Source organism: Zea mays, chromosome 1 (assembly GCF_902167145.1).
Source record: "Zea mays cultivar B73 chromosome 1, Zm-B73-REFERENCE-NAM-5.0, whole genome shotgun sequence".
NCBI classification, from domain to species: Eukaryota; Viridiplantae; Streptophyta; class Magnoliopsida; order Poales; family Poaceae; genus Zea; species Zea mays.
This window is the reverse complement of record NC_050096.1, coordinates 145,096,199-145,168,287: the sequence shown is the minus strand read 5'-3', so window position 1 is coordinate 145,168,287 and position 72,089 is coordinate 145,096,199.

Sequence of the window (72,089 nt, the reverse complement as noted above, 5' to 3'; positions counted from 1 at the left end):
GTCGCTCGCGGATTGCTCGACCGACCATTGCTCTGGCGGCCGTTGGCTCACCGGACAGTCCGGTGTGCCACCGGACAGTCCGATGTGCCACCGGACAGTCCGATGAATTATAGACGTACGCCGCCAAAAACTCTCGAGAGCGGCCAGTTTGCCAGAAGCCAGCCTGGCGCACCGGACACTGTCCGGTGCACCACCGGACAGTCCGGTGTGCCAGACTGTGCTGAGTCTTGGCTGCTCACAGGCACTCTCTTCCAATCTTTTTCCTTTCCTGTTTCTAGCACTTAGGTAACTTCATTAGTACCCAAAACCAATGTACTAAGTCTAGAAATATACCTTCTTGTTGATTTGCACTTCATTCATCATTTGGCATATAATAACCCACTTAATATGTGTTGGACACTTAATCACCAAAATATACTAGAAATGGCCCAAGGGCACATTTCCCTTTCAATCTCCCCCTTTTTGGTGATTTATGCCAACACATCAAAAAGCAACAAATAGAAGTGCAACATCAATGCAATTGAGAACAAAAATAGTCTTTGACAAGATTTGACATATTTGGATCATTCTTTGCCACCACTTGGTTTGTTTTTGCAAATCAACTTCATTTTCCTATCTCTTAGTCAAACACACTTGTTTGGGCACAAAAAAAGATAATCCAAGAGTAAAAATGATTAAGAGCCAAAAACTCCCCCTTTTTCCCATAATCAAACATTCTCCCCACAAGAGACCAAATTTTGACAGTAAGAGTATTTTGACAAATCAAAAGTTCTACTCTAATCTTTTTAAAATTTCACAAGTGGTAGCTGATCCATTTGCTTTGGCCTTATTTTCTCCCCCTTTGGCATTAAGCACCAAAATGGGATCAGTATTGGCCCTTTAACCCTATTGCCTCACCAAAAATGTCAATTAAGAGCAAAAAGGCAATAAGAGTATAAGAATGAACTTGGAGGTGAGTACACTAAAATCGGAGTGCAGTGGAAGTCTTTGCATGGTCCAAGTTCACCTTTCCCTTTCAATCCACCTTTGAGACTACATCAAGTAAACTCAAGAACAAACGTTAGTCTCAAAGGGTCAAGTTGTAGCACTTCTCCCCCTAGATATGTGCATCATTCACACATGGACTTGTGAGGTCCGGGGATCCCTTGCACAACTTGAGCACCATACATAAACAACAAATCTCATAAATGCATAAACTAACTTGATCAAAGGCATAGAACACATGTATGTTATAAATCAATCCAAGTTACGCGAATCTAAGACATTTAGCTCACTACGCAGCCTGCAAAAGGTTTTCTCATCTAAAGGCTTGGTAAAGATATCGGCTAGCTGGTTCTTGGTGCTAATATAGAACACTTCGATATCTCCCTTTTGCTGGTGGTCTCTCAAAAAGTGATGTCGGATGTCTATGTGCTTAGTGTGGCTGTGTTCAACAGTATTATCCGCCATGCGGATTGCACTCTCATTGTCACATAGGAGTGGGACTTTGCTCAGATTGTAGCCAAAGTCCCGAAGGGTTTGCCTCATCCAAAGTAGTTGCGCGCAACACTGTCTTGCGACAATGTACTCGGCTTCAGCGTTGGATAGAGCAATAGAGGTTTGTTTCTTAGAACTCCAAGACACAAGGGACCTTCCTAGGAATTGGCACGTCCCTGATGTACTCTTCCTATCAACCTTGCATCCAGCATAATCGGAGTCTGAATATCCAATCAAGTCAAAAGTAGACCCCTTTGGATACCAGATCCCGAAGCAAGGCGTAGCAACTAAATATGTAATAATTCGTTTAACGGCCACAAGGTGACACTCCCTTGGATCGGATTGAAATCTAGCACACATGCATACGCTAAGCATAATATCTGGTCTACTAGCACATAAATAAAGCAAGGATCCTATCATAGACCGGTATGCCTTTTGATCAACGGACTTACCTCCTTTGTTGAGGTCTCCCATCGGTGTCTTTGCGGGCTTGGCATCCTTCATCCCAAACCACTTGAGAAGATCTTGAGTGTACTTTGTTTGGGATATGAAGGTGCCGTCCTTGAGTTGCTTCACTTGGAACCCAAGGAAGTAGTTCAACTCGCCCATCATTGACATCTCAAATTTCTGTGTCATCACCCTGCTAAACTCCTCACAAGACTTTTGATTAGTAGAACCAAATATTATGTCATCGACATAAATTTGGCACACAAAAAGGTCACCGTCACAAGTCTTAGTGAAAAGAGTGGGATCGGCTTTCCCATCCTTGAAAGCATTAGCAATTAAAAAATCTCTAAGGCATTCATACCATGCTCTTGGGGCTTGCTTAAGTCCATAGAGCGCCTTAGAGAGCTTAAAAACGTGGTCGGGATACCTGTCATCCTCAAAGCCAGGGGGTTGTTCCATGTACACCTCCTCCTTTATTGGCCCGTTGAGGAAAGCACTCTTCACATCCATTTGAAACAACCTGAAAGAGTGGTGAGCGGCATAGGCTAACAAAATGCGAATAGATTCTAGCCTAGCCACAGGAGCAAAAGTCTCCTCAAAATCCAAACCTACGACTTGGGCATAACCTTTTGCCACAAGTCGAGCATTGTTTCTTGTCACCACCCCGTGCTCGTCTTGCTTGTTGCAGAACACCCACTTGGTTCCCACAACGTTTTGCTTTGGACGTGGCACCAGGATCCAAACTTCATTTCGCTTGAAGTTGTTGAGCTCTTCCTGCATGGCCAACACCCAGTCCGGATCTTGCAAGGCCTCTTCTACCCTGAAAGGCTCAATATAAGAGACAAACGAGTAATGCTCACAAAAATTAGATAATCGTGAGCGAGTAGTTACTCCCTTGCTTATGTCACCCAGAATCTGATCGACGGGGTGATTCCTTTGAATTGTCGCCCGGACTTGAGTTTGGAGGGGCTGGTGGTGCTTCTTCCTCCATAACTTGTTCTTCTTGTGCTCCCCCTTGATCACACGCCTCTTGTTGATGAACCTGTTCATCATCTTGAGTTGGGGGGTGCACCATTGTTGAGGAAGAAGGTTGATCTTGTTCTTGTTGTTCCTGTGGTCGCACATCTCCAATCGCCATGGTGCGTATTGCGGCCGTCGGAACATCATCTTCATCTATATCATCAAGATCAACTTTCTCTCTTGGAGAGCCATTAGTTTCATCAAATACAACGTCACTAGAAACTTCAACCAAACCCGATGATTTGTTGAAGACTCTATACGCCTTTGTATTTGAGTCATAACCTAGTAAAAACCCTTCTACAACTTTGGGAGCAAATTTAGAATTCCTACCTTTCTTCACTAGAATGTAACATTTGCTCCCAAATAAATGAAAGTATGATACGTTGGGTTTGTTACCGGTAAGAAGTTCATACGAGGTCTTCTTGAGGAGGCGATGAAGGTAGAGCCGGTTTATGACGTGGCAAGCTATGTTCACAGCTTCCGACCAAAACCGCTCAGGCGTCTTGAACTCTCCAAGCATTGTCCTCGCCATGCCAATAAGCGTCCTGTTCTTCCTCTCTACCACACCATTTTGCTGTGGTGTGTAGGGAGCGGAGAACTCGTGCTTGATGCCTTCCTCCTCAAGGAACTCTTCCACTTGCAGATTCTTGAACTCGGACCTGTTGTCGCTTCTTATCTTTTCTTTCACCTTGAGCTCAAATTCATTTTGAGCCCGCCTTAGGAAGCGCTTAAGGGTCCCTTGGGTTTCTGTTTTATCCTGCAAAAAGAATACCCAAGTGAAGCGGGAAAAATCATCAACAATTACTAAACCATACTTACTTCCCCCGATGATGAGGTAGGCGACGGGTCCGAAGAGGTCCATATGAAGTAGCTCCAGAGGCCTTGATGTGGTCATCACATTCTTGCTGTGATGAGTGCTTCCCACCTATTTACCTGCTTGACAAGCTGCATAAGGTCTATCTTTTTCGAAACATACATTGGTTAGACCTAACACATGTTCTCCCTTTAGAAGTTTATGAAGGTTCTTCATCCCAACATGTGCTAGACGGTGATGCCACAGCCAGCCCATGCTAGTCTTAGCAATTAAGCATGCATCTAGATCAGACTCCTCTTTCGAAAAATCAACTAAATAGAGTTTGCCGTCTAGTACACCCTTAAAAGCTAATGAACCATCAATCCTTCTAAAGACAGACACATCTACATTGGTAAATAGACAATTATATCCCATATTACATAGTTGACTGACAGATAATAAATTGTACCCGAGAGATTCAACTAAAAACACATTTGATATGGAATGCTCGGATGAAATGGCTATCTTTCCTAGTCCTTTAACCTTGCCTTGATTCCCATCTCCAAAGATGATCGAACCTTGGGAATCTTTGTTCTTGACGTAGGAAGTTAACATCTTCTTCTCCCCCATCATGTGGTTTGTGCATCCGTTGTCGATAATCCAGCTTGAGCCCCCGGATGCATAAACCTGCAAGGCAAATTAGGCTTGGGTTTTAGGTACCCAACTCTTGTTGGGTCCTACAAGGTTAGTTACAATAGTCTTTGGGATCCAAATGCAAGTCTTGTCTCCTTTGCATTTGGACCCCATCTTTCTAGCAACCACTTTTTCATTTTTACATGAAAGTACATACGTAGTGTTGCAAGCATGAAAGATAGAGGTAGGTTTATTACACGTTTTCCTAGGAGCATGAGACACAAAATTTCTCCTAGGCCTACCATTAAAATTGGAACTTGAAGCAATCATAGCATGTGAATCAAAAGCATTATAACTCTTATTATAATGAGAACTTCTAGAAAATTTTCTATCATTATACATGAAAGCATGATTCTTTTGATTACTACTAGCCATAGGGGCCTTCCCTTTCTCCTTATTGGGAATGGGAGCCCTTTGGCTTATTAAGTTCTTGGCTTCCTTTCGAAAGCCAAGTCCATCCTTAATTAAGGGATGTTTACCGACGGTGTAGGCATCCCTAGCAAATTTTAACTTATCAAAGTCATTTTTGCAAGTCTTAAGTTGGGCATTAAGACTTGCCATTTCACCATTTAATTTTGTAATAGAAGTAAGGTGCTCAACACATGCATCAACATCAAAATCCTTACACCTATTACAAATGACAACATGTTCTACACAAGAACTAGATTCATTAACTACTTCTAGCTTAGCATTTAAATCATCATTAATACTCTTTAAGCAAGACACAGTTTCATGACAAGCAGATAATTCCGAAGAAAGCATTTCATTCCTTTTAACCTCTAAAGCAAGAGACTTTTGCACACTTACAAACTTATCATGCTCTTCATATAAAATATCCTCTTGCTTTTCTAAAAGTCTATTCTTTTCATTTAAAGCATCAATCAATTCATTGATTTTGTCTACTTTAGTTCTATCTAAACCTTTGAATAGGCTTGTGTAATCTACTTCATCATCACTAGAGTCATCATCACTTGAAGTAGTATACTTAGGGGTATCTCGAGCGCTTACCTTTTTCTCCTTTGCCATGAGGCAAGTATGACGCTCGTTGGGGAAGAGGGATGACTTGTTGAAGGCCGAGGCGGCGAGTCCTTCGTCGTTGGAGTCGGAAGAAGAGCAATCCGAATCCCATTCTTCGCCAAGATGCGCCTCGCCTTTCGCCTTCTTATAGGCCTTCGTCTTCTCCCTCTTCCCGCTCTTTTCTTGTTCCTGGTCATTAGCATTATCGGGACAATTTGCTATAAAATGACCAGTCTTACCACATTTAAAACAGGAGCGCTTTCCTTTTGCTTTGCTCTTGTTGGGATGCTCCTTGCGTCCTTTTAGTGCCGTCTTGAAGCGCTTGATGATGAGGGCCATCTCATCTTCGTTTAGCCCCGCAGCCTCAACTTGTGCCACCTTGCTAGGTAGTGCCTCCCTGCTGCTGCTTGTTGCTTTGAGTGCAACGGGCTGGGCTCATAGATGGGCATTGGGCCATTCAATGCATCATCAATGTATCTTGTTTCCTTGACCATCATACGCCCGCTCACAAACTTTCTGAGTATCTCCTCGGGCGTCATCTTTGTGTACCTAGGATTTTCACGGATGAGGTTCACAAGATGAGGGTCAATAACAGTGAAAGACCTGAGCATAAGTCGGACGACGTCGTGGTCCGTCCATCTCGTGCTTCCATAGCTCCTGATCTTGTTGACCAGGGTCTTGAGCATGTTGTACGTTTGTGTCGGCTCCTCTCCCCTGATCAAGGCAAACCTTCCTAGCTCGCCTTCCACCAACTCCATTTTGGTGATCATGGTGGCGTCGTTCCCCTCATGCGATATCTTGAGGGTGTCCCATATTTGCTTGGCGTTGTCCAAGCCGCTCACCTTGTTGTATTCATCCCTGCACAACGATGCTAACAAAACAGTGGTAGCTTGTGCATTCTTATGAATTTGTTTGTTGATAAACACAGGGTTATCGGTACTATCAAATTGCATTCCATTCTCAACTATCTCCCAAATACTAGGATGGAGAGAGAAAATGTGACTACACATTTTGTGACTCCAAAAAGCGTAGTCCTCTCCATCAAAGTGTGGAGGTTTACCAAGAGGAATAGAAAGCAAATGGGCATTGGAATTATAAGGAATACGAGAATAATCAAATGAAAAATTTGAGTGAACCGGTTTCTTTTTCTCGTTGTAGTCGTCGTCTCTTGGGGAAGAAGAAGACTCGTCGCTGTTGTAGTAGACGATCTTCTTGATGCGCCTCTTCTTCTTCCCGTCCTTCTTCTTATGACTCGAGCCAGAGTCAGTGGGCTTGTCGTCCCTCGGCTCATTGAGGAAGGACTCCTTCTCCTTATCGTTGACCACCATCCCCTTTCCCTTAGGATCCATCTCTTCGGGCGATTAGTCCCTTTCGTGAAGAGAACGACTCCGATACCAATTGAGAGCACCTAGAGGGGGGTGAATAGGTGATCCTATAAAATTCAACAACTAATAGCCACAAAACTTGGTTAAGTGTTAGTATGGCTAAGTAGCGAGCTCTTGCGAACACAAGTATCACAGAAAAACAATCACAAAGGACACGCGAGTTTATCCCGTGGTTCGACAAGTATAACACTTGTCTACCTCCACGTTGTGGCATCCCAATGGACGAGGGTTGCACTCAACCTCTTTCAAGTGATCAAATGATCAACTTGAATACCACGGCTTTTCTTTGCTTATATCTTTTTCCCATTTGCGAGGAATCTCCACAATTTGGAGCCTTTCGCCCTTACAAAAAAGATCACAATGAAAACACAAGAGTAAGGTTGGGAGCAACACACACAAATCCGCAGCACAACGCACGCACACAAGCCAAGACTTGAGCTCAAATGAAGCGCAGAGAGTTCACAGCTAGAACAGAGCTCAAATCACTAACACGATCAATCAAATGCGTGGAGACAGAGTGTGGAGACTTAGAATTGCTTAGTGAATGCTTGCGTCACTCCTCCATGCGCCTAGGGGTCCCTTTTATAGCCCCAAGGCAGCTAGAAGCCGTTGGAAGCCAACAAGGAAGGCAATTCTTGCCTTCTGTCGGGTGGCGCACCGGACAGTCCGGTGTGCCACCGGAAAGCCACTGTTCATGTCCGGTGCGCGATTTCCTTCCATTCCTGGCGCAGCCGACCATTGCAACTTCGGGCTGGTTGGCGCACTGGACAGTCCGGTGCCCCCAGCCGACCGTTGGCTTGGGCTACGCGTCACCCGCGGATTGCGTAGCCGACCGTTGCTCTGGCGGCCGTTGGCTCACCGGATAGTCCGGTGTGCCACCGGACAGTCCGGTGAATTATAGCCGTACGCCGCCAAAAACTCCCGAGAGCGGCCAGTTCGCCGGAAGCCAGCCTAGCGCACCGGACAGTCCGGTGTGCCAGACTGTGCTGAGTCTTGGCTGCACACAGGCACTCTCTTCCAATCTTTTTCCTTTCCTGTTTCTAGCACTTAGGTAACTTCATTAGTACCTAAAACCAATGTACTAAGTCTAGAAACATACCTTCTTTTTGATTTGCACTTCATTCATCATTTGGCATATAATAACCCACTTAATATGTGTTGGACACTTAATCACCAAAATATACTAGAAATGGCACAATGGCACATTTCCCTTTCATTTATGCCATATAAATTTTGATTTCATGACACGCTTAGCCGATATAAATTTAATCCTAAAATCTGATTTTTGGTCAAAGTTATAAGTGTCATATATGTGTGCAATCAATGAAACCTTGCAAGCCTCACAAGTCCGCAGTGGCGAGGAATTTGACACCATTAGAACTAATATATTATGATTTATGTAAAATGAATGGTGAGTTGACTAAAGGTAGCAAAAGGTAGTTCATGATGTTCATAGACCATTGCACTAGATTTTTCTAAGTATTTTTTTAAAATTAAAAGATGAAGCATTAGATTGTTTTAAGATCTATAATGATAAGATATAAAATCAACTTGAGAAGAAGATTAAATGGTTAAGTTAATCATGGGGGAGAATATTTCTTAAATGAATTTTTTAAGTTCTGTGCAGAGCATGGTATTATTCATAAGAAGACATTATCATACTCACCACAATCCAATGGGTTTGCCGAAAGAAAGAATTGCACTCTAACTGAGTTGGTTAATACCATGATAGAGAGAACAAGACTATCTAAGTAATGGTGGAACGAGACAATAATAATAGCATGTTGTATCCTAAATAAAGTGCCAACAAAGAATAAAGAAGTTACACCATTCGAGGAATGGGGGAATAGGAGATTAACAATTGATCATGCCTTTCTTGGGTATGCTTTTTATGGTTATAGATTTTTAATAATAAATTTTGGAATACCAAATATGAAAGTTGGTACCATTATGGAGTCTAGAGATGCTATATTTTTTTTATCGAATTTCCTATAAAAATACACGTAGCACTTCTAGTCATAAATGTTTTATACCTGATATGCATGAACTGTGGCGGAACTGCCCGAATTATTCCAACTTAAGTGCCTAAGTCCCGCCTTAGAGGCTAAACCACACTTAAATGGGAATAACCCGTCAATCCCTCGGATCTAGTCCGACGAGGCCACTGACAGGATCAAGTACCACGTACTCACTCGATGGTGAGGCACAGAGCAAATAAAATAAAGCATAAAACCATACATTAAGGAGTATTAAACTTATTACATCATCATCAGAGTTTTAGCAAAAGTAGTCATCATTGTTTGAAATGCAGCAGAATAAAACTAACGATAAATAAACAGAGAGATGGGGAAGCCTGTCCCATCACTCCTCATGCTCCTCCTCAGCCGAGGTTGGGTCCCACTCGACTGTCCACCCCGGTGGCAAGATGGACGGCCAAGTCACTCCAGCAACCATGTCCTCCAGAGAACCTGTAAAATTATGCCACAAGCAAGGCTGAGTATACTAATACTCAGCTAGACTTACCCGGTGTGAGGAGTCTACTCCTCTACCTCTAGACATGCAGCTGTTTGGCTGAGGGGTTTGGTTGCCAAAAGCACTAGCTGAATCTATCAATCAAGTTTTAGCTTTGTCAAGTTTTAGTGTGACTCTCTTAAGACTAAATGTATACCTATCTAATCATACATGGTATCAAACATTTAGCAATCAACAACTTTTGCTAAGTCATCACATCTCCACTTGTTACTCAATGTAGCAGCATGGATCAAGCAGTCTCATTAGCTGCGACAGGCAGACGATTCAAATCGAGTTTTTATCCTTGCAAGGTAAACCTAAACACACGACATGGTGATGCACTCCGTCCCCACACACATCAACCGTCCCCATCGATTCCCCGTCAGCAGATCAGGGCTCACTGCCTTGGCGTACAATGCCTCACTGACCCCGACTGCCGTCGTGCAGTGACCGCATTTGTACCCACCATAACCGGAATGGGAGACCACGTCTCAGGTCGCGTGAGGGGATATGTCCACTGCCAGGTTCACTCAGGTACTAGGCTTACCGATTTACCATATTTCTCGGCATGTGCTTAGTACATTCAAACGCTTGACACACGGTACCACACCTTAATCCTTATTCCAATTCCCATCTCGTAGACAACGCATCCCCATGGACCGTTGTCCACAGACTACCATCATTACGATATCAAAATGGATACAACCAATTCCTGACCTCGCGCGAGTGCTAGAAAAATCACTCGACTTGTACCGAGATCCCTAATTAATAAAGCAGCTACTCGACCTAGCATACTAGTATCCATCACAAAAGGATTCCTAAGATCATGCAACTAGGGTTTCAAACAACTCCTACACTTAAGTGCACATTCAATCCTACAATCATTAAGTGTAGTAAAATAGAATAATAAATAGGTTATGCATAAAACCGGGGCTTGCCTTCCAAAGTTGAGGCAGGCAGATCCTCTGGGGCAGGCTCTGGTACTGGATCCGGGGCTACCTCCTGAGCAACTCCTTGCTCCGACACGAGGACGTATTCTCCGTCAGCTAGGTTGCAATCTATCGAATGCAATGAGTAAGAAACATGTATTCTATGATTATGCAGAATTTAGAAATCATCATGTTAAGTGAAGAAAACTAAGTTAGTGAATAACTTAGGGTTTCTTGGTTATAAGAGGCTCTTAGTGGTTTATGCTTACCAATTTAGGTTTGAGATTTTGCCTAAGCATAATGGATTAAGACTTGGATTGCCTCTTAAATGCTTTAGTAGGCACTCAAGGGGTTTTGCTGGTTTGGTTAGGGTAACATTAGTATCCACTATTCATCCCCCTTTTCATTTTTTTATTTATGAATTTTAGTGTGGGTTTGAACTACAACATTTATTTAACTTTTTCCAAAAATTCTGTAAAAATTACAGTGGGTTACTATTTGTCACTGTAGTCTGTCCTATAAATTTGAGGTCTAGAATAATTAGAAGATGCCCTGGACAAAAATAACAAAAGATGGGGCAAAGGGGTCACTTTGCACTACAACTCTTAACTAGGCGTGGGTTCTGTACTAAGAGTCATTTTTGCTGGCATCTATAGGTAATAACATGCTTCTGTGCCAAAAATCACAGAAGGTTACTTAGTGGCTATTTAGTTATGATTTTCTAAAGTTTAATGCTAAAAAGATACTTATAACTAACTTGTTATTTGAAAAATGTCAAACAACAAAACTCATATATTTTCTAGGTTTATAAATACAAAGCATTTGTTATCCCAAGGTTTGGGGTATTTTCTCCTCAGGGTTATTTTTCTAGGGTTTTTCTAAGTTTTCCTTGTTTTCCTAAAATAAAAGGTATCTCATTTCTTTTGTACCAAACAAGGGTATAATAAAATTTTCTAGTGAACTATACCGAATAAGAAAGCTAACAAAAATGTGGGTGCTCCCTGGTTCTTTATTTAAACCACCTTTTGTATTTTTTTCAACTTTAAGCAAAAAGTGATTTAAATGGCAAACTCTACCTTAATGGGGTGTACAGAGAGGTTTATTATTTTTAAACAGATTACGAAGTTATTAAGTACTTCTCTAAATTTTCTTAACCCTAGTCTTATAGTGTAGCTATTTTTCCTTATTTCTTTTAGCTTTTGACCAGTTAATCATTTAAATCGAAACTTTAAAGTTTTCTGTAACACTTAGGGGTTTTATATTTTTCCTAAGTAGTTTACATCATTTAGGATCTGGCAAAATTGGTTTGACTTGATTTGGGTAAACTAAACTGAAGTTATGAATTTTTCAAGTTCTGTTTGGATTTAAATCAGAATATTTAAAAAGGTTTCATGGAAAACCCATTTGCACCGAAGACCCTGAGTTCTTCCTAAACTAATCCTTTCAGTTATACCCTGCGCTACTATTCCCCTGAGTCGCTGACAGCACACAAAACCCCCTGGCCTTTTCTTCTTCTCCCCCAAGGTCCCTCCCCTTATGTAAACAGTAACCGCGGAAAGGAAAAGGGTGGCGCGGCTTACCGGCGGCGAGAGAGGTCCGGCGAGGGGCGGGGTTGGCTTCGGGAGGTCCTGGCGGTCACAGCGAGGTACGGCTTGACGACGGGGGTGGCCGGAATCGACCGGTCCTCGTGCGCAGATAGGTGAACTCGTCGACGGCGAGTGCTCCGGCCTAACCACGGTGACATAGGTCAATCCAAGGGCACGGGGAGCATCACGAGGTGTTGATGAGTCGACTCGTGCAAGGAATTGAAGAACAACTCACCGTGGAGCTCGGTCTACGTTGACCGGCGGTCGGGTGAAGTCCGGCGACCGTGGACTGGCTTCTCCGGCGAGGCAAAGTTCGATTCCTTGCTCCGGGAGCTTCACCGAGGCAGGCACAGTCTATTCCGAGGGTCGGACGCGGCTAGGAGAGGCTCTGCTGGCCGGTCTACGGTGGCGGGGGATCGGGTGGCCGCGGGCACGCTGTGCGCAGGGCAAACGCCGGTGATCTCTGGCTCGTGTGAGGTCGAGAGCACGCGGGGGAGTACGGTTGAAGCTTCGGTGGGCTTTATAGGTGCGGGCACGAGCAGGAGACACGGGCACGGCTTGGCGCGGCGCGGGGTGCGCGGGGTCGGGCGCTGGGCGTGCTCTGGCACGCTCAGAGCACGTCGAACACGTGGAAGTGTTCTTCTGCCCTTATTGGGGACTTGTTCTCAAATGCTATGAATTAAGAACAAGGCAACATAAAATGTTAAATATTAATGCCCTTCGTCCGCGGAAGCATTATCTCCCCAAGGATTTTGTTGGGGACTTGTTCTCAAGTGCTATGAATTAAGAACAAGGCAACATAAAATGTTAAATGTTAACGTCCTTCGTCCATGAAGCATTATTCCCTTGAGGATAATGGGCCTTGGACGAAGGTTGATGAGAGTAAAATTACGAAGCTTAAGTCTTCGTAATTAAATTTCAATATATATTGTGAGATAACATAAAATAAAAGGTATAAAGAAGGTAAATAAAGCATAGACGAGTTATGTGATATTTACTTAATATATTGAATCATTGAACACAATAATACCTCTGCCTTGGCAAAGGTTGGATTCCGAAAGATGCGATTGCAATTACCAGAATCCGTGAACAGTAAAGGAATACTGTTCACTATTTATAGACACAGGGCGCAGCCTGTGGGGAATTACAAGTATGCCCCTTATAAAAGTTTACAACATTGACTCAGACCTTTATGGACTAAAAGGTCATTCTATCTTTAAGTCGGTTTGTAATACCGAAGCTTCATGAAGAGGAACCTTCGGCCATCTTACACAAACAGCTTCAGCCGAAAGCCGCTTCTTTCTAGAAGACCTTCGGCGACGAAGCATAGGCCCAACAGATTTAATGAGCTTCGGACGAAGGCCATAAACAAAATATCACGAAGGTCATACCTTCGTGATCAGACTTGAAAAACAATATGAAGCAAAATGTAAAATATAAGGCATTATAGAAAAACATGCCGAAAATGAATAACAATATTGACATATATTTTATTATGTGAACCTAAAATATTGAAACACAATATTTAGGTATATTTATACCTTCGTTTTAGCAGAAAGCAATAATTCCAGCGTAATGTGCCAGTGATTACAAGATTGCGTGAACAGTACAGAGGTACTGTTCACCTATTTATAGGCATAGAGCGTAGCCTGTGAGGAATTACAATTATGCCCCTCATAAGGGATTACAACGGTGACTCAAACATTTATGGACTAAAAGGTCATTCTACTTTTATGTCGGTTTGTAAATTCCGAAGCTTCATGAAGAGGAACCTTCGGTCATCTCACACGAACAGCTTCAGCCGGAAACTGCTTCTTCCTACAAAACCTTCGGCGACGAAGCATAGTCCCAACAGTAGCCCCTTTCGCGGCGCTAGATCGTTTTTCGTAACGAGCTTGATTCGTGAAAAAAGTCTTCTAAGCTTCAGGAAGCCGAAGGTCCAAAAAACACCTTCCCTGAGCTCGTTGTCGAGAAACGATTCAGTTTCCCAGCGCATAGCGGTCCCACCTTGCAGAGTTACTGTTTGGTCTCTGCGGTCCACCGCGCAGCGAGTGCAAGCGGCTGTCCGCCTGGTGTAAAAATCCTGGCGCTTCGCCTTCTTACCTGCAGTACTATATAAACAGACGAGTAGGTGTGAAGTTACCACAGCATTCATTGCTATTTGCACTGTTTTGCTGCCAAAATTTTTAACCATAGCCGAAGCTTGACTCTCGGAATCGAACGAAGCTCCAGCTTGAAGCCTGCTTCGTCAGAAGAAAAAACTTCGGAAGAAAAGATATTTAATTCCCACAAATTCAGAATTAAATGGCCAAAGTGCATTCTACCGCAAGGGTTGAGCGTGAGGGAGGCGAAGCTGAAGATTCGGAGACTATTCCCATCTCCGAAGCGATGCAACGATCCGGGCTGGTAACTTCGGAAAAAAATCCCCAGTGCTGATGCAGAACAAGCAGAACAAACAACTGCCGAAGCAGAAGAAGAAAACATTGAGGAAACTGATCCCGAAGATGATTATCGTATTGCCATGCCAAGTAAACCCAGCCACTTGGACTTCGGAAAGTCTACTATTTCAAAGGCTGATCTCTCCAAGATGGTAAAGTCGGGTTATTTCAGTGAAAGTCAGAAGAAGCTACTACGCTTCGGGGGGGGGGGGGGGGGAAGAAACTACCCCAAAGCCGGAGAAGGATGAAATAGTCATTTTCAAGAGCTTTCTAAAGGCTGGATTAAGATTCCCCCTACATGGGATTATTGCAGAGGTACTGAAGAGGTTTGGTATCTACTTTCATCAGTTGACTCCTAACGCTATCGTTAGGCTTAGTGTTTATATCTGGGCCCTCCGAAGCCAAGCGGTGGAGCCGTTTGCGGACAACTTTTGTCGAGTCCACGAGCTGCACTATCAGACGAAGGCTAGAAAAGATGGATTGCATGACAATTTTGGTTGCTATAATTTTGCTTATCGGAAAACCACAAAGTTTTCTGTAATCAGCTACCGAAGCAAATGGGCAGCAGGCTGGAAGTCGGAGTGGTTCTATGTCAAGGTTGATGACGACAAGGAGAAGCTTGTGCAAAGTCCACTTGAACTAATCTTCGGAGAAACCCGACCTCGTTGCAACATGACACCAGAAGGTCCAACCCAACAAGCGTTGGATGAATTCAGAATTATTGCAGAACATATCAGTAAAGAGACCTGGTTCAAGAGTTTTTGGCTTTCAGAGTTTTTCCTAGTTTAAAAGAATGGGAAATGCCGAAGCTAGAGGGGGAGAAGAAAGAAGGAGAACTTGTGCGGTTACCTTACTATTACAAGTTTAAAAAATACTTCAAAACACCTTGCCAAGAGTGGTTGGAAACAATTGAAATAATGTGCAATGAAATACTTGGCAATTACTCCAAAAAAGAAGATCAGTTGATGACTGCGACCTTCGGCACCCGTCCGAAGCGAAGACTGAATCGAGTGCTGGACGCCTTGGGTTTTGAATACCCTGACTACGAAAATCTGAATAAAGGTGTCGGAGGCCGGAAAAGGAAAAGGATAACCGAAGCCTTAAATGAAGATGAGAAAGAACCATCAAAGAAGAAAATTCCGAAGAAGAGGAAAGTGTCTTCTCCGAAGCAAAAAGTATCCGACGAAGAAGAAACTCCCGCATCACACTCTGCCACTGACGTGGAGGAAATTTTGAAGGTAATGACTGAATCACTGCCTGCGAAGCTAAGTCCATTGGGGTCTCAACTGACAAAGTTTTTTCAGAAGGAAAAGGAGCCCGAAAAAACGAAGAAAACGACTAAAGCAAAGAGACAAAGAATCATCGCAGTGACAGAGGTCATTGACAAGACACCACCGAGAGCTTCAGCTCAGAAGATACCAGCGACTGAGGAAATGACAAATATTGAAATCACACCTTCGGAGGTCGCGGCTGCCGAAGCAACCTCAATTGAAGATTTGAACTTGGAAAGCACAATCGAACACATCGACAAAATGTTGCTAGATATGGCCACAGAAGAAGCTACTACTGCCGCTGAAGAGGCCATGGCCGCAGTGTCGGGGAAAGAAGAGGAAATTGCTGACGAAGCTTCAGAGGACGAGGCCTTCATGTTTCAAAATTTAGTTGGAGAAAAATTGTCAAAAACCGAAATAGAAGAGCTTAAAGAGTATGCCAAATCTTGCGGATATAAACCAGGAGCACTCCTCTTCGGAGGTATAGATGATGAAAAATTAGACTGTATCCGGGATCAGACTGGAGCTAAGGTTATCGGTACTCTGTCAAAGAGTATCGGTTTTCCGAAGCTAGAAACGGACATTAGCCGCTACCGACGACAACATATCGTTGGTAGTTTATTTTATTCCAATTTCAAGGTGAACTACTTTTCCCTTGACTTTTATTGTTTTTAATAATGAAGACCTGTCTAACAAAGGTTGTTTTCGTGCAGAGTATGCTGTTGAGCAAAGCTTTGAAGATGCAGCAAGATCTGGAAGACAAGAAACACGAGGTTATAATTGAAAATTTAGAAGGCAAAATAAAAGAGCAATCAGCTACTATTGAAAAGAAGAACTTCGAGCTTCAAGCAACTGAAGGCTTATTGGCGGAAGCCGAAGCTAAAATAACAGAACTGAACACGAAGCTTCTCTGCCAATCTGAACAGTTTGAACAAGAAAAGCAAGAACTTATCGCAAAACTTGAAGCCGAAGTCGAACAAAATTCAGATTTGAAAAAACTATTGGCGGGCCTTCAAGACAAATGTTTGGAATTTAGCAACAAATGTATTCAACGACTGAGAAAAATTTTCCACTCAGTTGGAGCTAGCAGTGAGAAATTCACCCCGTCAGCTGAAGATTTACCAAAGACCTTCGAACATATTGAGGGTGAAATTGATGAGCTTTACGAAGTTATAGCCGGGCATGGTGACTTCTGCGCCTGGGTAGCTTCTCGGGGCACTGCTGCAGTTTTCCTAAAAGCTGGCTGCGATCATGGAAAAATTGTCAATAGGCCCAATTTCACTTTATCACCATCAATTCTAGATGACATTCCTGATCTCGCCCGAAGCATTTCTAATAGATTTGTAAAGATGATATGGACAAAAGGCGGGCGAGAAAAGGCTGGAGACGAAGCTCGGAGTCATCTTGAACCAGTAAGAAATCATACCTTGTGCTTACCTCTTCCTTCAAGCTCGATTTTGACTTACAACAACTTAATTCATGTAGGATGACGAAGCCGAGGCCGATGGTTAAAGAGAATGACGCCGAAGCTGAGGTCCCTTGAAGATTTAAATAGGAGTAGACTGTAGACAGACTCAAGAAACTTTTGAGATAACTTTTGTAAATGTGACTAAACTTGTCTTTAATGAATTCTGTTCATACCTTGTAATATGCTCTTACCCTTCCATTAATGTATGAGAGGTGCTTTGATGTGGACGAAATTATCTTTTTGAGCCGAAAGCGAAAAAACACCTTCCCTTCTTTTCGTACATATCGAAGCATAAAAAACAACATTTCCCTTTCTTCCGAAGCTCTTCTTTTCGTACACGAAGAAGTACGAAAGACAGTTTTTTCTTTTTGCTGAAGCAACCACTTATGCTATGATGATGGTTATCCTACATATGCCTGTATGAATGTTTATGAATGCAAATGCTATGATGTAATGTGATGTGCAAATGAATGTCCAAACACATATCCGAAGCCATAATCACAGCCGTTATTTCCTTAAAAACAATCACATATCAGCGCTGACTTTTCGCTGTAAGCTCTGCATTCCCTTAGGAACGACTTTGGAGCTTCTTCGCCTTTTACTTTCGGCGGAATCAGCATTGACTTTTCGCTGTAAGCTCTGCATTCCCTTAGGAATGACTTTGGAGCTTCTTCGCCTTTTACTTTCGGTGGAATCAGCGTTAACTTTTCGCTATAAGCTCTGCATTCCCTTAGGAACGACTTTGGAGCTTCTTCGCCTTTTACTTTTCGGCACTCGATGGTGCGTTCTCAGCTTTTACATTTACATCCTTGGGGGATTTTGCTCTTATAGAACTAAAAAAGGAAATTACATATGATGGCCCCATTAAAAACCTTTCTCCCCCTTCAGAAAGGAAAAGGGTGCCATGAAATAAAAAATATAAAAAATTACATCAAGTTACACATAATATCGCCGAAGCTCATCCGCATTCCAAGATCTAGGAATGTCGTTGTCGTCCATATCCTTCAATCTGTATGAACCGGGTCTTGACGAAGATACTACCAAAAAAGGTCCTTCCCATTTCAACTGCAACTTGCCCACTGTATCTGGGTTAGCCACTCTCCAAAGCACCAAATGCCCTGGCTCAATATTCTTTAGCCGAACCTTTCTATCACGCCATTTGATTGTTTCGGCTTGATATTTATTGATGTTCTCCACAGCTTGAAGCCTGATCCCTTCTAAAGCATCTTTTTCCACAGAATAAGCAGCTTCAGAATCTGACTCTGCCGAAGCTACTACTCTTATTGATCCAGTTTTAGCTTCCTCCGGAGTTATTGCTTCGTCACCGAACAATAATTTGAATGGAGTAAAACCTGTTGACCTTGATGTTGTTGTGTTGTGGCTCCACACCACTTTGATTAATTGATCTGGCCACTTTCCTCTGGGTTGATTGAAGATTAACTTCATTATTCCTGTCATTATAATGCCATTAGCTCTTTCAACGAGTCCGTTTGACTCCGGATGCCTGACTGATGCAAAATGAATCTTCGTACCAATTTGATCGCAGAATTCTCTGAAGGCTTCGGAGTCGAACTGTGTTCCATTATCTACAGTGATGGCCTTTGGTACCCCAAAACGACAAATAATATTCTGCCAGAAAAACTTTTGAATGGTGGCCGAAGTTATTGTGGCTAAAGGCTTTGCCTCAATCCATTTAGAAAAATATTCCACAACCACTACAACATATCTTAAGTTCCCTTGGGCCGGTGGTAACGGACCTAACAAGTCAAGGCCCCACCTTTGCAATGGCCAGATGGGTTGTATGAGCTGAGTTAAGGACGAAGGTTGTTTTTGACCTCTTGCACATTTCTGACAACCTTCGCACTTTTGAACTAATTCCGCTGCATTCGATGCCGCCTTCGGCCAATAAAACCCTTGACGGAAAACCTTTCCAAGTAACGACCTAGATCCAATGTGAGATCCACACAGACCTTCATGTATTTCTTTCATCAATTATATGCCTTCGGCTCTAGATAAACACTTGAGTAATGGAGCACAAACTCCACGCTTGTACAACTCCCCTTCTATCATGACATATGGACGAGCTCTTGCTTCTATCCTCGTGTTATAAGTTTCGTCATCTGAAAGGAATTTACCCTGAAGATAAGAAATGATCTCAGTTCTCCAGTCTTCACTATAAACAGGAGATATATTGAGGACCGCTCTTTCAAAAAGTTCCACTGAAGGTGCTTTTATTGTTTCGAAGAACACATCCGAAGGTAAGGGCAGCCCCTGTGCTGCTGACTTAGCTAGCAAATCAGCATGCTCATTTTGTCCTCGAGGGATATTTCTGACAGAAAATCCTTCGAAGGAAGCTTCGACTCTTCGGACCGTGTCTAGATATTTTTCAAGCTTCGGATCTTTAGCCTTGCAACTCTTGTCGATATGACCCGAAACAATCTGGGAATCAGTTTTAAGAATGGCCCTTCTGACTCCCATTGCTTTTAACTTCTGAAGGCCCAAAAGTAGGGCTTCGTACTCAGTAATATTGTTTGTACAACTAAAATCGAGTCTTGCCGCATAACAAGTTTTAACTTTAGATGGTGAGATCAACACAGCGGCTGCTCCTGCTCCGAAGGTTCCCCAAGACCCATTGCAAAACACCGTCCATACTTCGGCATCTTTATTTGTTTCTTCATCCTGAGCCCCTGGCGTCCAATCGGCGATGAAATCTGCCAACGCTTGAGACTGGATCGAAGATCTATGCACATAATCAATGCAAAATTCATTGAGCTCTGCAGCCCATTTTCCAATCCGCCCAGTAGCTTCTCTATTTCTCATAATATCCTTCAACGGCTGCGAAGAAGGAACAACAATATTGTATGCTTGAAAGTAATGCCGAAGCTTCCTGGATGCCATCAAAACAGCATATAACACCTTCTCCAATTCTGTATAGTTTTTCTTTGATACACTAAGAACTTCAGATACAAAATATACTGGGACCTGCTTCTTGACTTGGCCATCAAGCTTCTCCTGGACAAGTGCTGCACTTACCGCTGAGTGCGAAGCTGGCACATATAATAACAAAGGAGCCCCTGGCGTTGGTGGAGTTAATGTTGTTAAATCTATCAAATATTGCTTCAGTTCCTCGAAGGCTTTTTGTTGGCTTGGTCCCCATTGAAAGACTTCGGCTGATTTCAGCACTTCGAAGAATGGTAAATTTCTTTCTGTTGATCTGGATATGAATCTATTGAGAGATGCCAGCCTCCCTGTCAATCTTTGGGCCCCCTTTTTCGTAGTTGGTGGCTCCATTCGAAGTATAGCTTCAATTTTACTTGGATTAGCTTCAATTCCCTTTGTTGAAACCAAGCATCCAAGAAATTTCCCCTTCTTTACTCCGAGGACACATTTTTCTGGATTCAACTTTAGACCAGCTTGTCTAAAACTGGCGAAGGTCTCCTGCAAATCAGCAATGTGATTTTCCTGTTTCGTGCTTTTTACAATGATATCATCAACATAAGTTAGCACATTTCTGCCTATCTGAGACTGGAGAACCTTCGCAGTCATTCTGCTGAAACTTCCTCCAGCGTTCTTGAGCCCCTCAGGCATCCGAAGGTAACAATATGTTCCACTAGGAGTTATGAAACTGGTCTTTGGCTCATCCTCCTTCTTCATCCAAATTTGATGATAGCCTGAATAACAATCGAGAAGACTCATAAGTTCTGACGAAGCTGCTGCATCAACTAAGGAGTCTATCCTTGGCAATGGGAATTCGTCCTTCGGACAGGCCTTGTTGAGATCTGTAAAATCGATACACATTCGCCATTTGCCATTGGCCTTTTTTACCATAACAGTGTTAGCTAGCCATTCTGGGTACTTTACTTCTCTGATAACTCCTGCACTGAGGAGTCTTTTGACTTCATTACGAGCACCTTCGGTCTTGTCATCAGACATTTTCCGAAGCCTCTGCTTTCTGGGTCTGAAAGATGGGTCAACATTGAGCGAGTGTTCAATAACATCCCTGTTAACTCCGCAAAGATCATTGGCTGACCATGCAAAAACATCTTTGTTGTTGAACAAAAACCTTATCAAGGTTTTCTCCTGTTCTTCGGATAATTGAGAGCCCAACAGTACCTTCTGCTCTGCTATGTCCTCACATAAGAGCATGGGCTTTGGCTGATCTGCTGAAGCTGCTTTCTCCCTTCTGAATTTGTACTGTTCACAAGCTTCAGCTCCATCTATGTTATGGATTGCTTTTGAGTCAGTCCAGTTTCCCTCGGCCCTTCTGGCAGCTTCCTGACTTCCATGAATAGCAATGGGTCCTTGATCCGAAGGTATCTTCATGCAAAGGTAAGCAGGATGAAGAATTGCTTCGAAAGCATTGAGGGTGCCACGACCAATAATTGCATTGTAAGGGTATTCCATGTCAACAATGTCAAACACAACTTGCTCAGTTCTGGTGTTGTTGATGAATCCGAAGGTCACTGGCATGGTGATCTTGCCCAGTGCTATAATCTGTCTTCCTCCGAAGCCACAGAGAGGGTGTGTAGCATCATGAATCTTATCTTCTGGCTCTTGCATTTGTCTGAAGGCCTTAGCAAATATGATATCAGCTGCACTGCCTGTGTCAACCAAGACATTGTGGACCAGAAACCCTTTGATAACGCAAGAAATAACCATAGCATCGTTATGAGGAAAATCCTTGAGCTGAAGGTCCTCCTGGGAGAAGGTGATTGGAATGTGGGACCACCTTGACTTGATAAAGGGTCCCTGCACTCCAACATGTTGTACCCTTCTCTGCGCCTCTTTCTTCTGCTTTTTGTTGGCTGGCTCTGAGCACGAACCACCTGTTATCGGGAACACCAGCTTCGGGGCCGAAGCAGCTCCAGCTTGATCGTTGAACGAAGCCATCAGCTCAAAAAAGTGGAAGTGAGTTCACCGGAGGTGGGCGCCAATGTTGGGGACTTGTTCTCAAATGCTATGAATTAAGAACAAGGCAACATAAAATGTTAAATATTAATGCCCTTCGTCCGCGGAAGCATTATCTCCCCAAGGATTTAATGAGCTTCGGACGAAGGCCATAAACAAAATATCACGAAGGTCATACCTTCGTGATCAGACTTGAAAAACAATATGAAGCAAAATGTAAAATATAAGGCATTATAGAAAAACATGCCGAAAATGAATAACAATATTGACATATATTTTATTATGTGAACCTAAAATATTGAAACACAATATTTAGGTATATTTATACCTTCGTTTTAGCAGAAAGCAATAATTCCAGCGTAATGTGCCAGTGATTACAAGATTGCGTGAACAGTACAGAGGTACTGTTCACCTATTCATAGGCACAGAGCGTAGCCTGTGAGGAATTACAATTATGCCCCTCATAAGGGATTACAACGGTGACTCAAACATTTATGGACTAAAAGGTCATTCTACTTTTATGTCAGTTTGTAAATTCCGAAGCTTCATGAAGAGGAACCTTCGGTCATCTCACACGAACAGCTTCAGCCGGAAACTGCTTCTTCCTACAAAACCTTCGGCGACGAAGCATAGTCCCAACAGCCCTTGTTCGACAGCTCGCCGAGATCGCAAGCGTGCGAATCTTGGCAAAAATCCAGCGCAGGCCTTCTCCTAGCACCTAGGGCTATCTCTTGTATGTGAGTTCCCATGGCAGATATGCCCTAGGTAGGGAGATTTGCGGACTCCAAATCTGGCTTGTCCCTCTGTCCACCCCGCGATAAAAACCATGCCAAATCTTGTCAAACTTCTTGGGCTCGGTTTCAAACTTTTCCAGTGGGTGCCTTAGGTGGCATGACACCTTTTTGGTACACAACCCAACTAGTTTTGGTGCCATTTACTAGGTGAACACGGTGGATCTTTAGATTAGGTTCAAAATTTAACTTAGAAAGAATTAGAGAGCTCTAGTGCTCTCTCTCCTTAAGGGGGTGAAATTTGGGGTCTTCAAGGGGTCTTTTTGCAATGTTCCCTCCCTGCATTTGTTAGGTTACAAAGCAACTAAAACTTGTTTAAGAACTAAGATCATGCTTTGGCAATTTGATTGACTTATCCACTGATTCCTTGCTTGGAAGTCAAGTGCTCTTAGGTGCCCTTTTAGGGTTTAATCATCTTGGCTCCACATGACCATTGTTCCAATTGTGTGGTTGAAACCCTTGCCATTCCCTTCTCTTAGTTAACCCATGTTTCCAAGGTTTTATGCTATTCTTCTCTTCCACATGTGATCACAGTCATTAGTGCATAAATGTACCATGGTCATGGTAACACCTGGGGTGTTACAGCCCTCCCCCCTTTAGGGGTAGCAAGGAGGTGTGCTGGTGTTTTGCTCCTTCCTTTATCCAAGTTTCTCTAGTTAACTGCTCTTCGAATGTCATTTTCTTTGCGACTTCAGAAGGAAGTCCTTTTGGAGTCATTTTCAAAGCTTACGATACCTTTAACATCTAAGTTTTTCTTATATTTAGATTCAAAGGGCAGGTGGGGGTGGGGTTTTGGATTACGTACCGACTCCTTTGGGCAGAAAGTTGGGGAAGCGAGAGCGTAGAAAATCCTCAGTCTCCCATGTAGCTTCTTCTACTGAATGGTGACTCCACTGAACCTTATACATTCTGATCGACCTTGCCCGCGTTGATCTCTCTTTTTGATCCAATACCTTGACGGGGTGCTCTTGATAAGACAAGTCTGGTTCTATCTCAATTTCTGGTTCAGGTAGTACTTCAGTGGGTAAGCGGACACATTTCCGTAGCTGAGATACATGGAACACATCATGAACAGCTGACATGTGGGGTGGCAACTTCAATTGATATGCTATAGGTCCACAAGTTTCCTTGATCTCATAGGGTCCAATGTAGCGAGGAGCTAACTTGCCCTTGATTCCAAATCTCTGGACACCTTTGGTGGGTGACACCTTAAGATAAACATGATCTCCCACTCCAAACTGTAGAGGCTTCCTTCTCTTGTCATGATAGCTCTTTTGCCTGGCCTGGGCAGCTTCTAGGTTATTCTTAATAACTCTGACCTTTTCCTCTGCTTCAAGTACCAAGTCTGGTCCAAATATTTCCCTCTCTCCTGCTTGAGACCAATTCAGCGGGGTCCTACACCTTCTCCCATACAAGGCTTCAAAAGGTGCCATCTTCAAACTGGACTGGTAGCTGTTATTATAAGAGAACTGTGCCAATGAAAGACACTTGTCCCAATCCTTTCCATAGTGTAGCACACAAGCCCTCAACATGTCTTCCAAAATCTGATTTACCCTTTCTGTCTGACCATCTGTTTGAGGATGGTATGCTGAGCTTCTTATCACATGGGTCCCAAGTGACTCCTGCAATTGCTCTCAAAATCGTGCCACGAACGGTGCTCCTCTGTCAGATACTATAGTCCTTGGTATTCCATGCAAGCGAATTATCTGGTCAACGTAAATTTCAGCATACTTTTCCGTCATGTGGGTGGTGTGTATCGGCAAGAAATGAGCTGTCTTAGTCAATCTGTCCATAATGACCCAAATGGAATCATGGTGCCGGGAGGTATTGGGCAATCCCACGATAAAATCCATGCAAATATCCTCCCATTTCCAAGATGGTATGGGAAGGGGTTGCAAAGTGCCTACTACCTTCAAATGACTGGCCTTGACTCTCTGGCAGGTGTCACATTTGGATATATACTTGGCAATTTCCCTCTTCATTCTGGTCCACCAGTATAAGGATCTGAGATCATGATACATATTGTTACTACCAGGGTGCATGGAGAATTTTGAAAGGTGAGCTTCATGCAATATCTTCCTTCTGAGCTCAGGATTCTTGGGAACAACCAATCGGTCTCCAAACCATAGGATTCCTTTGCTGTCCTGATGGAAGCATTTGTATTTGTCCACCTTTTGTTTGATCATTTCCTTAATGACTTGAACACCCTTGTCACCAATTTGTGCCATGACTATTTGCTCATGTAAGGTGGGCTCCACTGAAATATAACTTAAAGCACCAGAGGAAACGACTTCTATTTTCAACTTGCACAACTCATCACATAAGGTGGTGACTCTTGCATCCATATTCATACAATTGCACTGGGCTTTCCTACTTAAAGCATCTGCCACAACATTGGCCTTGCTAGGATGGTAATGCACCTCCAAATCATAGTCCTTGATTAGCTCTAACCATCTTCTCTGCCTCATATTAAGATCAGCCTGGGTGAAGATATATTTGAGACTCTTATGATCAGTGTAAATGTTACAGTGAGCTCCCATCAAGTAATGTCTCCATATCTTGAGAGCATGAACCACAGCTGCTAACTCTAGATCATGTGTGGGGTAGTTCTGCTCATGGGGTCTGAGTGCTCGTGAGGCATAAGAAATGACTCTGTTGTCTTGCATCAAGACACATCCCAATCCAGTACCGGAAGCATCGCAATAAACCTCAAAGGGCTTGGTGTTGTCAGGCTGAGCTAGCACTGGTGCTGTTGTCAAATGTTGTCTTAGTCATTGGCATCCTCACACTTCTGGCTCCAATCATACTTGACTCCCTTCTTCAACAATTCAGTCATTGGCTTGGCAATTCTGGAGAAATCCGGAATGAATCGTCGATAATACCCTGCCAATCCCAGAAAACTCCGAATCTGCCGCACTATGGTAGGAGGTTTCCAATCCATTACTTCTTGTACCTTCTCAGGATCAACTGATATCCCATCCTGAGAAATTGTGTGACCCAAAAATTTAATTTCCCTCAGCCAGAATTCACATTTAGACAACTTAGCATATAAACGATGATCGCGCAGTCGCTGAAGCACGATGTGTAGATGCTCAGTATGCTCGTCTTCATTCTTGGAATAGACCAGAATATCATCAATGAAAACCACCACAAATTTGTCTAGCTCTGGCATGAATAATGAGTTCATTAGATACATGAAATAAGCCGGGGCATTGGTCAGCCCAAAAGACATCACCAAAAACTCATAAAGCCCATATCTGGTAGAGAAAGCCGTCTTGGGAATATCGCTGGCACGGATCTTGATCTGATGGTAGCCCGAGCGAAGGTCTATCTTGGAGAACACTTTGGCTCCCACCAACTGATCAAACAAAACATCAATGCGGGGCAGTGGGTATTTGTTCTTGATGGTCACCGCATTGAGAGGGCGGTAATCGACACACATTCTCAAACTCTCATCCTTTTTCTTCACAAATAAGGCCGGACATCCCCAAGATGAAGTACTTGGGCGAATGAACCCCTTGTCCAACAACTCTTGTAGTTGCTTTTTCAATTCCGCCAATTCCGCGGGAGGCATCCTATAGGGTCTCTTGGATATAGGAGCAGTCCCAGGCTGCAATTCAATCGCGAACTCTATGTCTCTGTCGGGTGGAATTCCCGGCAATTCGTCAGGAAAGACATCTGGGTAGTCACAGACCATAGGGATTCTCTCAACCGGGGACTCTATCATGGTGAATGCACAAGAGCGGGTACAACCCTGCTCAGGCAAATATAAAGTAGTCTCGCCACAAGAAGGGGAGTGAATCTCAATGGCCCTTGCTGCAATATCAAGTACTGCCAGATGCTTGGTTAACCAATCAGTTCCCAATATGATATCCACACTATCCAAACCCAAAATGAGGAGGTTGGTTTTGATTATCAAACTACCAAACTTTATAGGCACATTCTTGTTGATTTGATAGGTGGCAACCCTGCCTCCTGGCGTTGAAATTGTAATACCCCCATTGGTGTGGTGAAAAGGTAATTGACACTTGGCACTAAATTTTGCACTGATAAAACTATGTGATGCACCAGAATCAAAAAGAATAATAGCAGGATAATTCAAAACTGAAAAGATACCAGTCATGACGGGTGCTCCCTCTGGAATGTCAGTCATGGTGGTGAAGTTCAGTCTGCCTTGCCTCACTTGCACCTTCTGCCTCTTGCCTTGGTTCTGGTTGGCATTCTGTCCCTGCCTCTGCTGGTTTCTGGGGCAATTCTTAGCATAATGTCCGGTGTTACCACAAGTGAAACACTTGTTGTCATTGGCCTGACGGTACTGCTGCTGATGTGGCTGATTGTTCCTCTGAACTGGAAACTGGGTGCGGCTGGGTGCCTGCTGCTGCTGCTGTGGTCGGATCACCCAACGTCCTTGCTGCTGCTAGGGTCCCCTATTTTGAGTGTCAGACACGATCCTGAAGCACTGTGACTGAGCTGAAGGTCCTGCCACAGGGGTCTTCCTCTTCTTCTCTGCCTGACGGGCTATGATACAGTCCTCCTGAGAAATGGCCATGTTGACTAACTCATTATAGCTGTTGGCCCTGACTGTATTGAGACGGTCGCGGAGCTTAGTGCTGAGCCCCCTCCTGAACCTGTCCCTCTTCTTCTCGTTAGTGTCTGCATGATATCCGGCGTACTGGCACAGGTCATTGAAGGCCTGAGCATACTGTAACACTGTCCGGTTTCCCTGAGTGAGTGCCAGAAACTCATTGATCTTGCGGTCCATAATGCCTGCTGGTATATGGTGCCCCCTGAAAGCTGCCTTGAACTCTCTCCATTCCACCTCATGGTCAGCTGGCTGCATAGCTAGATAGTGGTCCCACCATGTCCGCGCGGGTCTGCGAAGCTGCTGGGTGGCAAACCTGACCTTAGTCACCTCTAAACAAACTCCATGGAGTAGCGGGAATTTGGATTCCACTACTCTCATCCATACATCAGCATCAAGTGGGTCCTCTACCCTGGTGAACAACGGTGGCTGGGTACTGAGGCACTCCTGATAAGTGGCTGCTGTGGGGTGACGCTGATGATCACCAACACCATAATGCTGAGGTGGCGGCTGACGCTGTGCCAACTGTCGCGGAATCTCGTTCTTCTGAGCCATCAACTCTTGCAGAGTAGGAGGCGGTGGCGGTGGTGGAGGAACGCGCTCATTCTGACCACGACGCGCTCTTCCTGCCATCTGAAAAATCATGTATATTCTCAATATCACATTTCTGAGGTTCAAGTTTCAATCGTGGTGAAAGAGTCAAAAGGGTAAAACCAATATATTCTTGCATAATTATAAAAGATTCCACATGGCATAAACTTTTCTTATTAAATTAAAACTGGCATCATTCATCATCCATGCTTCCAAAAGAGTTTTTCATGATTACATCAGTAACTCAAAAGACTCAACTCTATCTAGCCTAGTACCCCAAGGGTGCAAAAGCTAAGCTAGCTTCGAGGAGTTCTACCGCCACACACTTCTAAATCTATCTCGACGACCTAGTGAGCAAACGAGGCAACGCTCGACTCGGGGGAAGGTGGTCTCCCTGAGCCAGCAGTGTCCAAGCTGGAGGTAGGTTCCTCTCCTCCCTCGATGTCGACATCCTTGTTGGCCTCCATGTCCTGGATCTCCTGGTGGTGCATATCCAGATGCTGGTTAGCCTCCGCGAGTTGCTGCTGAGTGTTGATAAGCTGATCCCCGAGAACCTCAATGGTGTTCTCCCTCGTTCCCACTAGCTCCTCAAGCTCTTGGATCTCATTTGACAATTGTTCCACTTGTAGGTCTTTTTCCACCATCTCAGTGGACAAGTCAACCATAAGTTCCTCTCTGTTATCCAAAGTGATCTTGGTCGCCTCCAACAATGACATCAGATGGGACATTGCCTCTCCACGCATCACTTGCAGACGATACAGGGCATTCATGTACTGCACCGTCAAGTGAGCAGTCTGACCTGGGTAGATAGCCTAGATATCCTTGGCATGCTCCACTCGGTCCTTCCACATTGGGTTGTCCTCCTTCTCTGTGGGGAACAAACCAATGGGGTGAGTGGACAGCTCCAAGGGGTGGAATCCGCAGAAGGTGGTCAGTCCGTGAAGAGCAATTGCCTCCATAGTATCCTCAGCCCTGTATCCAAAAGACTCAGAGTCCAGCGAACGCCAGCCTGGCTGCAGGGGATGAGGCTCTAGGGTCATCCTCACCCTACAGCGGGGCACTCGGTGCTTCTCGAACAGCTGCACCACGTACTGGGGAGGCGTCGTGTAACCAGCTCCTTGAAGGACCTCCCACAAGATACGGGGGAAACCCTCTCGTGCAAGCCCGTCAGTGTGGGACTGTGCATTCCCTTCATCCGAGGATCCGTGAGAAGTCATCTGTGTACGGTTAAGCGTAAGTAAAAGAAAAAGAATTATAAAATGAAAAGGGATCACAACTCAGCCTCTCTATAACTACGACAATGGTACTGGGGTACTTAATTTGTCATCATTGTGTATTAAAGTTCTTACCCAATTATTAAATAGTTTAATTAAGAATGCATGCACGCTCGTCCTAAATGACCTCACATCAACTTAGAGGGAATAGGAAGGAACTCCCATCCCTTATAGTAGCCTGTAGGGCTTACTCAATTAGCCACCTAGCTACACCTCTATTATCCTAAGGCTTCACGTCCTAGGTCTATTCTTATCGCCCTGACGATCTATCCAACATTTGTTTCTAACCAGTTTTACTTTGAAAAAGGATGGTATTTATAGTTTATTGATTCCTCTGTGGTGGTACGAGCTCCGATACCAGCTGTGGCGGAACTGCCCGAATTATTCCAACTTAAGTGCCTAAGTCCCGCCTTAGAGGCTAGACCACACTTAAATGGGAATAACCCGTCGATCCCTCGGATCTAGTCCGACGAGGCCACTGACACGATCAAGTACCACGTACTCACTCGATGGTGAGGCACAGAGCAAATACAATAAAGCATAAAACCATACATTAAGGAGTATTAAACTTATTACATCATCATCGGAGTTTTAGCAAAAGTAGTCATCATTGTTCGAAATGCAGCGGAATAAAACTAACGATAAATAAACAGAGAGATGGGGAAGCCTGTCCCATCACTCCTCATGCTCCTCCTCAGCCGAGGTAGGGTCCCACTCGATTGTCCACCCCGGTGGCAAGATGGACGACCAAGTCACTCCAGCAACCATGTTCTCCAGAGAATCTGTAAAATTATGCCACAAGCAAGGCTGAGTATACTAATACTCATCTAGACTTACCCGGTGTGAGGAGTCTACTCCTCTACCTCTAGACATGCAGTTGTTTGGTTGAGGGGTTTGGTTGCCAAAAGCACTAGCTGAATCTATCAATGAAGTTTTAGCTTTGTCAAGTTTTAGTGTGACTCTCTTAAGACTAAATGTATACCTATCTAATCATACATGGTATCAAACATTTAGCAATCAACAACTTTTGCTAAGTCATCACATTTCCACTTGTTACTCAATGTAGCAGCATGGATCAAGCAGTCTCATTAGCTGCGAGAAGCAGACGATTCGAATCGAGTTTTTATCCTTGCAAGGTAAACCTAAACACACGATGTGGCGAGGCACTCCGTCCCCACACACATCAACCGTCCCCATCGTTTGCCCGTCAGCAGATCAGGGCTCACGCCTTGGCGTACAATGCCTCACTGACCCCGACTGCCGTCATGCAGTGACCGCACTTGTACCCACAATAACCGGACTGGGAGACCACGTCTCAGGTCGTGTGAGGGGATATGTCCACTGCCAGGTTCACTCAGGTACTAGGCTTACCGATTTACCATATTTCTCGGCATGTGCTTAGTACATTCAAACGCTTGACACACGGTACCACACCTTAATCCTTATTCCAATTCCCGTCTCGTAGATAACGCATCCCCATGGACCGTTGTCCACAGACTACCATCATTACGATATCAAAATGGATACAACCAATTCCTGACCTCGCGCGAGTGCTAGAAAAATTACTCGACTTCTATCGAGATCCCTAATTAATAAAGCAGCTACTCGAACTAGCATACTAGTATCCATCACAAAAGGATTCCTGAGATCATGCAACTAGGGTTTCAAACAACTCCTACACTTAAGTGCACATTCAATCCTACAATCATTAAGTGTAGTAAAATAGCATAATAAATAGGTTATACATAAAACTGGGGCTTGCCTTCCAAAGTTGAGGCAGGCAGATCCTCTAGGGCAGGCTCTGGTACTGGATTCAGGGCTACCTCCTGAGCAACTCCTTGCTCCGGCACGAGGACGTATTCTCCGTCAGCTAGGTTGCAATCTATCGAATGCAATGAGTAAGAAACATGTATGCTATGATTATGCAAAATTTAGAAATCATCATGTTAAGTGAAGAAAACTAAGTTAGTGAATAACTTAGGGTTTCTTGGTTATAAGAGGCTCTTAGTGGTTTATGCTTACCAATTTAGGTTTGAGATTTTGCCTAAGCATAATGGATTAAGACTTGGATTTCCTCTTAAATTCTTTAGTAGGCACTCAAGGGGTTTTGCTGGTTTGGTTAGGGTAACATTAGTCTCCACTATTAATTCCCCTTTTCATTTTTTTATTTATGAATTTTAGTGTGGGTTTGAACTACAACATTGCTTTAACTTTTTTCAAAAATTCTGTAAAAATTACAGTGGGTTACTATTTGTCACTGTAGTCTGTCCTATAAATTTGAGGTCCAGAATAATTAGAATATGCCCTGGACAAAAATAACAAAAGTTGGGGCAAAGGGGTCACTTTGCACTACAACCCTTAACTAGGGGTGGGTTCTATACTAAGAGTCATTTTTGCTGGTATTTATAGGTAATAACATGCTTCTGTGCCAAAAATCAAAGAAGGTTACTTAGTGGTTATTTAGTTATGTTTTTCTAAAGTTTAATGCTAAAAAGATACTTATAACTAACTTGTTATTTGAAAAATGTCAAACAACAGAACTCATAATTTTTCTAGGTTTATAAATACAAAAAATTTGTTATCCCAAGGTTTGGGGTATTTTCTTCTCAGGGTTATTTTTCTAGAGTTTTTCTAAGTTTTCCTTGTTTTCCTAAAATAAAAGGTATCTCATTTCTTTTGTACCAAACAAGGGTATAATAAAATTTTCTAGTGAACTATACTAAATAAGAAAGCTAACAAAAATGTGGGTGCTCCCGGGTTCTTTATTTAAACCACCTTTTGTATTTTTTTCAACTTTAAGCAAAAAGTGATTTAAATGGCAAACTCTACCTTAATGGGGTGTACAGAGGGGTTTATTATTTGTAAATAGGTTAGGAAGTGATTAAGTACTTCTCTAAATTTTCTTAACCCTAGTCTAATAGTGTAGCTATTTTTCCTTATTTCTTTTAGCTTTTAACCAGTTAATCATTTAAATCAAAACTTTAAAGTTTTCTGTAACACTTAGGGGTTTTATATTTTTCCTAAGTAGTTTACATCATTTAGGATCTGGCAAATCTGGTTTGACTTGATTTGGGTAAACCAAACTGAAGTTATGAATTTTTCAAGTTCTGTTTGGATTTAAATCAGAATATTTAAAAAGGTTTCCTGGAAAACCCATTTGCACCGAAGACCCTGGGTTCTTCCTAAACTAATCCTTTTAGTTATACCCCTGCGCTACTATTCCCCTGAGTCGCTGACAGCGCACAAAACCCCCTGACCTTTTCTTCTTCTCCCCCGAGGTCCCTCCCCTTATGTAAACAGTAATCGCGGAAAGGAAAAGGGCGGCGCGGCTTACCAGTGGCGAGAGAGGTCCGGTGAGGGGCGGGGTTGGCTTCGGGAGGTCCTGGCGGTCACAGCGAGGTACGACTTGACGACGGGGGTGGCAGGAATCGGCCGGTCCTCGTGCGCAGGCGGGTGAACTCGTCGGCGACGAGTGCTCCGGCCTAACCACGGCGACATAGGTCAATCCAAGGGCACGGGGAGCATCACAGGGTGTTTATGAGTTGACTCATGCAAGGAATTGAAGGACAACTCACCATGGAGCTCGGTCTACGTTAACCGGCGGTCGGGTGAAGTCCGGCGACCATGGACTGGCTTCTCCGGCGAGGCAAAGTTCGATTCCTTGCTCCGGGAGCTTCACCAAGGCAGGCACGGTCTATTCCAAGGGCCGGACGCGGCTGGGAGAGGCTCTGCTGGCCGGTCTACGGTGGCGGGGGATCGGGTGGCCGCGGGCACGCCGTGCGCAGGGCAAACGCCGGTGATCTCTGGCTCGGGTGAGGTCGAGAGCACGCGGGGGAGTACGGTTGAAGCTTCGGTGGGCTTTATAGGTGCAGGCACGAGCAGGAGACACGGGCACGGCTTGGCACGGCGCGGGGTGCGCGAGGTCAGGTGTTGGGCGTGCTCTGGCGCGCTCAGAGCGCGTCGAACACGTGGAAGTGTTCTTCTGCACTTGTTCAACAACTCGCCGAGATCGCAAGCGTGCGAATCTTGGCAAAAAACCGACGCAGGCCTCCTCCTAGCACCTAGGGCTGTCTCTTGTATGTGAGTTCCCATTGCAAATATGCCCTAGGTAGGGAGATTTGCGGACGCCAAATCTGGCTTGTCCCTCTGTCCACCCCGCGACAAAAACAATGCCAAATCTTGTCAAACGTCTTGGGCTCGGTTTCAAACTTTTCCAGTGGGTGCCTTAGGTGGTATGACACCTTTTTGGTACACAACCCAAGTGGTTTTGGTGCCATTTACTAGGTGAACACGGTGGATCTTTAGATTAGGTTCAAAATTTAACTTAGAAAGAATTAGAGAGCTCTAGTGCTCTCTCTCCTTAAGGGGGTGAAATTTGGGGTCTTCAAGGGGTCTTTTTGCAATGTTCCCTCCCTGCATTTGTTAGGTTACAAAGCTACTAAAACTTGTTTAAGAACTAAGATCATGCTTTGGCAATTTGATTGACTTATCCACTGATCCCTTGCTTGGAAGTCTAGTGCTCTTAGGTGCCCTTTTAGGGTTTAATCATCTTGGCTCCACATGACCATTGTTCCAATTGTGTGGTTGAAACCCTTGCCATTCCCTTCTCTTAGTTAACCCATGTTTCCAAGGTTTTATGCTCTTCTTCTCTTCCACATGTGATCACAGTCATTAGTGCGTAAATGTATCATGGTCATGGTAACACCAGGGGTGTTACATGAACTAGTAATACATGATGGTTTTGAAAACCATTGGAAATTCTAGAGAAGGATAATACTTGTTGGGGGCATACTTGGCTAAAGGTCCTCAAAATGACTTACCTTCAACATAAGAAAATGTGTTCTAGGAATATAAGCAAAGAATGGACAAAGATGGACTTTGACCGAAGCAGCGTACAAAGAAGCTTCGGCTGTGTGTGCGAACAGTGAAGGTGTGAACCTCGACAGAGAAAGAACTTCCTGTGCAGAAGCAACAAAGGAGAGAAGGTTGAAGACTTGTGTAGCAAGAAAGAAAGAGAAAAGACGTTGATGCCCCCATGATATTTGTAAATCCTAATTGTAGACTTTATGGGCATGCTTGTAATTTCATATGAAGTTGTACCCCTCCCCTATAAATAGATGAACAATGCCATGAATAAATTCACATTTTGAGGGCCTTAAACTTCATCGCTCTTTGCCTTCAAAGTACCGTCGAGCTATTTCTTGTGTAAAGTTGAAGGTACGTTTGTGTATTCAATTGATAAGGAGGATGAAATAAAAGAATGCTAGGGCATATATGATGAGTAACTTGCTACGTTCTTCATCGCGCTCTCATACATTCTTACTTTGTATACATTTTTCATTTACTACTTCTCCCTTGAAGTTATCCCTTTGGAGAAGAGATAGACAAAAGGTTGAACGTTTCAACCCTCTAACTTGTGTTTCCTTGTTTTTTTATATCATATAGCAATCAGAAACAAGTTACCAACATTGGCGCCCACCTTTGGTGATTTCATGACCACAACAAGCTATACCATGACGAAGAGCATGGCAAGCCATCAAGCATAGTCATCGACATTGAATGAGCTCGTATTTGGAACTTGTTTCTGATTAATTCATGGTATAAAAAACAAGGCAACACAAGTTAGAGGGTTGAAACCTTCTCCCTTTTGTCTATCTCTTCCCTTAAGGGATAACTTCAAGGGAGAAGGAATAAATGAAGAACGTACACGAAGTAAAGATGTATGAGAGCACAATGAAAAATGAAGCAAGTTACTCATCATGTATGCATTAGCATTCTTTTATTTCATTCTCCTTATCAATTGAATACACAAACGTACCATCAACTTTACACAGGGTACAACTCGAATGTACTTTGAAGGGTAAGGGTGATGGAGCTTAAGGCCCTCCAAAAAGGTGCTTTTTGCATGGTACTGTTCACCTATTTATACGAGAGGGATACTGCTTTGTGTGGAATTACATACATGCTGACAAGGTTTACAATTATGATTTACATATTTCATAGGGGCATCAATGTGTTTCCTCTTTGTTTCTTGGTGCACAAGTCTTCAACCTTTTTTCCCCTTCGTTCTTTATTCACACGAAGCTCTTCCTGTGCCGAGGTTGGCTTTTACCTTCATGTCTTGCACCTTCGTTGTTCGCTTATGCAGTCAAGGCTTCTTTGTATGCTGCTTCAGCCAAAGTCAATCTTCATTCATCCTTTACTTATATGCCCGAAACACATTTTCTTATACCTAAAGTTAGTCGTTTTGAGCACCTTCGACAAGATAGGCCCCCAACAGTAGCCCCTTGCGAAATGAATTTGTTTCTTCACAACAAGCTTAGATCGCAAAAACATAATTGGGAGGCCTTGTGCCGAAGGTACAAAAAACACCTTCCCGATGCTCATTATGAAATGTTACTTTTTTGGCCCATTCTAGTCGAAGCCTATGGGGCTGGTTACTTAGGGGTTGTACCGGTTTAAAATTTAAAATTCACCCAAATAAAAGGAACGACGCCCTTGGTCGTTAGCACGACATTTGTTGCTTGAATTTCTTGCTTTCACCAGCTTACTCTATCTACAAAGCATGCTCCAAGTGATTCGTTGCTTCTAGACCAGCCTTAGCCAGCACAAAGTAAGGGTTTGCTTGCTAGAAATGGATGGAGAGCAATCTGCCCCCGGACTATATCTGGTGCCACCCTCAAATGTCTTAGAGACAAATATTAAAGACTTGTCTGTGGCAGCAGAGGCCACTCCTTCCCAAGACGAAGCTGGTGCTACGAATCCATTTGAGGACAGCGATGATATTGACATTGAAGTGGATAACACTATCATCCATCCTATGAAGCCAAGTAACGTGGACTTTGAAAAGTTGAAGATCAAAGGAGGACATATTGAGGTACTCACTAGGTTTGATTATATTGTGTCATACCCGAATTTAAGGGAAAAATCTAGGTGCGAATCAAATGTGTGCTAGGATCAAGTCTCACACATATGGTGACTCATGGTACAGAAAGAAATGTCACATTTTTATTATATAGTAGAGGTTATGTACAAAATAGCTAAATAAATACATCATAGGATGACAATGATCCTCCGCAACCAAAGTTGACTAGGAGACGACGACCTAGACCGCTCACGAACTCATCATGTCATCCTTCATGCTCCTTATCTTGCGGTACTTGTCCTTGACCTGAGGGTGAGTACAACAAGGGTGAGCTCACATACGTTCATCTCTCAACAAGTTGTGGGGAATAATGCGCATGAGCTCACTTACGGTGGGGGCTCATGTGAAGTGTAAGGCTTTCCAAAGAGAATGGTTAAGGTTGTGTGTTGCTTTTAACAAGTTGGTCAAAATTTTATTTGCAGTTACTAAGTATAAGTAGATACCAACCCAATTATATAATTGATCACAATTAATAATAAATCCCACATTGCAAATGCAAATGATAGATTAAGTTTAATTCCATAAGTTAATCATGTGAGTGTCCGAGCTGCTTTTGACCATGAGCATGACTGTTATACCAGTTTTACACTGCAGAGGTTGTGCATCTTTACCAACAAGCCGTGATACCCATCTGCCATGGGGTCATGAATCCCATACGCCTCTACCGAGGAGACAAGGCACGGTAGCATTATAAGGCCTTTCCAAAGTTCCACTAGTTCGAGAAAACCCACTACAGTGTCATGAAGAAGGAAGCATGGGAATCTCTCGTCCGAAAATCTTTATAGACAGTTCGACCTGAGGACCTCCATATACTCTACAGCGACATGCTTCCTGCTTGCCCTTTTGGGTAAGGTAATGTCTCCCTATCTTTCCTTATTACTTTGCCAAGGGCATCCCATTCCACCCTTGTGGTAGCACTGTTTTCCCGGGTGGTTCTCCATCTTACAATTAACACAATCATATTATCATGAACATTAATTGAGTCAACTATAGTAATAAAGCATGATCATAGTTCATATCTAACATTTATCCCTAAACCAGGTAGAGCAATAGCAAGATTACCCAATAGTTCATTTGTTTGCAAGGTGTAGGGTGAACAAAACTAGGGTAACCTATTAGGTCCCATCAAATTAACCTGAACATGTCACATTGATTAATAGGAACATTATTAGATAAAGAAGAGTGATCAAGGGCACAACTTGCCTTTTTGGCGTAACTCTATGTACTTCTCCAATTAGGTCTTTGGGTTTCTCGTGACCTTGCTTCTATGCTTAGCAATACATACAGATAGGCAAGGAATAGATAAAAACAACATTACACCAAAGCATATGAACAAACAGCGTATGAATATTGTACGCGCCAGTAAGGAAAATGGGCCCCGGGCCATTTGGCTAAAGGGATTTTAGTGTTTGATGATCAACATAACCACTAGACTAATGCGTGTTGCTAGTGTTTGTATTTAAAGTTCACAGGATGTGAAGAGGATTGGACTAAGGCACTAAGGATGCAACACCTCAAAAGAAGACATAAAAGAAGAGTAGAAGTCCAAGACTCAAGAACAAAATAAGCCCAAGGAATCGGCAAAGAAATCCATGAAGTGGGCAGTTAGTAAGACTGCATTAACACTTGCTCTAGGTGAATCCTAGTTAGTTGAGTGAGTTTAGATAAACCATATAACCCCTCGGCTCTTGCGTGAGCCGTTGTAATTGTACCGAGTGGCGCGAGAGCCATGCGAGACCGTGACAACTACGTTTGTGTCACGGCCGCAACCGTGTACCGGAGGGAATGAGGCCCGCAACATTTTGGCCAGAAGCTTGATAGTGGAGACGGCGGGGAGCGTCCGAGAGGAGTTGGAAGCGGAGCACCAGTTGCGCGTGGAGAAGGCCCACGGCTCTCTACGGAGTTACTCGATCGAGGTGCTTGGCCCTCGCGTGGGCTTCCCTTTGCGTAGGGGCACCAACGAGGACTAATCGGGACCTTGCATGGTTCCGGATACCTCGGTAAAAATACCAACATCATCCATGAGAGTTTGCATCTTTACCTTACTCTTTACCTTCTGCATTTACATTAAGTATTTAAGTTTCAATCTTGTCTTTATAGTTAGATTTTTTAGCATTGAAACTTAGGATTTGCAGTAGAGATAGCAACACTTAGACAAAACCTAGTTTTCACATTCTATATTGTTTAATTGCATAAGTTTTTCTCTAGGGATTTAATTGTGGCCTAGTTTAGGGAAAGTTTTTAGAAGTCCTAATTCACCCCCCTCTTAGGCGTCATTGTTTCCTTCAATTCGTATTAGAATTTGGTTTGGCTCATTTGTAACGGCTTAGCTTCACAGCTAATCGAGCCGATGCCTTTTAGAGGAAGGGGATGGATACCCATAGGCCACCACACTTTGATGGCACTAACTTCCCATATAATAGTGCTAGAATGGGTTGTTACCTAGAGGCCGTTGATCTAGGTGTTTGAAGAGTCACTCGTGACGGGATGAAACCACCTAAAAATCCCGAGAAGCTCACCACGAGTGAAGAAAAGAAAATTCATTTGAATGCTAGAGCAAAAAATTGATTGTATGAATCTCTTAGCATGGAAATTTTCATTTAAGTTTTTACATTAAAAACTGCTAATGAGATTTAGCTAAAATTGCATGAGCTACATGACAACACATCCAATGTCCGCGAGCAAAAACATTGCCTAGCTTTAAATGAGTACAATTCTTTTGCCATGAAAGAAAATGAGTTTGTTAGAGACATGTACTCTCGTTTAAATCTAATCATCAATGAGCTCAATTCTATTGGCATTAATAAGATAGGTGATGCGGACATTGTGAGGAAGATTATCTCCCTACTATCACAACAAAGATATGGGAGCATCATCACCATTCTTCACAACATGGAGGACTTGATTACAATGGCCCCGACAATTGTGATCAGAAAGATTGCAGCATTTGAAATGTTACGAAAAATGGGTCGACAAGAGGAGCCAACTTCTTCAAGACCATATGCTTTTGCATGTGATGAAAAGAACAAGGGAAAGAATATGGCACCCACTCCAAGCTCCTCAAGTGAAGAAGAGGAAGAATAAGAAAGTGATGATGATGAAGATAATCAACCATCAACATCATCCTCTGAGGACGAAGAAACAATCCGACGCATCGGAAAGGTAATGGGGATAATCCGCGAGATTAATCTAATGGGGGTTCCCTTGCAGGTCGAGGATCTTCTCTTTAACATTGATAGGAAAAAGCAAAGAAAGAGAGGATGCTTCGCATGCGAGGAGAAGGGCCACTTCTGGGATAGCTGCCCAAATATGGTCGAACCTAAAAAGGGGAGGAGCAAAGGCAAGGCGCTTACAAGTGTCAAAACATGGGATGACTCTTCAAGCGAAGATGAACCTCCAATGACACGCAGCCACCGATCCTCATCTCGCTCATCACGTGTAACACCCCTGGTGTTATTGTCACTAAAGCTTGAGCATAACATCATGAGCATTAGCATATCATGTGTTTGTTACACTTAGAGTGCATTCACTAGGCAAAAACTTCAAACAAGTTGTATTGATGTGACTAGTCATGGGTGAAACCCTAGGGTAGGGTACTTAACCCTAAACTAGGCTTAGGAGTGTCAATAAAGCCTAAATGAGAGAAAACTTCAAAACTCATTAGAAGTGGTCATAAGATATCACCATTAATGGACTTGAGTGGCATTCAAACCCTAGAAGTGCCAAAAACCCTAAAAAGACCCCTGGAAAACCCTGAGTTGAAACCCTAGGGGGTTATATGTAAATTTGGCACACTTTTGGATCTAAGTGCAAAAACCAAGGTATTAGGGTGCCTCAAATCATATGCTTCACACATTTGAGGATTTCCAAGTCAAAGGATGAGAATTGGGCTTATTTGCAAAAAGCCACTCTATTCCTCTCATGTGACTAAGTCTGAAAACCAGTGAACAGGGCTGACTTTGGAGCTCTGTAATTCTAAAAATATTAGGAATTTGTCTAGGGTCAACACATCAAACTTGTACAACTACTATAGGAGAACAACTTTTCTTAAGTACTTAAGCCTTGGTATTGTACAAAATTAGGAGTTAAATGGGCTTGAAGTTGGGCTATCAGGCTAAGAATCTGTGATGTTCAGAAAAACCAGTGGTATAGGACCAACTTCAGGATCAGGTGGAGCTCGATTTAATGGGAGATTGGCCAAGACCTTTATAGTAAGATTAAAGTAGGATCATAGGGGAGTAACTTTGGTACAGACACCTTCTCTGGTTGTTGTACAAAAATTAAAGAAACAACCACCCGAAGTTGCTCTGTCAGAACCATGTCGAGCCATTGAAGTATTACTGAAGACTGAATTCAAGAACAGGAATGGTCACAGTGGAATGGGACCAAATTGGAAGCGCCATATCTTTGATTCCATTCGGTTTTGGTCGAAGGATCGTATAGTAAGTTTGAAGACTAATGTTCAGTAAACAATCTTTATTAATGGAGATCACCTTGTTCTTAACACAAATCAAGAGAAAAGGAGGGTGAAAGGGGGTCGGTTCAGAAAAGTGCTGAAGGTCAGGACACCGAAATATCTGAAAAAGTGAGGACAAAGATCAGGGGCACTGTAGAATTGGATGTGTTTGAGTGATTTGGGGTAAGAATCGACCGCGGGGAGATAGCTTCGGACGTGTCACGATCCCGCGGACCTAGCCCGATCTTAGCCGGAGATAATTCACCAGTGGTCACCGTGGCTCGGTCATTTCCGTCACCGTGTCACTCATGCCTCGCTCCTCCCTCACTGTGTCTTTTCTTTACGTGGTAACCATGCATGAACAATGTAATCCGCAGTCGTGGATCGCTAGCCGGACCATCGCGCCTTTAAATAGCCCCGCCACCCACGGCGAGGTACTCACCACTTCACCAGTGAGCTCGGTTGAAGCACAAATTCACGGAATTCTCTCCACCTTCCCCCAAATTAGTGGTGCATGGTGAATCAATAGCCTTTTGCGACCGCATAGCCCCAACCTCACCTCCCAATTCCACCAGAGCCAGTCGCGGCACCGTTTTCCCCTTCCCAGACACCAGCGAGTGAAAATCCTTCGCGCTCCGTGGCCAGCCACTTCCAGATCTGCTCCTGCTCCTCTTAATCGTGTTTTAGCACCCACATACGCTCGTGATACTCATCGGCTCAACCCTCTATGCTTGGCCACGCTCAATTACCCGGAACACATGAATTTGTGTTTGGTATTCCCCGCCACCGTGGTCGGGCTAAGCCAGGGCCATAACCACCCAATTGAAGCTTGTTCTAGGGTTGTCTCGAGTCCGTAATGCTTGCCCAATAATTAATTTGGTCAGCCACCGCCAATCTTGGTCGGTTCGAGCAGCAGAGTGGTCGACGGTGAGAGCGACGTAGTCTTGGATCGATTTGGAGAAGAAACAAAAACCGGGGGACCTCTGTGCAGTTGTCAGTGAGACATTGAATAGTGGCTAAGGGCTCTTCATCAGTTATTTGATTTAACATGGGCCTTTTCGCAAGACCGGCAGCGCGGGCGCAGGCGCGCGTGTTTTCGCTTGGGCATGTGTTGTATTGGGCCAGTTTTAGCCCAATACTGTTCATTTTTTTCCTTTTTCTTTTTATGCAAGGATTAGAGAATTTCTAGAAAATTGTAGAAAAATGCTAAAAATACCAGACCAATTTTTTTATATTCCTAAATTTCTATAGTATTTTATAAAAATAGTTTTATGATTCTTAGTCCAAATAAAGAATTATGGAGTATTTAAAATAGCCAAAACCTATAATCCTAGAATTTTAGAAATTGATTAATAACTCCAAAAATCACTAAGCTTTTTGGATAAGCTTTAAATGTTATTTAGAAGCCTAGGGTAAAGTTTGGTATGATTTGTACAATGTTTGGTCCCTAAACCCCAAAACCCTAATCCTTTAGTGATGCCTGCCCTATAAACTACACTACTAACTCCAAAAACCCTAGTTTCCTGGAGTCCTGTGAAGGAAAATTGTATTCAAGACCTAAGATAATGTACCTTTATTATCTTTGCATTTTCATAAGCATTACATAAGCATTACATAAGCATTCATGATTATATATGGTTCTATATAGAAAACAAAGAAGAAATAGAGGTTGAAGAAGGAAGAGCTACACCACCACCTGAAGACCCACCTGCCGGGAACTACTTTTATTTTGACATTTGTGGAGCAGAGCCTGACTGTCCTATAACACAACTCAAGCCCCGGTGCATTTGCCACCTCCTTGCTATTTTAAAATCTTTCTCACTTGCTTGATGCATTAGGTAATAGGAGTTGTGTGCTAAACAATTGATGTATTTCCTTCCTTGAAAGATTGATTACCTTTCCTTGATCCCTGTTTTATAAAAAGGTTTTTCTTATGCTTAGTCTTGCTCTAGAAAAACAAAATGTTTTGTTTTCAACAAAAGATGATGCTTCAAGTGGGAAGGGATGGTTTTCAAAAATAAAACTTGATGGTGGATCCATCATGGCCGTGATGGGTTCAACATCGGAAAAAATGTACCTCTGTCAGGTACCAAACTTTGGGTTAAATGATAAAGCTGAGACCGGGTGGGTGACTTGCACGAGAAGAGAGTCTCGGTGTAGTGTCTCCGTCTGAGTCAATTAAGGACCGTCTCGATGTAGGCTTGATGATCGAGGACCTTTTAACTAGTCACATGCCTCATCATGGGTAAGCTTTGCCTCGGGCAGACTAATACCAGAATAAGGTAACACGCAACAGGAGTGGAGAGATGGCGAGAGTAGCGTGTACCCTCCGTGGCAAGAGGCTAGACGGTGGTTTATCTGTGCTCTCGGTTGGTGTGAACCTGATCTGGTCTTAAGAACCCCGGTGGCGAGTTGACATATGCAAGGGTTAAGTGCTACATATCTCGTGTGATTGGAGATCCCCAGCTGCGTATTAATCGATTCGGATCGTCGTTACTTCTCGGACATGAAGACTTGGTCACTGCCCTACACGTAGCATTCCAGTGAACAAGAAGGGTTGATAAGAAAACAACTAGTATAGGCCAAGTGCTTGAACTAGGGTAGAAAGAACTCTAAATTCAGGTAATGACCTAACTTGCTAATAAAACTGGATTTTTAAGGATCCACTATTAGTAAGCATTTTTGCAAACAGAGTCTTGATTCTTGATTAAGCCCTACCTTGACTCCCTCACGCCAGCATATCCTTGAGATTCTTTTATTTTGACGGGTAAGACTTGCGAAAGTACACTTCGTACTCAGGGTTTTCAAACCCATGTTGTTGTAGGTGAGGAAGCAGCAAATTTTTTTTGCTTTTGTTCCAAGGTGGTGCCTAAGGAAGAAAACCAGGATTGAAGCCTCGGGAGGAAGTGTCCTCCTTTAAAAACTTTACTGTTAAACGGGAGGGGTTTTTGCCTCCCGGGTTTGTAATAATATTACTCCAGCACTCTTATATTTTATTGGTATGTAATATTAATACTCTTTCTATACTTTAATATAAAATAAGTTGTTGTAACTGCTTCCGCATATTCGTTCCTCCAATGTGTTGTAATTTCTTCGTGACGGGTGAAACGCTCTTGGGCAAGGTAAAGAATTCAGATACCGAACTTGTCAAGTGATCAGGTGCACCTGCTGGGTTGTCCGAGGTCCGATGGACAAGGACAACTGTAGGTGGGCCTAATGACTTGGGAGGTTCTGTCACATCACACAAGTGCCTTATGGCAAGAGGTAAAATGAGTATTCCATCCTCTAGTGATGATAGCAGTTATGATGATGGTGAAGGTGAGGGAAAACCCTCCTTCGATGAGCTTGCAGAAGCCGTTAAATTTTTTGAGGATGTATGCACTAAACAAAAGGCTCAACTTAAAACTTTGAAAAATAAGTTGATTAGCTCTCAAAATGATTATAAATGTTTGCTAAAATTTTTTGAAACTTTTGCAAATTTGAATTGTGAGCTAACAACTAAAATTGAGAAATTAGAGTCTAATGCTCCATCCGCAGCTACTGACGATAGCCTTATTAAAAAGAACGAAAAACTTAAGACTAAGTTAGCTAGCTCTCAAGAAGCAATTGAAAACTTGCTAGAGAAATAGAAATTCTTAGCATACACAATAATGAGCTAACTATTAAGCTAGAAAACATTTGTAGCACCCTAGAAGTATCTTTAGTTGAAATACCTGTAATTATTAAGAAATATGCTTCTACCTCTTGCTTTGATTTAATTGATGATTCTAACTCTTGCAACCAAGTTCTTATTGAGAATGTTGTTATAGAAACATGTTCAAATGAGGTTGCAAAGGAAAATGAGCAATTGAGGTAAGAAGTGGCTCGCCTTGGCTAGGCCTTGTATGACAAGAAAGGCAAAGCCAAACAAATCCAACCTTCTCAGGATAACACCACTGCGGGAGTGAACAAGCCTGTGGAGGGAGAAATTGTGATTTGTAGGCTGTGTCACAAGGAAGGCCACAAGTCTTACCAATGTAAGGCGAAGACCGGGGATCAGAAAAAACAAAAGCAAAAGCCAACAAGAAAAATCTCCAACACTTACATCAACAAGGTGGACAAAAAGGCTGCTACACCATATTTGATCAAGATGAAAAAAAGATGGAAAGGTCATAGCAATCAAGGCCAACAAGCAAGCCAACAAAGGAAAAGGCGCTAAACACATCTAGGTGCCAAAGGAGATTATCTCAACCATGAAAAGCACCAAGAAGGTTTGGATCCCAAGAGGGATGTGAGAAGTCCAAAGGATTCGGGGAATTTGGAGACTTGGCAAAATTGGGATGTATATCATGGGATGCATCATATTGGATCAAGTCTATTGCCAAGTGGGTTAGTGAATACTTTGGACCCAAATTTCCCACCCATGACTAAGGTAACTAGATTTATTGTATTTCTTTGTTTTTAGATATGCGTATCTATTCTTATGTATCTAGTTTTACCTTACATGCCTAGTTTTACATGTGATATTTACTTTTGATATTAACTGCATGCATACTAGGTCAATTATATGGTAGGAATGCTCGCTTTAAATTCATATTCTTAAGCAAGCCTACATGGTTTAAAATGTTTAAGTCAAGCACGACACACAACTTATTTAACATTCCTAAGTAAATGACACTAATGTTTCAAAGTTTATATCCTACTACTGGCATTCTCCAAATGGTGTCATTTTGACTTATATGTGGCAATGCTCGGATTATAGATAATTCGCCCCTCTTGATATAAAAATCAAAGTTTAGTCTCTTACAAGTATTCAAAACTTGTATGCACACTTTTATTGGGAGGTTACTCTATAATCCAAGCCTTTTAGACTAATACCTATTTTCAAGTCTATTATGTGTAGCAGTCTCATTGAAGGAAAATGAAGTCCCCGGAGAAAGACAATAAGCTTTCACTTCAAAACTACACGAATCTTCAATTGGTTCCACAAATGGTTCCATTTGACAATTGTTATCATTTACATGTCTTCTCTAGAATTTGATTAGACTAAAATTCATATCTTATGCTTCCCATGTTGCTATTGATGGGGGCCTTCCTCTTCCGAAGGTCCTCAAAAACATGACTAACCATTTGCTTCTAGCATAATATTGATCACTACAGGGAGCTTCGGTTCATGATGGAAGTCTTCCCCTCTGTAGAAGGTCTTCAAGACGAAGATATAGCCCGAGGGTGATAACAATGAACGTCGAAGCTATAGACGAACTATAACAGCTTCGGCTTAAAATGATGACGAAGACCAAACATGATGCTGAGGTGAAGAGAAAAAGACTAGTTAGTCCCTAATGATTTATATTACAGTTATGAACAAATGTTAAGGTCATAAATGCATTTTTACCCGGGCTGCGTCCCTTGCCTATAAATACATGAACAATACCACTGTATTGTTCACCCTGAATTGTAACCGCTCTCGCATCAACACCTTCGAACAAGCCGAAGATATCAGTGTAATATAAATTCTGTCAATGCCCATGTGCGTATTATGAGATAGATACGTGTATGAGCCAATATAATACATTCATTGTCTTTATGTATTCTAATTCTTATGAATCATGAAGGCATGTCCTTCATGACCTTCGTCTGAAGATCATTATATTCGAGAGGAGATAATGCTTCGGAGTACGAGGATCCTTAATCTTTAACAATTGTGTTGCCTTGTTCTTGATTCACAGCATTTAAGAACAAGTGACCAACATTAGCGCCCACCATGGGTGAACTTGAATGACCACCTTCGGCAAGCATTCACCTTCATCATGCCGCCGAAGAAGGCAATAGTGCCAGGGGCTGCCCTTCAGCCACTGGACACCAACCAAGAGACTCTTTCCCTGAGAGAAGCCCAAAGCCAGAAAAGGAAGGCTACCAGCCCAACACCGCAAGAGGAGAAGCTAGACCAAGAAATCAGAGACTTGGAAGCCATACACCAACAAGTGCAGAGAAAGAGAGAGAAGATGCTTCGGCTAGCTGACCTTCAGAGGAAGATCGACGAAGTTGCTAAAGAAATGCGTCATATCACGCAAGATGACCAAGGACGAAGGCCTCAATAGAGAGAGCTTCGTTAAGAAAGTCTAATCAATGATGATGAATGGTATGATGACTTTCATCATGGTAACTTTGCTTTTGATGGTGCTTCTTCTCTACCAGCAGAATTGCAGGCTACCCCATGGCCACCATCCTACAAGCTATCGCAGCTTCCCATGTACTATGGGCATTCTGATCCGAAGCAGTTTCTTATGAGTTATGAAGCAACCATATCATCATATGGTGGCAACACGACTGTCATGGTGAAATCCTTCGTCATGGTAGTCAGGAGCGTGGCTCAGATGTGGCATTCTTCCCTTTGTCCGGGAACGATTACGTCATGGAAAAAGATGAAGGATATGCTGGTAACTAGATTTTAGGGTTTCCAGACGAAGCCAGTAACTGCCCAAGCTCTGTTCCAGTGCATGCAAGACCATGAGGAATACCTGCAGGCGTATGTCCGAAGGTTTTTGTGTCTCAGGGCTAAGGCACCAATGGTGCCAAACGAGGTTGCCATCAAAGCTATGATCAAGGGGCTCCAATCAGGACCAACTGTTGGGGACTTGTTCTCAAATGCTAAGAGTTAAGAACAAGGCAACATAGAAAATGTTAATCGTTAATATCCTTCGTCCTCCGAAGCATTATTTCCCTTAGGATATAATGACTTGCGGACGAAGGTGATGAAGGTCACACCTTTATCAATTCATCAAACAATGATGAAGGATGAAATATAAAGAATATAAAAGAAAATATGAACAATCATTTATTATTATTGAGCATAAACAAAAATATTATCGAACTACAAGTGTACCTTCAATCGGAAGGAAATGACAGTACAAGCGTGACGCAAAAAGCGAATGCCAAATCCGTGTCTACAGTACGGGGGTACTGTTCACCTATTTATAGGCACAGGGTACGACTCATACAAAATTACATACATGCCCTTTACATTTGATGATAATTCTATAGCACTCTACCGAGGTCTAAATGGCCTTTTCATCTTTAAGTCGGTTCCTTTTTCTGCGAACATGCCGAAGCTTTCCTGCTCGACAGCTTCGGCGCTGTGTCAACTTTTGTATCTTTTGAGCTTCTCCCTTGAAGACCTTCGGCGACGAAGCATAGACCCAACAGTAGCCCCTTTCGCGGTGCTAGATCGTTTTTCGTAACGAGCTTGATCCGTGAAAAAAGTCTCTTAAGCTTCGGGGAGCCGAAGGTCCAAAAAACACCTTCCCTGAGCTCGTTGCCGAGAAACGATTTAATTTCCCAGCACGTAGCGGTCCCACCTTGCAGAGTTTACTGTTTGTCCCTGCGGTCCACTGCGCAGCGAGCGCAAGCGGGTGTGCGCCTGGTGTAAAAATTCTGGCGCTTCGCCTTCTTACCTGCAGCACTATATAAACAGACGAGTAGGTGTGAAGTTACCACAGCATTCATTGCTATTTGCACTGTTTTCCTGCCAAAATTTTTAACCATCACCGAAGCTTGTCTGTTAGAACCGAACGAAGCTCCAGTTTGAAACCTGCTTCGGAGGAAGAAAATTTTAAAGTTTCACAAGTTCATAATTAAATGGCCAGAGTCCGCTCTACCGCCAGGGTTGAGCGCGAGGGGGAGGAAACTGAAGCTTCGGAGACCGTCCCTATCTCCGAAGCCATGCAACGATCCGGGCTAGTGACTTCGGAAAAGATTCCTATTGATGATGCAGAACAAGCAATCGCTGAAGCAGAAGGAGAAGATGCTGAGGAAACTGACTCCGAAGATGATTATCACCTTGCCACACCAAGCAAACCCAGTCATTTGGACTTCGGGAAATCTACTGTTTCGAAGGCTGATCTGTCCAAGATGGTAAAGTCAGGCTATTTTACTGAAAATCAAAAGAAGCTATTACGCTTCGGGGGAGAAGAGACTACCCCAAAGCCGGAGAAAGATGAAATTGTTATTTTTAAAAGCTTCCTAAAGGCTGGATTAAGATTCCCCCTTCATGGGATTATTGCAGAGATACTGAAGAATTTCGGAATCTATTTTCACCAGCTAACCCCTAACGCTATTGTGAGGCTTAGTGTTTATATCTGGGCACTCCGAAGCCAGGCGGTGGAACCGTTTGCGGACAGCTTTTGCCGAGTTCATGAACTGCACTATCAGACAAAGGCTAGAAAGGATGGATTACATGACAATTTTGGTTGCTATAATTTTGCTTATCGGAAAACTACGAAGTATCCTGTGATCAGCTACCGAAGCAAATGGGCAGCAGGGTGGAAATCGGAATGGTTCTATGTTAAGGTTGATGATGATAAAGAAAAGCTTGTGCAAAGTCCACTGGAACTGACCTTCGGAGAAACCCGCCCCCAGTGCCACATGTTACCAGAGGGTCCGACTCAAAAAGCAATGTATGAATTCAAAATTATTGCAGAGAATATCAGTACAAGGGACCTGGTCCAGGAGTTTTTGGCTTTCAAGGTTTTTCCTAGTGTAAAAGAGTGGGAAATGCCGAAGCTGAAGGAGGAGAAGAAAAAAGGTGAACTTGTACGTTTGCCTTACTACTTCAAATTTAAGAAATACTTTAAAACTCCTTGCCAAGAGTGGCTGGATATGATTGAAGTGATGTGCAACGAGATACTTGGCAATTATTCGAAAAAAGAAGATCAATTGATGACCGCAGCCTTCGGCACTCGACCGAAACGAAGGCTAAATCGAGTATTGGACGCCTTGGGTTTCGAGTACCCAGACTACGAAGATCTGAACAAAGGTGCCGGAGGCCAAAAAAGGAAAAGGGGAACTGAAGCCTTAGATGAAGGTGAAAAAGAGCCAATAAAGAAGAAAATTCCAAAGAAAAGGAAAGCTTCTTCTCCGAAGCAACAAATATCCGAAGCAGAAGAAACCCCCGCATCGCCTTCTGCTGCTGTTGTTGAGGAAATTCTGAAGGTAATGACTGAATCCTTACCTGCGAAGCTAAGTCCACTGGGTCCACAACTGACAAAGTTTTTTCAGAAGGACAAGGAGCCCGAGAAATCGAAGAAAACAATCAAGGCAAAGAAACAAAGAATCATTACCGTGACAAAGGTAATTGACTAAACGCCGCCAAGAGCTTCGGCCCAAAAAACACGAGCAGCTTTAGAGGGGGCAGATATTGAAATTGCACCTTCGGAGGCCGCAGCCGCCGAAGTTACCTCAGCTGAAGATTTGAATTTAGAGAGCACAATTGAACATATTGACCAATTGCTGCTAGACATGGCTGCAGAAGAAGCTGCCACTGCTGCCGAAGAGACTGTGACCGCAGCGTCAAAGAAAGGAAAAGAAATTGCTGATGAAGCTTCAAAAGACGAAGCCTTCGCGTTCCAAAACTTAGTTGGAGAACATCTAACAAAAGCTGAAATAGAAGAGCTTAAAGAATATGCCCAATCCTGTGGATATAAACCTGGGGCACTCCTCTTCGGAGGCGTTGATGACGAGAAATTAGAGTGTATTCGGGACCAAACAGGGGCCAAAGTTATCAGTACTCTGTCCAAGAGTATTGGATTCCCGAAGCTAGAAACAGACATCAGCCGCTATCGACGACAACATGTCGTTGGTAGTTTATTTTACTCCAACTTCAAGGTGAATAACTTGTCCCTTAACTTTTATTGCTTCTAATAAAAACATGTCTGACGAAGGTTGTGTTTATGTAGAGCATGCTATTGAGCAAAGCCTTGCAAATGCAGCAAGATCTTGAAGATAAAAAGCATGAAGTTATAATTGGAAATTTGGAAAACAAAATAAAGGAGCAATCAGATGCTTTTGAGAAAAAGAACTTTGAGCTCCAGGCAGCCGAAGGTTTACTGGCAGAAGCTGAAGCAAAAATATCAGAACTGAACACAAAGCTTCTCCGCCAGTCTGAGCAGTTCGAACGGGAAAAACAAGATCTCAATGCAAAACTTGAAGCCGAAGCTCAGCAAAATTCGGATTTGAGAAAACTACTGACAAATCTTCAAGAAAAATGCCTGGAGTTTAGCAACAAGTGCATTCAACGACTAAGAAAGATTTTTTACTCGGTTGGAGCCAGTAGTGGAAAATTTACCCCCTCAGCTGAAGATCTGCCAAAAACCTTCGAACACATTGAGGGGGAGATTGACGAACTCGACGAAGTCATAGCTGGGCATGGTGACTTCTGTGCCTGGGTGGCTTCTCGAGGGACTGCTGCAGCCTTCATGAAGGCTGGCTGTGATCATGGGAAAATTGTCAATAGGCCAAATTTTACTTTGTCACCATCAATCCTGGATGACATCCCTGATCTCGCCCGAAGCATCTCGAATCGATTTGTAAAAATGATATGGACAAAAGGTGGTCGAGAGAAAGCTGGAGACGAAGCTCGTAGCCACCTTGATCCAGTAAGAAATCATACCTTGTGCTTACCTTTTCCTGTAAACTTGATTCTGACTTCCAACGACCTTATTCATGTAGGATGACGAAGCCGAAGCTGATGATCAAAAATAACGCCGAAGCCGAAGCTCCTTGGAGATTTAGATAGTAGACTGCAGACAGTACTTGAAAAACTTTTGAGACAACTTTTTGTAAATGTAAACAAAAACTTGTTTTTAATGTATGCTGTTCATACCTTGTAATATATCCTTAACCTCTCACTGATGTATGAGAAATGCTTTGATGTGGACGAAATTTCCTTTTTTGAGCCGAAGGCGAAAAAACACCTTCCCTTCTTTTCGTACGCAACGAAGCATAGAAAACAACATTTTCCTTTTTCCCGAAGCTTTTTCTTCATAAAAAACAACATTTTCCCTTCTTCTTTGTGCACGAAGCTCTTTTTTTTCCCTTTCTTTTTTCTCTTCTTGCCGAAGCAACCATTTTATGCGATGAAGATGATTATCCTACATATGCCTAGATGAATGTTTATGAATGCAAATGCGATGATGTAATGTGATGTGCAAATGAATGGCCAAACACGTATCCGAAGCCATATTCGTAACCATTATTTTCTTAAAAACAATCACACCTCAGCTCTGCATTCCCTTAGGAACGACTTTGGAGCTTCTTCGCCTTTACTTTTGGCGGAATCAGCGTTGACTTTTCGCTGTAAGCTCTGCATTCCCTTAGGAACGTCTTTGGAGCTTCTTCGCCTTTACTTTTGGCGGAATCAGCGTTGACTTTTCGCTGTAAGCTCTGCATTCCCTTAGGAACCTCTTTGGAGCTTCTTTTTTTTTCTTTTTGGCACTCGATGGTGCATTCTCAGCTTTTACATTTACATTCTTTGGGGGTTTTTGCTCTTATAGAACTAAAAAAGAAAATTACACGTGTTGGCCCCATTAAAAACCTTTCTCCCCCTTCGGAAAGGAAAAGGGTGCCATGAAAGAAGAAATAAAAAATAAAAAAAATATGAAAAATTACATCAAATTATACATAATATCGCCGAAGCTCATCCGCATTCCAAGATCTAGGAATGTCATTGCCGTCCATATCTTTCAATCTGTATGAACCGGGTCTTGACGAAGATGCTACTAAGAAAGGCCCGTCCCATTTCAACTGCAATTTGCCCACTGTTTCCGGGTTGGCCACCCTCCGAAGCACCAAGTGCCCTGGCTCAATATTTTTTAGCCGAACCTTTCTATCCCGCCATTTAACTGTTTCAGCTTGATACTTATTGATATTCTCCACAGCTTGCAGTCTGATCCCTTCTAAAGCATCTTTTTCTATAGAATAAGCAGCTTCGGAATCTGATTCTGCCGAAGCTACTATCCTTATTGATCCGGTTTTAGCTTCCTCTGGAGTTATTGCTTCGTCACCGAATAACAACTTGAATGGAGTGAAGCCTGTAGACCTTGATGTTGTCGTGTTGTGGCTCCACACCACTTTGATTAACTGATCTGGCCATTTTCCTCTGGGTTGATTGAAGATTAACTTCATTATTCCTGTCATTATAATGCCGTTGGCTCTTTCAACGAGTCCATTTGACTCCGGGTGCCTAACTGATGCAAAATGGATCTTCGTACCAATTTGGTCACAGAAATCCCTGAAAGCTTCGGAGTCAAACTGTGTCCCATTGTCCACAGTGATGGCCTTTGGCACCCCGAAACGACAAACAATATTCTGCCAGAAAAACTTTTGGACGGTGGCCGAAGTTATTGTTGCTAAAGGCTTCGCCTCAATCCATTTAGAAAAATATTCCACAGCTACTACAACATACCTCAGGTTCCCTTGGGCCGGTGGTAACGGACCTAACAAGTCAAGGCCCCACCTTTGCAATGGCCAAGTGGGTTGTATGAGCTGTGTTAAGGACGAAGGTTGTTTTTGATCTCTTGCACATTTCTGACAACCTTCGCACTTTTGAACCAATTCTGCTGCATCCGAAGCTGCCTTCGGCCAGTAAAACCCTTGACGGAAAACTTTTCCAAGTAACGGCCTAGATCCGATGTGAGATCCACACAGGCCTGCATGTATTTCTTTCATTAACTCTATACCTTCGGCTCTGGATAAACATTTGAGCAGCGGAGCACAAACTCCATGTTTGTACAACTCCCCTTCTATCATGACATATGGACGAGCTCTTGCTTCTATCCTCTTGTTATAAGCTTCGTCATCTGAAAGAAATTTACCCTGAAGGTAGGAGATGATCTCGGTTCTCCAATCTTCGCTAAAAACAGGAGATATATTAAGAACTGCTCTTTCAAGAAGTTCCACCGAAGGTGCTTTTATTGTTTCAAAGAACACATCCGAAGGTAAAGGCAGCCCCTGTGCTGCTGACTTAGCTAGCAGATCAGCATGCTCATTTTGTCCTCTAGGGATATTTTTGACAGAAAACCCTTCGAAGGAAGCTTCGACTCTTCGAACCATATCCAGATATTTTTCAAGCTTCGGATCCTTAGCCTTACAACTTTTGTCAATATGACCCGAAACAACCTGGGAATCAGTTTTAAGTATGGCCCTTCTGATTCCCATTGCTTTTAACTTCCGAAGACCTAGAACCAATGCTTCGTACTCAGCAATGTTATTTGTGCAATTAAAATCAAGCTTTGCCGCATAACAAATTTTGACTTTGGAAGGTGAAACCAACACAGCAGCCGCTCCTGCTCCGAAGGTTCCCCAAGATCCATCACAAAACACTGTCCAGGCTTCGTTGTCTTTATTCGTTTCCTCCTCCTGAGCCCCTGGCGTCCAATCAGCAATAAAGTCTGCCAGCGCATGTGACTGAATCGAAGATCTATGAACATATTCAATACAAAATTCATTGAGCTCTGCAGCCCATTTTCCAATCCTTCCAGTAGCTTCTCGATTCCTCATAATATCCTTCAGAGGTTGTGATGAAGGAACAATTATGTTGTAAGCTTGGAAATAATGCCGAAGCTTCCTGGAGGCCATCAAGACAGCATACAATACCTTCTCCAGCTCTGTATAATTTTTCTTTGACAAATTAAGAACCTCGGATACAAAATATATTGGGGCCTGCCTCTTTACTTGACCATCAAGCTTCTCCTGGACAAGCGCTGCACTTACCGCTGAGTGCGAAGCTGCCACATATAATAACAAAGGAGCCCCTGGCATTGGTGGAGTCAATGTTGTTAGATCTATTAAATACTGTTTCAGCTCTTCGAAGGCCTTCTGCTGGAGTGGCCCCCATTGAAAAACTTCGGCTGATTTCAACACTTCGAAGAATGGTAAGTTTCTCTCTGCTGATCTGGATATGAATCTATTGAGAGATGCCAATCTTCCTGTCAATCTTTGAGCCCCCTTCTTTGTAGTTGGTGGCTCCATCCGAAGTATAGCTTCAATTTTACTTGGATTAGCTTCAATCCCCTTTGTTGAAACCAAGCATCCAAGAAATTTCCCCTTCTTCACTCCGAAGACGCATTTTTCTGGATTTAACTTTAAGCCAGCCTGCCTGAAATTGGCGAAGGTCTCCTGCAGATCAGCAATATGATTCTCCTGCTTCGTGCTTTTGACAATGATGTCATCAACATAAGTTAACACGTTTCTGCCTATTTGAGATTGGAGAACCTTCGCAGTCATTCGGCTGAAACTTCCTCCAGCGTTTTTGAGCCCCTCAGGCATCCGAAGATAGCAATATGTGCCACTTGGAGTTATGAAGCTAGTCTTCGGCTCATCTTCCTTCTTCATCCAAATTTGATGATAGCCTGAATAGCAGTCTAACAGACTCATGAGCTCTGACGAAGCTGCTGCATCAACTAAAGAGTCTATCCTTGGTAGTGGGAATTCATCCTTCGGACAAGCCTTATTAAGATCTGTAAAATCGATGCACATTTGCCACTTGCCATTGGCCTTTTTTACCATAACAGTATTAGCCAGCCATTCTGGGTACTTCACTTCTCTGATAACTCCTGCACTGAGGAGTCTTTTGACTTCGTTGCGAGCACCTTCGGCCTTATCATCTGACATTTTCCGAAGCCTTTGCTTTCTGGGTCTGAAGGATGGATCGACATTGAGCGAGTGCTCGATAACATCTCTATTAACTCCGCAGAGATCATTGGCTGACCATGCAAAAACATCCTTGTTATTGAACAAAAACCTTATCAAGGTTTTCTCCTGCTCTTCGGATAACTGAGAGCCTAACAGCACCTTCTGTTCTGCTATGTCCTCACATAAGAGCATAGGCTTCGGCTGGTCTGCTGAAGCTGCTTTCTCCCTTCTGAATTTGTACTGTTCACAAGCTTCAGCTCCATCTATGTTATGGATTGCTTTTGAGTCAGTCCAATTACCTTCGGCCCTTCTTGCAGCTTCCTGACTTCCATGGATAGCAATGGGTCCCTGATCCGAAGGTATCTTCATGCAAAGATAGGCAGGATGAAGGATTGCTTCGAAGGCATTGAGAGTACCACGACCAATAATTGCATTGTAAGGGTATTCCATATCAACAATGTCAAACACAACTTGCTCAGTTCTAGTGTTGTTGATGAACCCGAAGGTCACTGACATGGTGATCTTACCCAATGCTACGATCTGTCTTCCTCCGAAGCCACAGAGAGGATGTGTAGCATCATGAATCTTATCTTCTGGCTCTTGCATTTGTCTGAAGGCCTTAGCAAATATGATGTCAGCTGCACTGCCTGTGTCAACCAAGACATTGTGGACCAGAAATCCTTTGATAACACAAGAGATAACCATGGCATCATTGTGTGGGTAATCTTTGAGCTGAAGGTCCTCTTGGGAGAAGGTAATAGGAATGTGAGACCATCTTGACTTGATGAAGGGTCCTTGCACCCCAACATGCTGTACCCTTCTCTGTGCTTCCTTCTTCTGTTTCTTGTTAGCTGGCTCTGAGGACGAGCCACCTGTGATCGGGAGCACCAGCTTCGGGTCCGAAGCAGCTCCAGCTTGGTCGTTGAACGAAGCCATCAGCTCAAAAAGTGGAAGTGAGTTCACCGGAGGTGGGCGCCAATGTTGGGGACTTGTTCTCAAATGCTAAGAGTTAAGAACAAGGCAACATAGAAAATGTTAATCGTTAATATCCTTCGTCCTCCGAAGCATTATTTCCCTTAGGATATAATGACTTGCGGACGAAGGTGATGAAGGTCACACCTTCATCAATTCATCAAACAATGATGAAGGATGAAATATAAAGAATATAAAAGAAAATATGAACAATCATTTATTATTATTGAGCATAAACAAAAATATTATCGAACTACAAGTGTACCTTCAATCGGAAGGAAATGACAGTACAAGCGTGACGCAAAAAGCGAATGCCAAATCCGTGTCTACAGTACGGGGGTACTGTTCACCTATTTATAGGCACAGGGTACGACTCATACAAAATTACATACATGCCCTTTACATTTGATGATAATTCTATAGCACTCTACCGAGGTCTAAATGGCCTTTTCATCTTTAAGTCGGTTCCTTTTTCTGCGAACATGCCGAAGCTTTCCTGCTCGACAGCTTCGGCGCTGTGTCAACCTTTGTATCTTTTGAGCTTCTCCCTTGAAGACCTTCGGCGACGAAGCATAGACCCAACACCAACGACATAGTATTTTACCAAGAAGCCATTGCAAACCATGAAAAGCTCCTCCAAAAGATGGACGAATACATCAGGGTCAACAATGACTTCCGTCAGAGAAGGGAAGAGGCCTACAGATACTCAGAGTTGACTAGGGGCTTCAGAGGGAGGCTCCACCCTAGACATGTTAGAACAATTCACAATCCTAGCTCAAGTAATGATAGAGGAAACCACGCTCAAGGACATCAGCAAAGCTCCTAGTCTTCAGGGACACAACAAAGTTCTTACAGGCCACCAGCTCCAAGAGGCAGAGGAGGAAGAAGCTTCGGAGGAAGATTCAGCTCCCAACCCAGAAGGTTGTTCTGTTTATTCTACAGGGAGCATAAAGGACATACAACAAGGACGTGTCAAATCATGATCTAGAAGAAAAAAAGAAATAGCTGAAGCCAAAGCGCGACAGAATCAGCCGAAGCAGGTCTTGCATACTGCTTGTGCTATTCTCCGTATATTCCTATGTATGTAGGCAACCAGCAACCCACAACATCAGTTGCTTCGGTAAGTCATTCTAAAGCTGCATGGGCTCCGCTACCACCACCACCACCTATGGCACCAACTTTGACCCACAATCAGCAGCCAGAAGGGCACAGTCAAGCACAGCAACAGTGTGACACACATGAAGAATCCAAAGCTCGCAAAGTTAACAACATTGTGCCCGAGTCGAGGCACATTTACTGAAGTTGCACAGGGGCTCAATTAGAAAATTTTCATACTTAATGTACTCTTTACTTTTCTGTCTTTATATTTATCTCTTCCGAAGACAATATAGGAAGGTTCAACCTTCAACCTGATGTAATGAATCTGGGGTTACACCACTTCCCTCCCCGCCTCACTCTCCTCATCTCAGCGCCCCCAACTGAGATGCACGCGTCCGTTTTCAAGCTCGCCGGAACTCCCCCGTCATCGGGTCGTCTACCCCCGATTCCCCCACGGCAAGGCCCGTCTGCCGTTGTTGACCGCGATCCGCCACCGCCGAACAGAGCTCTGCCACCGTCCGCGCTTCACCCAAGGTGAATTTCCCCGCTGGAGTTCTTTTTCTCTCTCCCTCGTTCTCCCTTCTCAGTTGAGTAGCCACCAGTGATCACAGGCAACGACATTGCGCCGTTGTGCTAGGGATCTCCAGCCAACCGCCACCGCCCCATGTCCCTCTCCACCCCGCACGAAGCCGTCAGCTCCATCCATGGTGCTCGCGTCGTGCGCACGGTCGAGGTTGACGGTGATCCTGATCGGTGGACCCCGCCTGGCAACCTCCCCACGCCTGTCCTCTCTCCCTGCCTCTCTAGGCCACTGATCTGTGGGCCCCGTCCGTCAGAGCGCGCCCGTGCTCGCGTCGCGCACAGGGTTCGCCCTAGGCCACTGACCCGTGGGCTCCGCTAGTCAGTCCTCGTGCCCACTTCTGTGTGCCCCACTTCTAATCTCCATCATGTGATGGAACCTCTCAAGTTATTAGGCCCACCTACAGTTGTCCTTGTCCATCGAACCTTGGACAACCCTGTAGATGCACATAATCACTTGACAAGTTCGGTAACTGTATCCTTATTTCCTCGCCCAAGGGCGTTTCACCCGTCATGCATATATTACATCACATCGGAGGAAAGAATAGCGGAAGCAATTACAATAACTTAATTTACATTCATTCAAATATAGAGAAAGAGTATTATTGTTATTACAAAACCAGGGAGTACGAGTGCATAGAGTATTATTATTACAGACTTGGGAGGCAAAAACCCCTCCCGCATAAAAGTATATTGTTTTTCGAGTGGGAGGCCAACATCCTCCCGCGGCTTCACTGCTGAGTTTCTTCTTTGGGCACCACCTTAGAACAAAAACAACAAAAGTCTGTTGTTTCCTCACCTACAACAACATGGGTTCGAAAACCCTAAGTACGGAGTGTACTTTCGCAAGTCTTACCGTCCAAAAGAAAAGACTCTCAAGGATATGTTGGTTTGAGGGAGTCAAGGTAAGGCTGATCAAGTATCAAAGACCCTATTTTGCATAAATGCTTACTAAAAGTAGATCCTTAAAAATCCAGTTTTATTAGCATGTTAAGTTATTACCTGTAACTAGAGTTCTTTTTACCCTAGTTCAAGCACTTGACCTGCACTAGTCGTCTTTTATCAACCCTGAAGTTTACTGGAATGCTACGTGTAGGAAGTGACCAAGTCTTCATATCCGAGTAGTAACGGCGATCCGAATCGATTAATACACAGCTAGGGATCTCCAATCACACGACATATGTAGCACTTAACCCTTGCATATGTCAACTCACCACCGGGTTTCTCAAGACAGACCAGGTTCACGCCAACCGAGAGCACAGATACACCACCGTCCAGCCTCTTGCCACGGAGGGTACATGCTACTCTCGCCATCTCTCCACTCCCATTACGTGTTGGCCTTTCTGGTATTAGTCTGCCCGAGGCAAAGCTTACCCATGATGAGGCATGTGACCAGTTAAAAGGTCCTCGATCATCAAGCCTACATCGATACGGTCCTTAATCGACTCAGACGGAGACACTACACCGAGACTCCCTTCTCGTGCAAGTCACCCGCCCGGTCTCAGCTTTATCATTTAAAAACCCAATGTTTGGTACCAGGCAGAGGTACATCTTGTCCGATGTTGAACCCATCACGTCCATGATGGATCTACCACCAAGTTTTATTTTTTAAAACATCTCATCCACTTTGAAGCATCACCTTTTGTTTTAAAAGAAAACATTTGTTTTTCTAAAGCAGGACTAAGCATCAGAAAACCTTTTAATAAAATAGGTAATCAAGGAATGGTAAACAGTTCCAAGGAAGGAAATGCAGCAATTGGTTTAACACACAACTCCTATCACCTAATGCATCATATAAGGTGATAAAGATTTTAAAACAGCAAGGAGGTGGCAAATGCACCGGGGCTTGCCTTGTGTTGTAGGGGAGTCAGGCTCTGTTCCACAGATATCAAAATAAAAACAGTTCCCGGCAGGTGGATTTTCAGTTGATCGTGCAGTCTCCTATTCTTCAACAGTTATTTCTTCCTCGTTTTCTATACATAACCATATATAATCATGAATGCTCATGTGATGCTTATGAAAATGCAATGATAGTAGAGATACATCAAGTATCTTGAATACAACTTTTCTTCACGGTGCACTAGGGAAACTAGGGTTTGTTGAGTCAGTATCTCATTTCCCTAAGGCAATTATTACCTAAAAGGCTAGGGTTTTGGGTTTGGGAATCAAACAATGTTCAAAACATGTAAAACTTCACCCAAGGGTTCTAATTATCAAATTAAGGTTATTCAAAAAGTTTTATGATTTTTGGAGTCATCAAATAATTTCAAAAATTCCAAAAGTCTAGGTTTTGGCCTTCTTAAATACTAAATAATTCATGATTAAGTCTAAAATTCTTGGAACTATTTTTATTAAATACTATGGGAATTTAGAAGTCCAGTAAAATTGGTTTCATATTTTTATCATTTTTCTATAATTTCTTATGAATTTCCCAAGTCTAGTAGAAAAAGAAAAGGGAAAATGATGAATAGTATCGGGCTGAAACTAGCCCAAGTCGGCCCACATTCAGGGAAACGGGCCCGCACGCGCGCCCGCGTTGCCAGGTTTGCACAGAGGACCCTGGAGATTTGAAAAACCCTTAAAGAGTCCTTAGCACTATTTCAGTGTCTCACTGATATTTGCACCGAGGTTCCTCCCTTTCTATTTCTTCGCATGGTGAGATCCCCGACCACGGATGGCGGAGCAGTGGCTCCAGCGAGCCTGTACCGGCCGGAAAACGCAATGACCGGTGCTCAAGTGTGGTCGCCTCCTAATTCCACCCTCAATAACTCGAGAAATTGCGAAGTTCTGGCTCAAAAATTCTATGCCCATGGTGATGGCGCACACCGAGGACAATCTGAGGTGTTCCTGGTGATCCAACACGGGCTAGTTCAATTGGCTGGGCCGATAAGCATCTATGGCACACAAGGGTGCTGAAACAAGAGCGAGGAGGGCGTGAACGGGCCTGCAGAGAGCTGGCCACGGCGCGGCGTTCACGGTGGCGCGGAAACCCGATTAGGGGGAAGAGAGGAATTAGAGAGCTATGGTGGCTAGTCGGAGGCAGGAGCGGGTGCTCTGATTTCGTGATTACCTAACGGAGCTAGTGGTATGCTCAATTTATAGTGTCCAAGGGCGGTGGCTCCTAATTTTGGAATGGCGTGCTGGCGGCCGGAGAGAGGGAAGAGTCACCGGATTAGGTGATCGTGGCAGTCACCGTGGCAAGGCCTTCGGTGATGGATGGGTTTGCAACACAGGTTTACTGCGACGTGTTAAACCTCTCAGGCACGTGGCACCCGAGTGGCGGGCGGCAAACTCTGGCGAGGTTATCTGGACCGATGATAAGGCAAGTGGGTACGACAGCCAGCTCCCAATCTCATCTGTGGTGAAGATCTTTTCACCTCGAGGCATTATCCGTGCGCCAACGGGCACGAATCGTATCGCCGGCGCAAATCCATGCGCGGGGTAGCCGGCGGCAAGGTGCAACGCACCAAAGATCTTTAATTACTGTACAATCAAAACTCCATTCAGTTGTCTGACAGAGCATTTTGCTAGGCTTTGATCTCTGATTTCTGTGTAATAACTTGTCAATCGCTTTGTAACAAAGATTTTGCCCTATAATCCAGCTACAATTCGACTATAGAAACCCTGGCCATTTACCTACTGGATTAAGCTCAAATCCACCCCAAAGTTCTTTAGTGTTCACTGTTAGTCACAATTCAGTCTTCTGACTCGACTGACAGCCAAACTTTCTGTCAATTATACTCCAATTTTTGTACAGCATCAAGGCTCAATCACTTAAGCAAAGTTATACTCATATCATAGTTCTATAAATTTGACATGTTGACCCAGGGCAAATTCCTTGTAGATTTAGAAATATCGAGCTCCAAAGTTGACCCCATTTACTGAAATTCAGACTTAAGCATATAAGGTTCATGGGGTACTTTTGCAAATAGGTCCAAATTCCACTATTTAACTTGCAAATTCTCCAATATGAAAGATATTTGATTTGAGGTGCTCTTTTACTTTGATATTTGCACTTTGGTCCAAAAGTGCCTAGAATTTACATTTAACCCCCTAGGGTTTCAATTAGGGTTTTTTTTGGGGTTTCTTTTAGGGTTTTGAGAACTTTAGGGTTTCGGTGTTTTGGTGCCACTAAAGTCCATCAACTTGAAACCTTAGGAATATTTACCATGAATTTTGAGATTTTTACTCATTTGGGCTTCACTTTCATCCATAAGCCCTAATTCAGGGTTAAGTACCCTATCCTAGGGTTTATTACACACCAAGTCCTATCATTACAACTCTTCTAAAATTCTTACCTAGTGAATGCATTCTAGGTGTGTTAAACAAATGGAATGTTAATGCACATGATGTCATGCTCAAGTTTTAGTGCTAGTAACACCAAGGGTGTTACATCCTTCCCCCCATAAAAGAATCTCGTCCTGAGATTTAAAGCCCTAGGGTAAGTAATGGAAAAGGAAACACATCACATCTTTATTTCCTTATTTGTCTTACAAGGCAAGGGTGGTATGGGGTTGGGTTTATTTCTTCTTTACAATCCAATGTACATATCTCACAAGTTACATGAAGCTAAAAACCTAGGAAAATTCTTTTCCAAGAAAGCTTGACTCTCCCAGGTAGCTTCATCTTCAGTATGTTGGTTCCATTGTACCTTATAGAATTTAAGAGTTCTTTTTTGGGTGATCCTGTCCTTCTGATCCAAGACTCAAATAGAATGTTCTAAATAGGTCAAGTCTGGTTTTAAGACCACATCCACCACATCAATGGTTCGATCCGGAACCCGAAGGCACTTCTTCAATTGAGATATATGGAACACGTTATGCACTGCAGATAATGTTTCTAGTAATTGGAGTCGATATGCCACTGGTCCGTATCGTTCAAGAATAAGGAATGGGCCAATATACCGGGGTGCCAACTTTCCTTTTACCTCGAAACGGTTCACACCTTTCATTGGTGACACTTTCAAGTATACATGATCATTAACTTGAAAGACCAAAGGCTGTCGTCTCTTATCCGCATAATTCTTTTGCCGAGCTTGTGCCTCTTTCAAGTTATGTATAATTCGTTGGACCTTTTCTTCCGTCTCTTTAACCATGTCCGGCCTAAAAAACCATCTTTCTCCAGGTTCAGACCAATTCAAGGGGGTACGACATCGTCGCCCGTACAGTGCTTCAAATGGTGCCATTTTAATACTGGCTTGATAACTATTATTATATGAAAATTCTGCCAAGGGTAGACAGTCATCCCATTTCTGCAGAAACTCCAGGACACATGCAGTCTTCAAGTATTTGATTTACTCTCTCAGTCTGTCCACTTGTTTGGGGATGATAGGCTGAACTATGGAGCAACTTAGTACCCAAAGATTTGTGCAGTTCTTCCCAGAATTTGGATACAAATTGTGGTCCGCGGTCTGACACAATTGTTTTTGGAACCCCATGCAAAGTGAGAATACGGGCAATATAAAGTTCCGCATATGCGACCACTGGATATTTTGTCTTGACGGGCAGGAAGTGAGCAATTTTCGTAAGCCGATCAATTAAGACCCATATGGAGTCAAAACCTTTGGCTGTTTTGGGCAATCCTACAATGAAATCCATACTAATCTCTTCCCATTTCCAAGTTGGGATGGGTAAAGATTGCAGTGGCCCAACGGTCTTCATATGTATTGCTTTGACACGTCTACAGGTTCACATCTTGCCACATAGCATGCAATCTCAATCTTCATTTTTGTCCACCAATAATTTTGATTTAAATCTTGATACATCTTAGTACTTTCGGGATGAATGGAATATCGACTAAGATGAGCTTCATCTAGAATTTGTTGGTGGACTTCAGCATCCTTAGGCACAACTATGCGATCATTAAACCAGACTATCCCTTGGTCATCCTTTCTAAAGCAATTAGCTTTGCCAGCTTCTATTTTCTCATGAATATGTTTCATACCTTTGTCATTTCTTTGGGCATCAATAATTTTGTGTAGAAGAACTGACTCAAGCTTTAAATGGGTCAAAGTTTCATGTTGTATCATTCTCAGGTTTAACTTCTCCATTTCTTGACATAATGTGGTGTTTGGAGTCCTTACTGTAAGACAATGGCAGGAAGCCTTGCGACTCAGTGCTTCTGCCACCATATTGGCCTTTCCTGGGAGATAATGGATTTCTAAATCATAATCCTTAATCAGCTCAAGCCATCTTCTCTACCTCATGTTCAGTTCTGACTGGGTAAAAATATATTTCAGACTTTTATGATCTGTATATAAATGGCAGATATTTCCCAGCAGATAATGACGCCATATCTTTAGGGAATGAACAACTGCAGCTAGTTCTAAGTCATGAGTTGGATAATGCTCCTCATGCCGGCTTAATTGTCTTGAAGCATAGGCTATGACTCAGCCTTCTTGCATTAGGACACATCTGAGTCCACTGCCTGATGCGTCACAGTGAATGTCCGGTTGAGCCAATACTGGAGCAATGGTCAATAATATCTTCAGCTGCTCGAAGGCTTCATTGCATTTTGTGGACCAGTCAAACTTTGTATCATTCTTCAACAAACTTATGATTGGTTTCACAATCTTGGAGAAATCTGGAATGAATCTGCGGTAATAGCCAGCCAGTCCAAGGAAGCTTCGAACTTGATGTACTGTAATCGGCGGTTTCCACTCTAGAATATCCTTGACTTTGCTGGGGTCGACCGCAATCCATTTGCAGACAATACATGTCCCAAAAATTGGATCTCCTCCAACCAGAATGCGCATTTGCTGAATTTAGCATATAATTGGTGTTCCCTTAAGCACGTTAACACGATCCGTAAATGTTTAGCATGCTCCTCTTCATTCTTAGAATAGATCAAGATATCGTCAATGAAGACCACCACAAATTTATCCAACTCGGGCATAAACACCGAGTTCATTAAATACGTGAAGTGGGCTGGAGCATTTGTCAATCCGAAGGACATAACCAAATATTCAAATAATCCATACCGAGTAGTAAATGCGATCTTGGGTATATATTCGGGTCGAATACGGATCTGATGATAACCTGATCTGAGGTCAATCTTGGAGAATACCCAAGCTCCAGTAAGTTGATCGAACAAGATATCGATCCGGGGAAGAGGGTACTTGTTCTTGATAGTGACCTCATTAAGGGGTCTATAGCCCACACACATTCGAAGTGTTTGATCCTTCTTCATGACGAAAATTGCGGGACATCCCCAAGGTCAGGAACTTGGCCTAATGAACCCCTTCTCCAACAAATCTTGTAATTGAATCTTGAGTTTCGCCAATTAATTTGGTGGCATCCGGTATGACCTTCTAGAAATAGGAGTTGTACCGAGCTTCAGTTCAATCACAAATTCTACATCCCTTTCAGGAGGCAACCCAGGCAAGTCTTCAAGAGAAACATCCGGGAATTCACATACTACCAGAATATCCTGGATTTTTGGTATGATGGCTTCATAAACTTGTCCAAATGGTTTGGCTGGGATGGCTACAGGGATGGACAAGAGAATCTCTTCATGGCCATGGCTCAACTTGATGGTCCTTAAATCAGTGTTGAGGATAGCTTTATGCTGGGCTAACCAATTCATGTCCAGAATTACATCTATGTCTTGGCCCTTTAAAACAATCATGTTGGTGGGAAATTCCCGTTCAGCCAATATTATTGGCACATGGAAGGCTACTTCCATAGTAAATATTTGTCCCCCAGGTGCATGGATAATAAATCCTTCCCTTGATTCAGTGCAAGGAATGCAATGCTTTTCCACGAAATTCTTGCTTATGAAAGTATGTGAAGCACCAGAATCAAAGAGAATAACTGTTGGGTGGTTGGCAACAAGGAACATACCCATAATTACCGGCTCGCCCTCTGGTGTTGTTGCCACTTGAGTATAATATATCCGTCCTGTTTTCTTGACATTTTTGCCCGTTGAAGTACTAGCCATGTTCCCCTTTCCTTGATTGGAGCTCCCAGAGTTCTGTTGATTGTTGAATTTATTCTGCTTTGGGTATGGACAGTCCTTTATAAAGTGTCCGGACTTTCCATAGTTAAAGCATCTAGTGGAAGAACTAGGAAGAGCGGGGAAACGAGTACCAGGGGCACTCGGCTGATTTGTAGAAGTGGGGGCAGTGGTAGGACGAATGAAAACAGGCTATTTGAACGGATAGGAGGGTGGACGAGGCGAAGAACGATTCTGATTAAAAGGTCGGATTACCAACTTGGTTCGCTTCTTAGGTCCCTTATTAGACCTGTCACCTCCAAATCCCTTTGATTTTCCATGGCCTGTGTTCTTGGCTTCTATGGCCAATGACGTGCTGACAGCTCTGCTGTAAGTAAGATCCAGGCAGGTGGCCATTTTCCTCTGAAGCCTGTCACTGAGTCCCCTCATAAAACAATTCTTTTTCTTCAGATCGATATTTACTTGGTCGATGGCATACTGGGATAGATGATTGAATTTGTGGAGATACTGCATGACAGTATCTCCCCCTTGCTTTAACCGGATAAATTCTTCTTGCTTCATATGGAGCACTCCTTCTGGAACATAGTGCTCACGGAAGGCCAGCTTAAATTCTTCCCAGGTGATCTGATGTCTAGCCGGTTGAACTGCTACAAAATTCGCCCACCATGTACTGACAGGCCCTCTCAGTTGTTGGGCAGCAAATAATGGCTTCTGTTTCTCCGTGCAACGGACCAATCTGAACTTCTGCTCCATTACTCTTATCCACTCATCAGCTTCTAGAGGGTCTTCTATTTTAATAAAGAGCGGGGGACGTGTCTCAGAGAATTCCAGATATGAGGTTTCACACGGTCCTTGTGGAGGAGCTCTCCCACCATGCTGCTGGAACTGATTACCCGCCATCTCGCGCAAGAAGCGGGTATTATCTGCAGTAGCATTGACCAAGGCAGCGAAAGCCTCGGCCAGTGTCGGTGGTACAAGCCACGGGTTGAGAGTATCTTCACGACCACGGGAAGTCTCCACACCGTCGTGCGCGCGAGTCCGTGATGGCATCTGAGGCAAAGAGACATTTGGGAAAAATATAACATGCCATCACATACCATCATATTACATTACCAAAATGTAATTATACAGACTCCAACGTACAACATGACTTCATTACTTATTTTACATAGGTATATTATCTAAACTATAATATTCTAGTCTTCGTCATCCTTTGTCGCTCCATTTTCTGCCGCAGGAGACCGCTCGTCAGCAAGGTTCATGGAAGTAGGGGTTTAAAAAGGTCTAACTCCTCATCCAGTCCTTCGTTTGTTGTTCCCAACGGTCCGGCTCCCATTGCAGCAGCGTCGGAAGGTACGTCCGGGTGCAGTCGAGCATACAGTACATGTACTTCCTCATGTAAAGTATTGCAGTATACTTGCAGGCTGTCAAGGGCCGCACTAAGCTCAGTCACACGAGCTTGAGCTTTTGCTTCGCGGTCCCAAGCAACCGAACGTGAGTTGACGGCCCAATCAACCGCCAGATCCCGTTCAGAAAGCTCGTCTTGCAAGCGTCTGACGTCAGTTGACAATTCAGCTACACGCTGGCTGTCCTGTGCCCACACCCTATTTCGGTGATGTAGCTCCGTCCGAAGCTGTTCCACTTTGGCTTCCAAGTCTCCGATTGGATCATAGCTCCCGCTACTGCTTTCTTCATGTCTGGGTGCTAACTGATGACGAAGCACGCCAAAAGGTCTAGTGGACTTGCGCGCAGTTTTCCTCGTACGTGCCATATCTCCATAAGAGGGGAAGATTTATTAGTATAATTTTTTTAAACATGATGCATGCATAACCCAATAATTATGTAATCAACCTTCATTGATCCCCAACTTCCTATATATTGCACTCTATTACCTGATCTTTCAAGATGAGAACTTCCAGAAAGTGGCAAGGTAAGAATGAAAGAATATTTCTAGATAAGTATTTGAAAATTCATTTTGAAGTGCTTCATAATATCCGAAGAGATGGGCTTTGCTCCGATACCAGCTCTGACAGAACCTCCCAAGTTATTAGTCCCACCTATAGTTGTCCTTGTCCATCGGACCTTGGACAACCCTGTAGATGCACATAATCACTTGACAAGTTCGGTAACTGTATCCTTATTTCCTCGCCCAAGAGCGTTTCACCCGTCACGCAGATATTACATCACATCGGAGGAAAGAATAGCAGAAGCAATTACAATAAATTAATTTACATTCATTCAAATATAGAGAAAGAGTATTATTGTTATTACAAAACCAGGGAGTACGAGTGCATAAAGTATTATTATTACAGACTTGGGAGGCAAAAACACCACCCGCATAAAAGTATATTGTTTTTCGAGTGGGAGGCCAACATCCTCCCGCGGCTTCACTGCTGAGGTTCTTATTTGGGCATCACCTTAGAACAAAAACAGCAAAAGTCTATTGTTTCCTCACCTACAACAACATGGGTTCGAAAACCCTTAGTACGGAGTGTACTTTCGCAAGTCTTACCCGTCCAAAAGAAAATACTCTCTAGGATATGCTGGTTTGAGGGAGTCAAGGTAAGGCTGATTAAGTATCAAAGACCCTGTTTTGCAGAAATGCTTACTAAAAGTAGATCCTTAAAAATCCAGTTTTATTAGCATGTTAAGTTATTACCTGTAACTAGAGGTCTTTCTACCCTAGTTCAAGCACTTGACCTGCACTAGCAATCTTTTATCAACCCTGAAGTTTACTGGAATGCTACGTGTAGAGCAGTGACCAACTCTTCATATCCAAGAAGTAACGGCGATCCGAATCGATTAATACCCAGCTGGGGATCTCCAATCACACGACATATGTAGCACTTAACCCTTGCATATGTCAACTCTCCACTGGGTTTCTTAAGAGCATACCGGGTTCACGCCAACCCAGATCACAGATACACCACCGTCCAGCCTCTTGCCACGGAGGGTACACGCTACTCTCGCCATCTCTCCACTCCCATTGTGTGTTGGCCTTTCTAGTATTAGTCTGCCCGAGGCAAAGCTTACCCATGATGAGGCATGTGACCAGTTAAAAGATCCTCGATCATCAAGCCTACATCGGTACGGTCCTTAATCGACTCAGACGGAGACACTACACCGAGACTCCCTTCTCATGCAAGTCACCTGCCCGGTCTCAGCTTTATCATTTAAAAACCCAAAGTTTGGTACCTGGCAGAGGTACATCTTGTCCGATGTTGAACCCATCACGGCCATGATGGTTCCACCACCAAGTTTTATTTTTGAAAACATCCCATCCACTGTGAAGCATCACCTTTTATTTTAAAACAAAACATTTGTTTTTCTAAAGCAGGACTAAGCATCAGAAAACCTTTTAATAAAACAGGTAATCAAGGAATGGTAAACAGTTCCAAGGAAGGAAATGCAGCAATTGGTCTAGCACACAACTCCTATCACCTAATGCATCATATAAGGTGACAAAGATTTTAAAACAGCAAGGAGGTGGCAAATGCATTGGGGCTTACCTTGTGTTGTAGGGGATGTTGGGGGCCTTCAGCTTCCGAAGGTCCTCAAAAACATAATTTGACAATGTTTTCCAAGTGAAATATGTGAACACGTATCTTCGGATTCGGATCATGAGCATATAGAGCATGGTCAGGACGAAGCCTGAACGAGACGAAAGGTGATTATGACGAAGGACAAGGTAATCACGAAGCTGTGCACAAGAAAGCTTCGACATGGCAGCAGAAAAGGGGAACCGACTTAAAGATGAAAAGGCAAATTAGACCTCGAAGAATTACTATAGAGTTATTAGCAAATGTAAAGGGCATGAATGTAATTTTACATGGGCTGCGTCCCTTGCCTATAAATAGATGAACAGTACTCCCGTACTGTTCACGCTGACTTGGCATTCGCTTTTTGCATCACGCTTGTACCTTTGCTTTCCTTCAAACCGAAGGTACATTTATAATTTGTTATTGTTGATATGGTAATGCAAATAAAAATAAGTTGATAATAATGTTTAAGTGTTTATGTTATTTTTCGTATCTTGCATATGAATTTTTCTTCATCATTTATTGTGCTTACGAAGGTTTTTCCTTCACAACCTTCGTCCGGAATTCACTATATCCGAAGGGAAATAATGTCTCGAAGGACGAAGGACTTTAACATTTAACACTTTTTATGTTGCCTTGTTCTTAACTCTTAGCATTTGAGAACAAGTCCCCAACATTGGCGCCCACCTCCGGTGAACTCACTTCCACTTTTTGAGTTTCGAACACCTTCGGCAAGCATAGACCTTCGTCATGCCGCCAAAGAAAGCTTCAGCAACAGGGGCTGCCACTCTGCAGCCGCTGGACCCCAACCAGGAGACCCTCTCTTTTCGGGAGGCCCGAAGCCAGAAGAGGAAGGCCACTAGTCCAACGCCTCAGGAGGACGACTTGGATCAAGAGGTCAGAAATATGGAGATGCTCCATCAGCAGGTGCAAAGGAAGAAGGAAAAGATGGCTAGGCTAGTTGACCTGCAAAGGCAAATAGACGAAGCCTCTGAAGAAGTTCGCCATCTTGCTCAAGATGAGCAGAACCGAAGGCCTCAGCACAGAGAGCTTCATCAAGAGGGCTTTTTCAACGAGGATGCCTGGTATGAGGATTTCCATCATGGAAATTTTGCTTTTGATGATGCTTCTCCTCTGTCAGCAGAATTGCAGGCTACACCTTGGCCTCCGTCTTACAAGCCACCTCAACTCCCCATGTATGACGGACATTCAGATCCGAAGCAGTTTCTGATGAGCTACGAAGCAACAATATCTTCTTATGGCGGCAATACTGCAGTCATGGCAAAAGTCTTTTGTCATGGCCGTCAAGAATGTTGCACAAACTTGGTACTCCTCCCTTCGGCCAGGAACAATCACATCATGGCAGAAGCTGAAGGATATGCTGATCACCAGTTTCCAAGGGTTTCAAACGAAGCCGGTCACCGCTCAAGCCTTATTCCAGTGCACCCAAGATCACGAAGAATATCTTCAGGCGTATGTCCGAAGGTTCTTACGCCTGAGGGCACAAGCGCCAACAGTGCCCAATGAAATTGTCATTGAGGCCATGATTAAGGGGCTTCGGCCGGGACCTTCAGCCCCATACTTTGCCAGGAAGCCCCCTCAGACTCTGGAGAAATTGCTTCAGAAGATGGATGAATACATCCACGCTGACAATGATTTTCGACAAAGAAGGGAGGAAGCTTACAGGTTCTCCGAAATAGCCAGGGGCTTCAGAGGGAGAATTCATCCCAGACATGTCAGATCGATTCATTCCACTCAGAATGATGACAGGGGAAGCCAGCAGCAGAGGCCGCAATATTCCTCCCAGGCTTCGGGGCAGCAGCAGAGCTATCCTCGGCCTCCAGCTCCAAGGGGCAGAGGTGCCAGGGGCTTCGAAGGAAGATTTGGGGATCAGCCCAGGAAAATTTATTGCTTATTCTGTGGTGAGGACAAGGGTCACACCACCAGGATGTGCCATGTTACCATCTAGAAATAAAATGAGATAGCAGAAGCTGCAGCCCAACAGAGCCAGCCGAAGCAAGTCATGCATACTGCTTCGTACCATTCGCCTTACATTCCAGAGTATGTAGGCAACCACCCTGCAGCTTCTGTTGCTTCGGCAAGCCAACCTCAGGCATCTTGGCAACAGCCTCCACCTCCACCACCAATGCAACGAGGCCAGCAGCCAGAAGGGAGTCAGCATACCCATCTCCAACGGGACTTCAGAGAAGAGTCTGAAGCTCGCACAGTCAATAGTACTGTGCCAGAATCGAAGCATATTTACTAACGAATATCCTACCTTGGCAGCAGTTTTTGCATTCAGTATCATTTTATTTTTAATAAGGAACAATTATTGAAAGCCTAAGTGCTTCTTGTCGTTTTCAATTTCTTGTAATAGCTTCGTTTTCGCCACAGTAAAAATATATCTTCTCCGTAGAATGGCGAAGTTGCCGAAGCATAAGAATTTATGGTTACTGGAAGAACCTTTGAAATAACAAAAAGTCGTCCTTAAGGGAGCGCAGCGTAAGTTTTTTGCTCAAAAGTCGTTCCGAAGGGAATGTAGAGCTTACAGCGAAAAATAAACGGTGATTCCGCTGAAAGTAAAAGGCGAAGAAGCTCCTAAGGGAGGCTTACAGCGAAAAATAAACGCTGATTCCGCTGAAAGTAAAAGGCGAAGAAGCTCCTAAGGGAGGCTTACAGCGAAAAATAAACGCTGATTCCGCTGAAGTAAAAGGCGAAGAAGCTCCTAAGGGAGGTTTGCAGTGAAAAATAAACGTCGATCTTCGGCAAATATCATTTTGCATAACATGATATCATCACATCATTTGCATAGCATAACATCATACATCATATTGCATCAATGACGCAAGAAGGGGGTTTCAATGTTGATATTCGGAAATTGTTTCGAAGAAACAGTGCCAAGGCACGAAAATAATTATTGAAGAAGCATGCCTTCGTCA